This window comes from Acanthopagrus latus, chromosome 4 (genome assembly GCF_904848185.1).
Source record: "Acanthopagrus latus isolate v.2019 chromosome 4, fAcaLat1.1, whole genome shotgun sequence".
In the NCBI taxonomy this organism is placed as follows: Eukaryota; Metazoa; Chordata; class Actinopteri; order Spariformes; family Sparidae; genus Acanthopagrus; species Acanthopagrus latus.
Window position 1 is genome coordinate 23288230 of NC_051042.1, and position 71442 is coordinate 23359671.

General features: G+C 41.8%; 3 protein-coding genes and 1 long non-coding RNA gene across 4 annotated transcripts in view; 1 reads left to right on the forward strand and 3 right to left on the reverse strand.

The window, feature by feature from the left end:
- LOC119017561 overlaps positions 1-6901 on the reverse strand; it is a 10542-nt gene extending 3641 nt beyond the window's left edge. The window contains exons 1-2 of the long non-coding RNA XR_005074473.1: positions 6542-6901; positions 4762-4960 (exon numbers count right to left, since the gene is read on the reverse strand). This is a non-coding gene — a long non-coding RNA (uncharacterized LOC119017561). The remainder of the gene's footprint in view (positions 1-4761; positions 4961-6541) is intronic.
- A 2901-nt stretch (positions 6902-9802) lies between these two features.
- On the reverse strand, positions 9803-19244 carry kif7 (kinesin family member 7). The gene is made up of 20 exons (XM_037096154.1): positions 19089-19244; positions 17573-17955; positions 17277-17474; positions 16778-17177; positions 16328-16675; positions 15998-16190; positions 15743-15898; positions 15346-15504; positions 14805-14950; positions 14552-14673; positions 14048-14203; positions 13750-13955; positions 13366-13563; positions 12923-13048; positions 12596-12772; positions 12297-12512; positions 11838-12044; positions 11522-11720; positions 11113-11274; positions 9803-10531 (listed from the first exon to the last, which is right to left on the reverse strand). Exons 2-20 carry the CDS (start codon positions 17901-17903, stop codon positions 10146-10148), a joined length of 4086 nt encoding a protein of 1361 aa, XP_036952049.1. The 5' UTR covers positions 17904-17955; positions 19089-19244; the 3' UTR covers positions 9803-10145.
- Positions 19245-26340: 7096 nt separating this feature from the next.
- Positions 26341-32500, reverse strand: LOC119018058 (fibulin-7-like). Its single transcript, XM_037095391.1, has 8 exons — positions 32432-32500; positions 30319-30478; positions 30060-30230; positions 29369-29494; positions 27797-27982; positions 27579-27716; positions 26821-26956; positions 26341-26704 (listed from the first exon to the last, which is right to left on the reverse strand). Exons 1-8 carry the CDS (start codon positions 32498-32500, stop codon positions 26341-26343), a joined length of 1350 nt encoding a protein of 449 aa, XP_036951286.1.
- Positions 32501-35109: 2609 nt separating this feature from the next.
- Positions 35110-49352, forward strand: LOC119017587 (C-type lectin domain family 18 member A-like). Its single transcript, XM_037094327.1, has 12 exons — positions 35110-35320; positions 36290-36381; positions 41171-41404; positions 41511-41608; positions 42235-42356; positions 43116-43223; positions 43340-43432; positions 43937-44043; positions 44155-44284; positions 44437-44533; positions 44922-45013; positions 48289-49352. The coding sequence occupies exons 1-12, from the start codon at positions 35194-35196 to the stop codon at positions 48324-48326; spliced, it is 1338 nt and encodes a 445-aa protein (XP_036950222.1). The 5' UTR covers positions 35110-35193; the 3' UTR covers positions 48327-49352.
- Positions 49353-71442: the final 22090 nt, after the last annotated feature.

Here is a 71442-nt window from a genome sequence, read left to right on the forward strand (position 1 = left end):
CTTACAACGTGGACTATTAAAGATCTTATTTCTCCTCGAGGGATTCCACTATTAGACTTAAAGTATCCTACTTGAAAACACAATATTAAGCCTACTGTATATAAATGAATAAATATTTTCTGAAACAAAATGTTTACATCTCCTGCGGTTGTTTTCGATTATGCAAGAATGACACACACACACGCACACACACACACACACACACACACACACACACACACACACACACACACACACACACACACACACACACACAGAAGTGTTTGAATTCTGGTATAAATGCGTTTTTAAATGAGCTAATGATGCTGATTTACACATGTGCTCTGGTACAGTATGTCGCTGTATGAGCTCATATTATCAATCAGCTTCACACCTGCCCCTCCCCTCCCCCCACAGCTGCTGGTCTAATTACAGCCTGGTGTCTAATAAAGGAACAGTTCCCCCTTTTATTTCTCGAGACGCGGTTTCGACTGTTGAAAAATCAACACTTGTCGTCGTTGTGGGGCGAAAACAACAACATTTAAACAGAGATTGTTGCACAAAGGTCAGAGGGGTCGTGGATGACAACAGTCCGACAGCGTCATACGTCAGCTTATAAAATACTGTGGAGTTTCTTTTTATGAGGACACTGTTCTCACTTTGTTTAGCCTCATCAACACACATCTCTTTTTCTGCATCTTTTTATTGTTTTAAATTACATAAGAACAAACAGTCGACTAAGATCATGGCCATGGAGATTTGAGACAAACCCATTCAAACACACAAATTGAATAAATGATAAAGGATTTTGTATTTGCCTGCCATAATTCAAATCTTTGACAGTTTTTAAATACATTTTCCTTCAAATTTCAAAATGAAAATGAACAACAAACAAATTATGATACAAATTTTGGTGGGTTTGTTGCCAGAGGAGACACAAGATTTCAAGATTTTCTGAAACCTGCTTTTATTAATTCAAATATGGATATTTTACAGGCTAAACTGTTGATGTGTATTCACTTAAAGGCACTGCATATTTCCTCCTGCTTTAACTGAGGCCTCCACAGCCCCTGCATCCTAAAAGGACAAGTTCATGACTTTTTAGAAAACGTTCTAAAAATCTTCCATGCTGTTAGAATTCAACCATAAACGCTAACATGTGAATTTCCTCCCCGTGTAACATAAACATAGACCTCAGTGTTGTCGTGCAGACACACTGGTGCTGCTGCGCCTTTAAATACTCTCTCTGCTCCCTCGTTTCTATGCAATTATGTTAATATGCAGAGCTTGTCTGGCTCCTATTCATTATCGGCTGGAGTTGCGTGATTGTTTCCTTTATTTCCCATCTTTGTAAGGCCACTCTTGGATTCTTTTTTTTTTTTTTTTGCAGGCCTGCTTTTATCCCACAGCGATGGTCTGGGCAGAGAGACCAACAGAGAGCGCTCATGAAGGATAAAGACTTTCCTGCAAGAAAGCGCTTTCTGTTTGCAGCACGTTGTCATGTGAGCTTCAACGCTGCGGATGAAACAGCAGCAAGCAGCGTTCCATCCCCGAGGCCGGGTTTGTCAAATGATCCAGGTTCTTTACCTCTTTTTCTTTAGATTTAATTAATTATATTGAAGTGTGAGTCCACATGAGACAATTAGGGCTGTTTAATGGAGCTCAGTTAAACGCTGACTGTCCCTGTGTGACATCACTGCATCTCTGTTCAGCAACATCAGGGACAGAAACAGAAAGAGGGAGTTGTTTCTACTGTACACAGCAGAGTGCACAGGCAGTGAAGGCGAGGAGGAAACACGGACTGATTGAAAGGGAACATTATCATTCTTATTTTATTCCACTACTATAAATCTGTATTAATCAGCCCTTCAATTCTGTTAAATGCTTTTTGTCTCTCCAGCCTTTAATCTAAATCTTTTTTTATTAACTATCTAATGAAAAAAAACACGTATTGTTGTTTTTCCACCTCTCTGTGCTTTGTTACAGATTATAATTTTATTATATCTTATTTTATGTATTCATTTTTAAAAAAGATAACTATAAATCCATTCCACATAATAAATGACAACAGACTGAATAATACATTTACGGACTGGAGGCCTGTTTTTGCTGTTGTTTTTGTTGTTTTGGCCCTTAATTCTCTGCAAGAAAGATGAAGACTCTGTCACACAGAAACTTCATATCAGGGCCTTTACTTAAGGCCTAAGAAGGCACATTTATCCTCTAAATGTTTAATTCTCAGACTATTAATCCAATATTATTATTCAAATGTAAGCCAACAATATTCTGGACTATTTACTACGGTGTTTTTTTGTAAATGAAACAAACACACAAGCATCAGATAACATATATATATTTTTTAATCTAATTCTTTATCTATCTATTAATTTCATGTTTTTAATTTAAGTGCACTGCTCTGTCTCCATTAAAATCATGTTATCTATTTATTTTGTTCTTTTCATGTGAAGTCTGTCAGAAGGGGTGAATGGTGATGCTGGCTCTGAAATATGACAGTAGTTTTTTTTTTTTTAAATAACCTCACAATGTCCAGAGTAGAAACACATGTTTTTCTATTGGTCATCCTTTTATTTTTAATCCGACAGGCAACAGTAATTGTATCTTGTAGAATCTGAATCAGGGTTTTAATTCTAGAGTTGTTGTTGTTTTTTTTTTTTTTTTAAGAGCTATCTGATTTATTTTACATCAAAGGTTAAGCGCAGCTACGAGGTGTTGTTGTAAACTCGACTTCACTAATTGGACTAACGGGACTCTCTGCCTGATCATTTCCCCTCTCTTGACATTAGCGATGTGTCAGGTGTGCAGGAATGTTCAAGCAGCTTTAATGTGGCCAAATGTCACGAGATTATCTGCCTCCGAATCACTCATTTACTCGCTCACTGTTCAATTACAGTAGCAGTTAGATGTACACTGACTCATTGACTGGCCTTTAAAAAGGGCTCAGTAATGTGACCTCGCTCATTAACTTCATCTTGACCACACGACGAGTGGAGACGTGCGGTGTGAGATTGAAGACGGGGAAGGCTTAAAGAGGGGACCGATCAGGCTCTGATAGCTAACGATGGAGCGATTAACGCAGCCCTGCTACATGCCAACACAACCATTTTACAGAGGCAGCGGGGGAGACCCCGTCAAGATGGCTTCCTTATAGACAACATGATGTCCTGGCAGTGAAGGAGGCTGAGCTCTAACCTGCACAGTCCGACATGTGTCTTCACCACAGGGGGGAAAAGAAATAAGGCCTTTATCATAAAGGGAAGATGTCACAGTGGTGGACATGTACATTCAGGAAAATCCCTTTATCTTTATTTGCATGTGTTTTTTTTTTGTTTGTTTGTTTTCAGGATATAACTGTGTGACTGTGCACCAGACACTGACTGAAAAAACATTAAATGTATGTTATTCAAATGAAATGATGTTTTTGTTTGATTAAAAAAATCAAAGAATTGTCACAATAATAATTATCTCTTTTAACGCTAAATAACAGGGGTGTCGTGGTTATTTTGAGCATTGAGCTAAGAAGACACAAGCTTTCTTTTCTTGCTTTTCTTGTGCTGTAAGTGTTTCGGTCAGATATTTTAATTTATGTTAATATGCAGGACTGGGGACGCAATGTGAGGCTGTCTGTATTTGTTATTTAACAGCTGATAGTGGATGGGCACAACAATTGCTTTATCTTTTTTTTTTTTTTTTTGGTGGTGCAGCAAAAATCTAATTCAAAAAAAAAGGAAATTACTGCACACACTTTCTTCCTCTTCACTGATGGATTCATATAAAGACCCGTTTTAAAATCTTGGGCCGGGCTGACAATCGGTTAGTTATAAGTCTTGCCCATAAAGAGTAGTGGGACATTCAATGTGATATAATTATTCCAAGACATTTAAGATTAATTAAACATGTTAGGAATTTTGCAGATAAAAAGCATAATTAACATTTCAGTTTAGTTTATCTTGGCAGTAGGAGAAACAAGCAGCTCGCTTCTAAGTATTAAGTTGTTTTAGTTTTCTTCTACAGAGACTTTAGTGAGGGGATAAGTCCACATCAGGAACTGTGTGTGTGTGTGTGCGTGTGTGTGTGTGTGTGTGTGTGTGTGTGTGTGTGTGTGTGTGTGTGTGTGTGTGTGTGTGTGTGTGTGAAGGAAGTGTATGACAGCAACAGAAGGGACCACTTTTGATTTTTTTGTATAACTTTCAAAAACATTCTCTCTCTCTCTATTAAAACAAAATATTCTGTTTTGTCTGAATAATTATTCAGATTTACTCTGTGGTCAGGGATGACAAAAAAAAAACAAACCTCTGCAAAGTTATTTCTGTATGTTTGTTTTAAGAGAGATCTCACATGGAGAAGGAAACTGTAAATATTATCATGTAAAAAAAAAAAAAGGTTTTGGGCCTTAGTGTAGATTAGGGCTGATTAAACATGAGACTTGTGTTAATTATTGATATTTGAAAGACTCAACGAGAGATCAACTTTAAGCAACTTTTCAAAAGGAATGAGACATGTATTTTTGAATGTATTTTTCATCTACATTTGTCCGTTTCATTGTGACGAGGGCTGCAACTGAACATTATTTTCATTATTGTTCACTGTCATTCAAAATATGTGAGAAAATGGAGATAACGAAATGCTTATTTTGTCCAAAAACATGAAGATATTCAATTTAGCAGCAAATTCTCCAAATTGAGGGGCTACAATTTACCATTAACATCAGCTTTTATTTTCATGTTCAGATGAACAAAATGTCTCAGTGTTTCATAAACCTACCTGAAAAGACTTTGTGTCCTCCTGCGAGTGTGTTTTTCTTTCTGTTGAATCGCGCGAATGCAGGAAGTCGAAGGTTTGGAGGTCATTCCTACTTTCGGTTATCTAGCTTTATGATGGATGATTAACACTCATACAGCTAGATAACCAAAGACAGGAACAGGCTCCGCTGTTTGCAGCGAAAGTGTAAGACTGCAGCTTCCTGGAGACAAAGAAAGTTATCATGGAGTTAATGCAGGTTGAATGACAGGCTTTGTTTAACATAGCGCGGGCCTCAACTGGGGATTTCGACATTCACCTTAAAATTTCTTCCAGAGCCATTCCACGACAAAGCCAGTTGTTAAAGCTTTCAAATCAAACGGAAGTAGTTTTTCCATGAAATACACAGTTGTAACTTTTGAAATGCTGCAGATGATCACTGTCAAACACACAACAGATACAAAAATACACCGTAAAATCATAAACTAAAAAAGGGAATGGTAAGTGAGGAAGCCAATCACCAAGATAATTACAAGTAAAGTAAATAAAATTTTTAAATCCTAACATTTTTTGGATTAAATAATCAAATACTTAGATTTAGCTGCATTTCTTTTAGTAATGCTGTTATCGTTTTTTTTCTGGCTTTGTGGAAGTAAAATTCATTTGACATTTTTCAGTGTATGCTCACCAATTATAGTTAAATCTAAAATAAAGTGGACTGACTGAACAAACTAAGTATGATTTATGAAAACTGTGTGAAAAAACTGTGCAGTGTATGAAGCAGCTCTGTTGGCATTTTACATCCCTCATGAAAACTCCCCCTGCTCTGCTCTGAGAAAAGAATCACGCTTTAACATTTTCCACTAACTCACACGTGATATTTTCTCATAAACCTCGACTCTAAAGAATCTGCTGAACGGTTTCTGTGAAGCTTCTAAGAGGTGGAAGCACTCAGGCTGACCTACAGGCCTCGTTGCTCAGGCCTGGTAATATCTACATCTTAGCTGTGACATAAAGTTTATTATGATGTCATCCCTCAGTGAAATAAGGAACACTGGACATTCAAGTTAATTTACATGTTGCTGCTTTTCAAGAGATCAGCCAATAATTCTTTACGACTTGCAACTTAACTGTGTCACTGTGTTTTTATCACAATCTATGCTTTAATATAATAACCTCATGATGAACTCACGCCTTTCTTTGTCAGTGCGTCTGACGTCAGTTGTTATAATTGGGGAGTAGGTGCACTGACAAGGCATGCGTTACTTTCTTTGTATATCAGCTCTCACGCGTATTGTTACAAATTAGAACAGCGTTTTATCAATTAACGCTTTAAAAGCACAGGAGTCTCGAGACGTTGTGTTCCTGGTGTGTTTTCAGGCCAGCGGGACGCGTTCAGACACCTTCACTGCAGGTGTGAAGTTCCCTTTACTGACCAGAGAACAGGCCTCTACACTGACGGTGTGTGTGTCCACACAGGTCACACCAGAGGTTACGGACTTTACCACATGAGCCATTTCAATGCGAGAAATGTGGAACATGAACGCGAACCAAGGCGCAAACGCTCAACTGTGACTTTATCCGAGGCGTGTGGCTTTGACAATGAACCCCACATGAGACATTACACTCGAGTTTGACACGTTTTAACAAATACCAGCCTGTCTGTCATGTCCTATTCCTCAGACATGTCTAACACGACAGGCCGGAGAATGAGACGCTCGAAATGAAATGAAATTTGTGGACAAAAAAAAAAAAGAAAAACTAATCAAGAGCATAAAAAAAACACACCAAAACACACACTCACCTCCACGTCGTGTGAGACGCCTGATGATGAAAACATCCACATGTGATGCTGAGGACGGCGGGCAGCGTCACCCGGGCTCCAGATGTGCAGGAGTTTCTCCGTGGCAGCCTCGCGCTGACGAACAGGTGAGCGCGTGGATCGGATCGATAAATCCCACACGGTGCCTCGAGGCTGTGGATCAGAAATCCTCTGTGTGTTTGTATCCGTGATCTGGATCCAGCAGGTCCGCTGCTCTCCCTCCAGACGAGCTGAGGTGTGTGTGTGTGTGTGTGTGTGTGTGTGTGTGTGAGAGAGAGAGAGAGAGAAAGAATGATGTGTGATGGCCTCTCATCCGCAGTGTGTGTGTGTGTGTGTGTGTGTGTTTTCCTTTAGTCCGAGCTCGTGAGGATGTGTTGTGCCCCCTGACAGAGCCTCCAGTGATCTCCTCTCACCTCGTCTCTGCCTTTTTCTCCAAACGCTTCCTCCCACCCTACCCTACCCCTACCCCCTCGGCGGCGCTGACGTCACACCGACGACAAGTTTGCTGTCTACCAATCGGATGTGTCCTCCCCGTGTGTGTATGTGCCGGGTTTTTAGGGGGGTGCACACAAATCACAGATGCAACGGCTTAAATTCTGTTTCTACAACAAATAGGAGCTTTCCTTCATTAATGATTTAATTAGTTTGAATTGATTTAGTGTGTTGTCATGACAACATGTGATGGTTTTGTGTCATTAAATTGTTAAAGTTATTTCTTTTTAACTCAGTGGATAAAATAATGCATTTAAAAAGGAATCAGGCAAAATTCAATAAACCAACTTTGATAAAGAGAAGAATGAGTGATCGGCTGTCAATCATCTGTTCCCAAATACTTAAAGCCACTATGTGGATTTAAAAAAATGTCTGACTCTGGTGCCCTCCAGTGGTAGTAAACTGTGGCAGACTACAATGCACAGTAATAATAATAACTAATAGTCATTTTTAGCCTTTGGTTCAGACTGAAGTGTTGTTGAGATTAAACAGCCAGGTGGACTTTTATGTATGAAGTGTTTGTCATACATCTTGTCCACCTGTCTTTTTAATCCCCAACCACACAGTTAAAGACAAAGACAAAGAGCAAAGTACTGAATGATAAAATATCTAAAAATTAATCAACATAAAACACATCCACTGATGTTTTGCTTCCAAGTAGCCCGGTTTAGAGTAACAGCCAGTCTTACCTAGCTACACGTGGTCATCACCCTTTTTCACACACATTTTCATATTATACTCAAACCTATTATCTGCAAAACAAAGGAAAAAAAAAAATTTAAAAAACACAAGACCATTAAGGACCACACCCATCTTCAACCTTGGCCTTTATTTTGATCTAAACTACACGCTTCTTGTCTGATTGCACAGTTTTGACACTGTTGCATCGACCCCTGCTAAGACCATGTCTATCTTTTAACTCGGACTCCATTTCGAACTGAACTACACTCCTGTATAGTCTCATCACTACATCTCAAACAGTTGTGACGTTCTGTCCACAGACCAACATATAAACACCTGGCAAGGAGCTCAAAACTGTTTCTGTGTTAACTCCTGTCCTAGGTGTCTCCAGCACCACATTTTGCCACGATTACACTCACACTCAAGGAGGATGCGCTCACCTTGAAGCAGTTGTGACAATAATCTCCCAGGGTACACTGCACCCCACCTGCTCTGTTGCCTCTGAGTGTTCATAGTCCTGAAACTAGATTGTCACTCTCAGCTGGATCAGCTCTGTCCAAGACTTCCTTGCAAAATGATTTGGACCTCATTCACCCTCCAAGAACAGGTGTGTTTTGGAGCTATGATGCAAAGAACTGATGTTGGCACAAACCATTATTAGATTATCTGTTGCAAAACCTTTTTTATTCCATTAGAGCAATTATTATTATTATTATTATTTTTTATTTTTTTGAAACAAGAATCCAAGTTTCATCTGTTGCTTTGACCTTCATGGAGATGAGTCAGAAACATGACAGACTCATGGGAAACACTGGGGATATATCGCCCTCTACTGCTCAGATTGTGTCCAAACTCCAACCTCACACACTCAACTTCCTCTGAACTCCTCTGCAGGAAGATGACCACAGTTCCTGTCTCGTCTTTACTGATTTTTTGTTTCACCTGTATGTTACAGGACACACATCACATGTTGAATTCTTACTCATGAAATAAAGAACCAGGTTTATTTGGGGTAAAGACTCGTATGACAACAACTGATACTTTAATTTAATGTAGAGAAAAGAGCCAAAGATACAGAATGTAAAATCAGACGGTTAGCTCCATAGATGTTCAGGTTTGACTACCTGCAACATCAGGTCAATTATCAACTGTTGGACTTGCAGTGGACAAGACCAGTTTGTTCTTGGTCTATATTGCAAACTGAGATTTTAAACTTTTTTTTGAATCTGAGTTTCATGATTGTTATCACTCTATCTTCTTCTATTGGGAAATACTCATGCAGTATGTTTTGAAACTATGAACAGTATAATTAAATGTTATTTAATCTTCACTGGGCGTCAACAAGCTAGCTGTGGGCTACACGTCTTTTGTTGTGTCTATATTTGTTTGAATTTGGGGAAAATTGTCATAATTTAAAGTCTGCTGAATGAGCTTTTAGCAATTCCTCATCGCATTTTATCCATTTATTTGCAGACAACTAGCACTGGATGGCTTCAATACTGAAGACAACTTAAAAACATCAAGATTGTCAACTACGATCTCTCACAATAAAGGTCTTTTTTTATGATTTCTTAGCAAATGCAGGGTTGGTTATGGCATGACATTTGAGAAGGGGATCTACTCTGCAAGTATAAGTCATAATGTTTACCCTTTAAGTAATTAAGAATGAAAAGATGCATGTTTTTGATGTTCCAGGTATAACTAATCATCATCTCATTAGATTAAAAGGTATACTGCTTGAAATGAAGAGTGTCTGCCATCATTACCGTTTTCTTTTATCTCCTTTGTTTCCATCCTAGAAGAAGACCCCAATAATCAGCTGCAGCCTCCACACTTACACTACTGACAGCTGCACTTAAACCTTCACCACGCCACCACTAATGTGGCATTTCACAGCAGATTTTAAGTGTAATTTACATCAGCTGTGATAACATACAACCTGACCATCAATTTCAAAAGGATGACAGGACAAATGTAAATGGAAGTAATAGGAGCTTCATGTAAACATTTTCTGAAAAGCTTTAATTTAAAAAAAACAAAACAAAACAAAATAAAAAGTGAAGACCCAGATGGGAAGACAAAAATATTTTAATATAAAATACTGTAGTAGGTCAAGACACTACATGATTATTGAATAAAAGAATCTTATTCTGTATTGAAGCAAATTATTCACTGCTTATTGACTTTCCTAGTTGGTAAGACCATATTCCTACCAGCTAATGTATGATGGAAACGTAAACTTTAGTAAAAGTGCTTCATACAAAAATCAGTGGGTGTCTTTGTTCATTAAAAACTTTATATACAAGTACAAAAAATTGAAATGAGAGAGACAGATAATACAGAAAAATATTTTAGGAACCACAGTAAAAGAAATTCGATGTCAAAGGTCTGAAGTAACACAAAACACTGATTTTCAGACAGGATTCTTTCGTACATCAATGAATGCATTGTTTGAAGTCAGTGGTCCGACGTTGAGGCTGGAGCGACGCGACTCTCGGCGAGACTTAACCACAGGCAGGCCGCCCCAGGGACCCACAGCAGTTGGAACTACTCGGTTAACAGGAGCATCCCCAGCCGCTGGGAGCCACAGCTCCTCCATGACAGTGGGTTCCTCCGTGGGGAGAGAAGAGCGCCTCCATGTGGACGGGAGAGGGGTGTTCACCAGCTCGCGCATTTCCTCTCTGGATCTGGAAGGGTTTACAGACTGACCCATCAATCTGCCTCCAGGGCTGTCCTCGGGGCAGCGGGGCAGCTTCTCCATGCTGCCGATGCCTGCTAGTTTACCTTCAGAGGCCACAACTGAAAGACACACACCAGACCTGAGTGCTACTACTCTGAGCCTTTTGAATGTTGACACAGACATCGTGACAGCTCTGAGGGCAAAACAGATTATCAAAGAAATAAAATGTCTGACCCTCTATATGTCTCTGAAATAAGTTTTCTAATCTGTAACAAACTCAACTGAAAAGAAATGGTGTACTTGGTGGAAATTAACCTACAGACATAATTTTATTCAACTGAACTTTTGTGTAAAATTTTGTGACAGCATATGAATTATTGGATTATGGGTAAAAAACAACTTCAAACTTTTACTTCCCAATTCTCATCAATTCATCCTTGAGTCTAACTGGACTGGAAAAAAAGTGTTCCTGAGACATTGCCTTTAATAACAGCATACAGACAGATGTACAACCTGGAAACATCATGCAACCAGCCAGTGTCTACACTGTCCTGGAGGCATAACAGTGTTTACCAAACTCAAAGTATGGTTTAATAACACAGATATCTGAAGCCCTCTTGCTGCAGGCTGTAAACATAATGATTAGTATAATTATAGATATTATAAGCAACAAACACTTTGATCTAATAATACCATTTACCTTTAGTATGCTCCTTTGGTTGGTTGGCTGAACCACAGAGTTCCCTAAGTCTGTTGCTCAGTTCCACATTTGCCGCCTTGTAGTGGCTCAGCTCCTTGCTGAGGTTATGAATCCATCCCTCATACTGCCGCTGCCTTCCTGCCAGGCCCTCGTCTATTTGCTCTGTGGAGGACATTTAAAGGAGAATAGACAATGAGCGTTCAGAAATAACTAGTAACTTTACATGACTTTCTGCACTTCAATCCAACGTACATTCTCCTTGTAAATCTGAAGTATATCCATGACAATGATACACAAATGATCGAGCAATTCATTTTAAATGGTGCTAGAAAATAAACACGTGCAGGAAATATTCGTTTCAAGGAGATAACAAACTGGTTTCTTTCTGAAAAGTCCAAGTGAGCCGCACCTCGACACTGCTGCAATAAAAGCTGCACACTCCTCTCATGCTCTTTCTGCTGTTGTGTGAGCCGACGATCTGTGTCGAGTTGTGTGCGATCGAGGGCGTTCTCCAACCACTGCACCAGCCTCTGTTGATCATCCAACTGCATCTCCAGCTCAGCCAGGGCAAGTTGTAGCTTACGCTCCTCCTCACGCAGAGACACCACCTAAGGGAGACATTTACATATATTCTCTTCAGTGTAAATATTGCAGAGATTAGCCAAAAGGATTAGGTGAGAACATAGATTAAAAATGCAGAATCTCAGGTTTTGTGCTGCACAGACCTTGTCAAAGTATTTGCACAGCAGAGCTCTGGTCTCAGAGGCAGACAGGTAACTGAGTTTGGCCATTAGGTTCATCTCCCACTGCGACAGCATACTGGCAGATGCCCTAAGCTGTCTCTGCCTCTGAGTGATGGCCTCATTCTTGTACTCAATGGCTGCATCCAGAGCCTCGATCGCCTCGTCAAACTGGAACAGTGTTCGCTCCTCCTAGAAACATCAGAGAGAAAAGGTGGGCTTCATGAGAATATTAACATTTAACATAAAAGTTCATTTTGCTGCCATGTGAGAGCTTAATAAATGTTTGCAGCACAGCGACACTCTATTATAAACAAAATGTGCTCTTTCTCTGCCACACAATTAAAAATATGTCTGTCTGTCAGTGCAATGAAGACACAAAAACATATCCTATTCACTGTGGGCACAAAGTCTCAAGTACCGAACCCTGGAGTAATGTCTGACCTCAGGTGAGAGCAGGTTACCCTGCCGCAGCTTATCGTCCAGCTCCACTCTTTGTTTAAGCAGCGAGTCTTTCTCCTGACGCAGGTTAGATATCTCTTGGCGAATCTGTTGTGAGTCTTGAGCACTGCCACTGCGAAGAAGCCCGTTCCTCTCACTCAGCTCTTGCTCAAGTGTCTCAATACGGCCTGTAAGTGTCACCAGGTCTTTACTCAAGGCCTAAAGGAAATTAAAGAAAATACTTTTTAGTATTTGCCAGTTTCCCCATGTCACCTAATCTAATTGTTTGTGGTTGTTAGTACCTGACTGGAGCGGAGCCTCTTTGTCTCCAGGCCGCTGCGTTCCTGTAGCAGAGCTTCTTTCTTGGCCAGGATTTCCTCTCGTTTAGTGAGTTCTCCTTCCAGATCTTCCAGCCCTCTCCTCTGTTCCAGTACCCGCTCCATTTCCTCATCCAGCCATCGTTTTTGTTCCTCAATCTTCTGCTCACAGCCAGGCACAAAGTGGCATTATGCAAATAAACACAGACACATAAACTGAAGTGACAGGGGAGTGACATTATTTGATACATTTTCTTCCGGGGTTTACAGCCAGTTTGTTTTCTACGGATTCAAAGTTAGTTTTTGTCCCACCTGTTGCTCTTCTAGTGAGATGACAGAGCCATTACTGCCGCTGCGTCTCTGCCTCTGAAAGGCAGCGATCTCCTCTGTTTTTATTCTCAGGATCTTTTGCTGCTGCTCATTCTTTATCTCGAGCTCCTATGGAAGCAATGGAAGAAATGCAGATGGGTCAATTAGAGGACCAACATCCAACACAGCGATCCCTCCCTTAAAGAAATAACATTAATTTGGCATACAGTATAAATGTTTGGACTTTTGATGAGTAGCAGTAACAATTTCCAAAAACTGAAGTGGCCTTGGAGAGTAAATTGTTGATTAATCAAAATAAAGAATGTTTTAATCACTTTTCAGGTTAGACTGCTGGACTTGTACACTGGAGTAGTATTTGAATCCATTTAGACACAAATTATTATTTCTACACCTTGAGCCCCCTCTGCTGGATTGGCCTGCAGTACCTTGACTCTGTGAGTTCTTCGTTGCATCTCGGTCTCCAGACGTCGTTTCTGCTGACTTTCCTGGCGCAGACGCTTCTGCAGCTGCTCCTGTTGCTGCCTCATATTTTGAACACTTCGCTCCAGCTCTGACACTCGACGTTCGCTCTGGGCAGGAAGGTTAGCGAGACGAGCGGTATCCCTCTGACGCTGACTGAGAACCTAATATGAAAAACACATTTTGCTTTACAGAACTTTTCAAATGTACAGAACCAGGACAACATAGAAGAACACTTAAAATAAAATGTTTCATATCTTAGCTGGTTTTCTATCTTGGATGCAAATCAGCATCACCCAAACTGTAGTTGTCTGTTGCCTATATATTCTGTAGAGGTGTGAAAGCCAAACCTGAACTTTGCTTTGAGCTGCAGCTATCTTCCTGCGACACTCCTGTGCTCTGGTCTTGTCTGTTGTGCTGATTTCTCTCTCTTGCCTCTCTAGATCCTGCAGCTGCCGCTGGGCCTCCTGCAGCTCCTGTCGAGCCTGCACAGCTTCGCTCTCCAGGGCCGTGATCTTATGGCTGTACTCCTTGTTCAGGGCCTGAGCATCCTTACCTAAAAAAATATCCCCCACAAACAACTGTTTCCCAAAAACACATGGAAGAAAACCTCCATTTTGGGAAAGTCGCTGAGATTGAAATTTCTACCTGTTTTGACCAGCTCCTTGATAAGTTCTTCCTTCATGCGGATGGTGACAGACAGCTCCCGGATCTTCTGCGTTGCCTGGTGAAGTCCCCACTCCGAAACGCCTTCAAAACTTTTCAGACTGTCACGCACAGATGACTCCCCGGTACTGGTGTGGGCTACACAGAGATTTTAGAGCGGACACAAGAGGTCAGCAGGATGGTATGATGAGGAAGGTGATCGAGTTTCAGAGGAATGCCAAGGTTCAAGTGTGATCTTCCTTAATTAACACAGATCAGTGCCTGGGCATAGAGCATGTGTAAAATGAATCTTGGATCACAGAAGAGAGACTAAAACACAGGCAAAAACATTTTTACAAGCCTGACGTTACCCTGACTCTACGGCATCAATGTATTAACATCTGATTGCAAAAGGAGCCAGAAGGAGTCAATCAATCAATCAATCAATCAAATGTGAAAATGGACATACATGCACCCAAATATACTGTGCTATGGTGTTGGTCTTACATGCTTTTCTGGCTAAAGCTGGATGCTGGTATGGTTCATGCAGCTGAGATATGAGCCCTCTACCACCGACAGCTACTCCTCCTGACGGCATATCCCTCTTCGTCCACGTCAGGTTTACCTGCCTTTTTACACATAACACGAGCACACGTGAAATTATATTAACACTCCCTCATGTACGCATTATTTTATATCATCAACATTCACTTTACATAATGTTAAGCTAAAAGCTATGATTTTTATAAACACAACATACTTTCGTCGCTCTCGACTGAGGTTGAAATGACCACCCTCGTCTTCTGTGTCCTGCATTTCTTGTCCTCCCAGGAAGTCCTGCTCCTCACAGAGGCTACCATCCTGATCACCACAAGGCCCATTTCCAAAGTAGCCCACTGGACTGACCTGAAACAACACACACAAACCCACAGCCAGGCCCAGATTTAATGGAAAGACATAAGATTAACACATTTTGATATTTGGTTAACAAACACAATGCCGTAACTGCTGCATGATTATCATTATATCCATCAAATTAGTTAGGTATATATATGTTAGCAAAACTATTTGAATGTTGGTATTCATAGACAATTGGTTAGTCAGGTATTTGCTCTAAAAGTTAAGCAAACATTTTGTTTTAAAAAATGAATAAATAAATAAACATTTAAATCAAGTTTGAGACTGGTATTTCTTTTCAATTTTTACATTTGTAGTTTTATTCTTTTTAAAAACATTTTCTAACTTTTTAATACACGCAACACCACGGGCTGAAAAAACAAACAAACTGGCTGGCTGGTTACCTGTCTGTATGTGCCTCCATTCTGACTGTGCTGCATGGAGCCCATGGGGGCTGTGTGAGGCCGTGATCTCAGGTTAAGACCTAGTCCCATCAGCCCTTGTGTGGACAGATGACACTGCATCTCTGCTATCAAGTCCTGTTGTTCCTGCAGCTTATCGCTCTGAGACAATCAAATAAGAAACACATCAGATGAGGCCACATGAAATTCAGTGTAATTTGATGTTGTTAGCCTGGATTGGGGGTCATCATACTGCCCCTAAAATGGCTCATATAATGCAGCTAAGCTTGGTTAACCCTGCTGTGACCATGCAATTAAATATAATTAATGTGGCATGCTGTGACTCGGCTGTGACAAACTGCACTTCTGTCAAACTAATTAGGATTCCACTGCATTTTACCTGCTGCTTGTATTGCTCCATAGCGTCCTCCAGAGCAGCTAAAAAGTCTGTGTTTTCTCCCTCCAACCGCTGGATTTGCGCCTGAAGCTGGACGATATTTTCATCTTTCTCTCTTTCATGCTCATGGCTCCAACTCTCCTCTGCAGCCTCTGGATCCTGGGTAACACATTTATAAATATAACAGTGCTGGACATCTGCAATTCCTGATAAATGACTGAAGCATTTGGTTTACTTTGGATTGTGAATGAAACACACCTGGTTCCTTACAGAAGGCCTTCCTCTCCTTAACGCAACGTTGTCCTCAGTGGAGCTGTTCTCAATACCGCTGTCTGGTCCTGAGGCGGTGGTCAGTCCGCTACGTTCCTCCTCCACCGAGCACAGCCACTCTTTCACTCTCAGACTCTGTTCTGCTGTCAGAGCCCCTTCACTCTGCAGCTCCCGCAGCAACCTGTGAGTGATAGAAGATTTTGGAGGAAGGAATAACAATGTTTCTTTTAATCAAAAAACACATCTCACAATCAGAATGTGAGACACATTCATATATTACGCGTACTTAATTGAACTATAATAATCATCTGCTTTGACCTGTAAGCAGTGTCTGTGCACGTCCTGTAGTGGGCACTCTGCACTTGCAGTCTGCTTATCTCTCCCTCTCCAAGTCGAGGCCTCCTATTAGGATCGGCGTGAGAAATGATGCGGGTCTCTGAGCGCTGGCGGTTTTCGAGGGCTCTGCGAAGGGCCTTGATCTGTTGCTCAAGCCCTTCCACCCGATCTGGCTCTCGCTTGCAGTTGACCGTCGCCCGGTTCTGAATGTTTCTGGCCCTTGTGGCATAGTTTAGCGTATTCAGACTCTCATCAAAGTCTGAGGAGGATGGGCTGATGCAGGCAATCATCAGTGTTTTTGAATTTCCACCCAAAGAGTCTTTAAGGATCCTAGATGAAAAAAAGGATTATACAAATTTAACCAAAGTGATATTTTACACCAATTTCTGTTCTGGTATGTTAAAATATCTCATGAACTTATTAAAAATGTACCTTGTGATTTTAGAATCTCTGTATGGTATGTGAGAGCCTTTCCTCTTGGGGTCCCCCAGGGCCCCGATAACATTTCCCAGAGCCAGAAGGCCGCTGTTAATCTGGATACTCTCTTTCAGTCTCTCTCCAGTGTTCCCCGTCCTTAAGATGCGTTCAGACCCTGCCAGGTCAACAAAGTGGAACTTGGAAGACAACATTTGCGGTCCAGAACTTGTAGCAGTCCCATAGAGGCGGGAGCTTCCTCGGCGCTGGTCCATATAGACGGTAAAAATGGTGTGCGAGCGGCTGGAGTTTGGATTCATCTGGGTTGCTCCAGTGTGCCGGGCTGTGTTTCCTGACTCCAACAAACTCAAAACCTCGTCAAGACCCTCCACTTCACACTCCTTTACCCCGCACAGAACTATGAGGTTACACAACAAAAACATTAAATCAGGATGAGTGCACAAAGTAAAATGCTGCATAACATTTCATAGCATAACCACAGAAACATGCTTAATACCAATGTTGCCTTTATCCTCCCGGATGTGGATGTCCTTGCTTGCTGTCTCCACCTCCAGTAAATCCTTGAACTCCTCTTTGTAGACCTCCAGATACGAGATCCGCACAGAGAAGTCTGTGAGGTCATTTTCATCCAGCAGCTTGAAGACATCTGCAACAGCCCTGGGGATGATACCCTGCTCCTCATCTGTAAAGGAGCCTACAAACACAATTGCAACATTCAGAATTCAGAATAAACAGAGCTGACGATAATAACCGAAGAGTAAAATATAAGAAAATATATAACAAATAACTTACAAATATTAGCTTCTCCAATAGTATACGTCTTGCCAGAGCCTGTCTGCCCATAGGCGAAGACAGTAGCGTTGAAGCCTTGAAAGAAGGCATCTATGAGTGGCTGGACTGACACAGAATAAACCTCCTCTTGACAGCAAGTTTCTTCAAATAGGTAGTCGCAAAGAAAGTGCCGGTCGTGGCCCAGTGTAACCCGGCACAGCTCCGAGTCCACAGTGATGCAGCTCTCGTGGCAGTGTAGAAGCTCTTTAGGCAGCAGGGGACGCACTCGAACAGCTACCTGCACTGCAGAATAATCCCCTCTGCCTTGGCCACCGGGCACTTTGGGAGACATTTTTGCCGCACGGCTGGAGCCGTTGTGCTATGTATGGATCATCTTTGAGTCACTAGAGGGGATAGAAATCATCAGTCACCAAAGGTTGTTATACAACATCTCCTGCTGTCAGGCTGAAGGATGTAATACTGCTATGAGTAAGAATGTGTGTGAACCAGCCAAGCAGCTTGAACACAATTTTTGGGTCAGGTATGCAACAATTTTTGCTATGAGAGCACAAAAACGACATTTTCAGCTACAGCAGATGACAACATCAATATTTAATATATGACTATTCTGAAAAGTTTTATGAGAAACTATTCACAGATAAAATTGCCAGAAAAAGAATGTCTGAAGGTACTAAAGGTACTTCATCACACTGATGTAAAAAGAAACAAAACAACTTATTCCCATATAGCTCAGCCTGCTCACTGATGTGCAACCATGTCAACATGTCCTATTAGAAGAGATAACAATAAAGCTACCTCTATATAATGATATGGCAAAATCTCTGACAAATTAGCAATTCATATCATCTCACACTATACCGTGTTTAGTCATATTGTTCTACCTTGGACGACAATATGTAATGCTTTACCTTGCACTCGCCTGTTAAGACTTTATGTGATGAGTTAAGGGATGCAGTATTTTGATCTATGTGCTACAACACTATGAAACTTACTGAAAGTAACGTGAGACAGCGTGGATCAAAGGTGGAGCTACGACAGTCTTTAAACTTTGGGAAAGCAGTGCCACAACTTTGAATTCACGGGTTCACGTTAAAAGGCTTACATTGTTAGTAAAGCCAGATAACTTAGCATTTTTAAAAACCCCATGTTAGCGCTGAGTGTGGTTAACTGTTAAGTTCAACTGTTAGCGAGGTTAGCTAGCATCTGTTTTAACAAAGTTAACAGGACCGTTATACAATGTGAAAAACACGAGTCGTCTTTCTCTAAAACCTCTAAAGAAGCATCCCAACTTCACCCACCAGCGTCGTTTTTATTCGCCTGTTGTCCTGGATTAAGTTCAGCTAAGCTAAAGTTAGCCAGTTAGCCAGCAGTGCGAACAACAAAATCAAAAAATGAGGATGAGGCTGGTTGTTTAAGAAGAGCTGCTGCAACTTGTTCCCGTAGGAAAAGACTGTCGTCAAACTACATGCAGTGACTGGGTAAGTTCGTTTAATCACTAGTAGTTGACATAACTTACTTAAACGAAGCAGAAGTTACACCAGGGGTTGAGGATAACACTGGAGCGTTTTTTGGAGAATGGAAGTTGAGGGGGGGAGCCGAGGGGAGGAGCCCGGGGGAAGCCTGGTCTCCAGCGCGGGGCTCAGCGCAGGGCTCCGGGCTGGGTGTGGTCTGTGGAGGGCATCATGGCTGAGAGGTTAAAGGTGCTCTGTGAATGTTTGGGGAAGTTCCCTCATGTCACACCTTTAAAGTTACACATTTGAAATCATATTTGTCGTCCACTGAATATGTAAATATAAAATAAACCAAAACCCAGAAATCTCCTCTGTGTGAATGTCTCGGAGGCGCAAGGGGTGAAATTTCGCTCTAGTGCTGATACGCCTCTGGAGGTAGTATCAAAGGCGCAGCATTGGCGAACCGAACCGGTGTGAATGGATGAACCGGCAGGGCGCATCGAGGGCGTGTTGGTCTGCCAGTCTGATAACTACACAGGTCCTTCACTCAACTAAATAAAGACATGACCAAACAACAGTAACATAGTTACTGTAATTTGTCTTTGGCAGTTCATATGCAGAAAAAAAAAAATACAGCAGTTATATGTGGAGAAGTGTCTGTCACCTTATCTGTCCCACCGACTCTTTCTCACATTTCTGCCTTAAAAACAATGTCCACCATATTCAAAATGTTCATCTTTGAGTTGTAGGACAAGGAATTGTGTTTGTGGTTTATAATGCTTTCAGTTCATTTTGTATTTGATTAATGGGATTATTGGCTCGTGAACCATTTATTTTCTTGGAGGTATTTTACTTGTTCTTGTTGCCGTGTTTTCTTGCGTGATTAATACGATATGGTCATACCTCTCTTTGCTGCTTTGCCAGTTTCCAACACTGATGGTGACATTTCTGGAGAGTCGTTCATCTCCAGAAAGGTTTCCCTTTGAATCAGTGAGTTGAATTCAGGGCCTCCTAAAAAGTGATGCATTGAAAGGCCATTTTGCGGTATAGGCTCAAGTGTTTAGTAACAGAGAAATGCTTACTTCTGATCATGATGGAGATTGATGGGGGTCTTTTCTCACAGAGCCTGCTGGAAACAGAAGAAAATTTCTCACCTCAACTATTGATTTGTCACATTCAATCATCACATGTTTAGGCCTGTTCTGACACAAAGGCACGTATACTGCTCACACTTTATCAGAGATTGAGTGACATAGACCAGGCTTAAATCCACAGAAAGTAATGTTCAATCAAGCCGATTTAAGTCATGGGTGTAGAATTGATCTTGTGTTGCAATGTAGTTTCAGTATAAGGGCTCTCTCTCACGTGCTGTGATTCTTAAACATTACACCTGTGCAATATAAGAGAAAGATGATAAGATTTCAGCAATGAGGGCAGCCCAATAATTATAATCTATGTCTACGTCTGCACATGTGTACACTCACATCAGCACCTAGTAGAATCTGTTTTCCTCTCAAGTTTTTGCTAGAGCACCAAAACCTGCAAAGAAAAGGTTTCAAGCTACAAGCCAAAACAATATTGTCATATCAAAAATAGCCTCAAAGTTAAAAATGAAAGGGAATTATCCCTTAAATCACATATATCACAGGATTGAATATGTATGAAAATATTTATTAGGTTGTTCAGATTCATGTGATCACACTGTACCTTTTCATATTCTCAATACGTTCCTTTAAATAAATGTCCCCTCTGGGACCAGCAGGGGGCAGTGTGACACCGTGGTTTACATGCACACCAACAGACTCAGGTTTTCTCTTTGCCATGGCTCCAAGGCAGAAAAGAAAAAAAATGCATAGGCTACTTGGAGCAAGCACTGAGAAACAGCTGAGAGAAGAAAAAGAAAGCATCCATGTCTGATTTAGAGTTTGATGCATTGAAAATGATGCTAAGAGTTTGTGTGAATAATCAGGAAATTGAATTAAAAGTATGCATGTACATGTGACTGTAGCATTAGGTACTTGTTGATCATAAAAGAATCATTATCTAAATGTAATTGACCAAATTCAGCTGAACTGCCACTGCAACTGCACAGCAAGACTATGTCTACCTTTCACCCTGTGACTTTACGACATCCACTCTTATTCCCACTCTTCATTTCTCACTATCCAGGCACAAAAGCAGACGAGTGTGACAGTTATATTTTGTTTGATGAAGACATGCCCTTAACCATATCAAAATCTGTTGATGATATTGTCTTATTTCTGAAAAACGTCTCACCTCAACTATTGAGTGAAACCTTTCAATCTTCACCTTCAATGTATGCCATGTTTAGACCTGTTCTGACACACAGGAACGTACGGTTCTCACACTTTATCACAGATTGAGTGACTCACTGCACTAAGACTGTGTATGTGGAAGGTTAATCGAAGTCCCGGCAGGATTCAGCCACTGGGTGTGGAATTGATCTCATGTTGTGTCATCGTTTCATTATCAGGGCCCAGGATTTGTCCAGACAGGCTCAAGAGATGCACCTGCCTCTGACATCATAAGTTAATGTAAAGGTGCTGTGATTCTTAAACATTACAAGAAAAGATCTACAGTCATTGTCTATTTATTAGACTTGGTAGATATTCAAAGCAGCTCTACCGTGCAGACACTTTTCCCGAGCAAAATGATAGGCTGGTGTAACTCTGGGAATGTAATGCACATGCTCGTTCACACTCTGAGCCACAATAATTACATTCATTCACACAACAAAGACGGATGTGAACTGTTTTATTAAAGGAGGCCTAACAATAACAGAGAGAGGGAGAAGAGATGAACATTAAACAGGAAAAATGTCCAGATCTTCCAGGTAATAAATGTCGAGGCAGCCACAGAAGTGCTCATTCACTTTTATTGTCGAATGTTGGAATCTTTGTTCTGTAGTTTTCAGCAGCTTTCATGTAAAATGTTAATTTCCTGTTTGAATACCTTCTCCACAGTTGGCTTGTACAGTCAGAAAGTATTATGACAGCGATCCTCGCTTCCACTCTGTGTTAGTATCATATGAACAGTGTCGGATATGTGGCACTCTGCCTTCTGGTAGTCAGAGGATTGAGTATAAAGCCAATATAAAAACGCATCACTTTCTTAGTAGCTTTTAATTTGTGCTGTAGTAAGCAGTTTTTTGAAATGCCCTATTATTGCTCATCAACAGATTTTAATCGCTAAACCAAGAAAAGATTAAATATTTGTGTTTTTTTTTTTTTTTAAAGTGAAGCATTTCTACTGTTTCTTTTTCCTTCTTAATGAGTAGTCCCAAATATATCTGTGAATATAAATTCAAATTTCCATGACTCCCTTCAACACCACCGTCAGGCCTGTACATTTAATCATTATAGATGTGTTTCTGCAGGTAAAAAAATCCCAGCCTGAGAAAATGATCTCATAACAGTATCAGTCTTAGAAATCTGACCTCATGATCTCAACAAACCCAAATCAGGTGAGAAATAAAAACCTAGATATAAAGCCTTAATCTGAGCAAATTGCAGATATTTGGTCTTTTTCCAATTTGCATGGAGCAAAACGGACACCATACTATGAGATAAATGAGTATGCATGGAGCTGACACAGCAGAGAGAAACAGAAACAGCATCAACATTTTAATAGTGCAGACAGGGTGTCCACTCCAGCCTACTCCATGATAACCATCACATCCTGGCTGCCCAGCACTGAACTGACCTGCAGCACAGGCCAGAACTCAACTTCTGTGCGCACTGCTGGCACGCCTGTTACCCCCCCCCCACACACACACCTGCATGCCCACATCAAATGGCCCCTAGCCAAACTGACTGTGAAGTCCTGTCTGCACTCTCTGGAGCCTCGGCAAACCCACTCACACTCTCCTTTGTTCCGTTAAACTTCAGACGAGACCGAGGTATTCCCTTTCAAAAAGTAAGCACCCTTGATAACCAGGCCTGCTGTCAAAGAGAGAGTGCTGGTTTCTCATGACCATGCCTCACTACCAGACTGAGATCAGGATATTGATTTCAGTCTGGAACACACTGCAAGCACTCATTAGCAGGTTTTTTTTTTTTTTTTTGTTATCTGTACGGTGTGACTCAGCCGCATTGGAGAGAACTGTTGAGAATGGGTGGTGGTGGTGGTGGTGGTGGAGATGGAGGAGTGGGGTTGGAAGGATGAGAACCTGGATGTAATGTGATATGGTGGAGGTGCGGCGTAAAGTGAGGGGACAGTTAGGGGTGAAACAGCACAGACAAAACAACAGATTCAACCCAACTGACAGAATAAATGCGAGCTGAGTAATTTAATTTCTATAAGTTGCAACTATGTTTGTTTAGGGGAATTTTCCTTCTTGTCACAGCGCTGTGCTTGTGCTCTGGTTAGGTTCACGCACGTAAACCACTTGTTTAGGGTTAGGGAAACAAAATGGTCTGGCTCAAAATGCCTGTTTTGATCAACATGATCACAGAGAAGAATGCTTCCAGTGAAAAATAGCTGGTTTTGGTTACCACAAAAACTTCTGAAAATGTCCCCAGATCCCTTAATAATATCCTGTGGTGTAACTCGAAGCCAACGAGGCTGCCAACCACCATCCCCTCTACCCCTGATGTGAAAGGTGGCTAATAAGCAGTTTGTGTGCGCATGATATGCCACATTTGGTACAAATGTCAACCCTTGGCCGTATGTGTGGTTTGTCAACATTATATCCTGGCAACTGGGCTTCCAGATCCCAGATCACAATTTGTATGTAGTTCTGTCGGTGCCCGAGCACTGCTGCAGTGCTTGGATGGGAGCTATGGGAGGACAAGAGCAGAAAAGCAGTCTGGTTGAACTTTGGATACTGAGTCATCACCTCTCCCAGAGGGGCAAACATAAGGACAGCCCCCCATTCACCTCTCGCTTATTCTTCCATTGCAGAGTGAAGAACAGTGAGAGGTCTATTCTGTGGTGGTAATAAAGACAGCAGTTTTTAATTCAGCCCACACCCCTCGGCCAGTGACTGACTGACTGGCTGGCGTGAATCGTCCTTTATTCAGCCTTCTCTATTCAGCCATCACTCTCTGTCTGTCTCCCTATCTCCATGCATCTTTTTTCTTCACTCAGCGTGCAATCTCGTTTTAGTATCCCATGGCTAGAGCACACCCTCGCCTCCTCCTTCCCTGGTCTGCGGTGTCATCAGTGAGTCTCAGTCACAGTCTGGAGCCCCCTGTGCAACTAAAGGCATCCTGTTTGTGTCCAGCGAACCTGCACTCCTAACCCTCCACAGATGTACTCATGAGTGGTTCTTTTTTCAGAAAGTTGTGTAACACCGAGGAGACGATAGATGGCTGCTGCAGCGCACAGGTGACACATTTCATCACGTGCATCTAAAATGCTACCGTTTCATGAAGGGAAAAATGAACACACACACATTACCAGCAGGGTGCATGTGACACATATGATTTTTTGTGCCTGTTCTGCAAATTTAAAAGCAAAGGTTATGCATCCACTGTAAGAGCACAGTGGCCCTTTGAGCAGCCTGTCTTTGGCTTTCTGTCTGCTGAACAGCACTGCTCTGTACTGCGAGAACTGAAGTGTTTCCCAAACAACCTCTGCTCACATATATCACCACTTCTATATATATGTATATATATGCTCTTATAGCATCATCCACATGGCAGAGAGTTCAGAGAGAGCCAACATTTTATGCATTTGCAAATAAACCACCACACTTTTAAGGGTTTACATTGTGTTTTAATGACTGTATTGGAGGAAGATATAGCTGTAGTGAAACCAGCAATAAATTAAACAAAAATGGAATTACAAAATGGTCACACATCATGACCCAGCATACAGAACCTACTTGTCAACATAGCTGGACTCTCATTTACAAAAATAGCATTTTCTTTCAGGTTGGGCTTGTTGAATGCTGTGTTACTCATTGCTGTGTCATCCACCTTTCTTACACTGCGTGCAATCATTTGTTTAAGGTAATCTACATGGATCACTTGCTCTTATGGTTTAGTCAACAAAATATGCGTCACTCAGTTTTTACTTCTGTAGCTTAATATCAGCGGCCCTAAAGAACCCATTTTCAAAAACATTTATTGCATGTTGCAAGACATGTTAATCTATCCATCATTTGAGTCAGATGAGGTTTTACAGCAGAACGAAATGCATCTGGCTCATAAATTTATGTTCCTTGAAGTAAGTATTTGTTAATAGGTCATAAAGCCCATATAAGTCCTCCTTACATTGTTATTAAAACCATGTAACTGTTAATAAAAGCAGCATGAACACTTTTATTGGTAGACTATAAGACATTCCTTTCCATCAGTGTTATATTTGTTCTCGTACATATAAAAGATCCTGAAACTTAAAAAAGCCCAAGTCAACACCTACAAAAGCTCATCTCTCCTACGGAAAACGCTGCTCCTGAAGTGCCTCATCAGTTGTCCAACCGTGATATTGTGACATCATACTGTGTTGCCATGTCACACATTTGCATAATTTATGACTAGCAGCTAGTTTGGCACTTAAAACCAGATTAAGCACAGCTCCTCTGTTGCTGTTAGCAGTGCTTGCTCGGACATGTGTAAGCTGACCAATCAGGGCATATTGGGTATTCAGGAGGAGGGGCCTTAAAGAGACAGGAGCTTAAACTGAGCGTTTCATACAGATACAGCACTGGACAGTGCTGATGTGTTTTTTGAGCATTAAAGCATAGCCGGACTATCAGGGGAGGGTTAATGTTTTCACCGCTTGCGCAGGAGCTTTGGAGAAAGAGGTTTTCAGGCCCGGAGCTATCTGGTTAGCATGCGATACCCTTAATACATTATATACAGTACAAACACATGTATACATATTTCTTCATGTTCTGGTCATAATCTTAGATTAAAACTAAAAATTCTTACATATTGCACCTTTAACAAGTGTCTAATAAGTGCTTTGAAATAACCGTATAACAGTAAACATGTTTATGATGCTATTACTAACACTAATATAGTTTTAATAACTCATAATAATGTTGATAAGCATCTTTGAAGGACTTATAAGAGCCTTATAACCCACTAACTAGTGCGTAGTACAAGAACCTGAATACAAAGCCTTACTGAGGGTCAATATGTGGATTCATGCTGACTAAAGTAAACTTTTGAGACCTGGCTGCAGCACCTCCTAGAGCAACAGTACAACCAGCTTTAAAGATGGCCACCACAATACATCAGATTATCACACATCCACGACCAAATATAGAGTCTTTAGCTAAATCCAGACCAGACTTTTGTTTGGCCTTTGTGCTCTAATTGCATTTCCACTTTCACCCCTCTCTTACTAGAACTCATACTGGGAAACAAACATGGTCACTTTGGTGATGTACCTCCCCAGCTGGACTCGTCTCTCTAGCTCACTCATCTCCACCTCTGCCTCCAGCGTTGCAGGGCCCTGCACGGGGCTCACCAGCATCAGCTGCCCGGTCACGCGGTCTGAACGCTGGACTGTGAAGTGGCGTCGAGCTTGTTTTCCACCCAGAAGAGAGAAGCGAAGTGTGTCTCCTATTGGACGCAGTGCTGAGACCCTGAACATGACGCGAGGAGCCGACAGGTTGGACACGACAGCCAGGTAATGATAGGAGAAGGAGTTTGGGGTCTGAGAACATGCCTTGTTGTCCAAGGGACAGGGGTTACGTTCACAACGCCTGGAAGAAGAAGTGAAAAACTGAGGACAATGCTTCTAAACAATAAAAAAACACTCTTATTTGGATAATGGGGAGTGAAGTTGGAAATTATTGAAAATATTAAAGATGATGCTCACATTGGCGACGTCTTGACGTATGTAGCATTAGGGATTTTAGGGCAGTCCACACGGACACACTGGAAACCACCGTATGTGTTAATGCACATCTGGTCCTTTGTGCAGTTGTTTTGTCTGGTGGCACACTCATCGATGTCTGAGGAAACAAAAACAACACCAGACGCTTACTAAAACAGAAAAGTTAGTTGTGATATCATTGATACTGTCCACAAAGTAAATCTAACTTCTGGAGATTTTTGTTATTTACATTGTTGACGTAATTTGCATTAAATTTATAAAGCTTCTTTAATTTGTCAGCTCCAAGGAAAAAGTCATTCAGAACCTAGGGCTGGGGTTTGTTGTGTTTGCTCCTTAAATCTACTGAAGAGGATTTGACAGCTGCTGTGTGTAAGAGCTTGAAATGAGACACAACAATCAATTATCTTCCTCCAGAATTGTCGATGCCTAGAATTAAGCGGAATAAAATAACAGCAAAATAACAATAATAAGCAAATTATGAAATTCAGGCTAATGATACGGTATCTGCAGCTAAAACTAGCATTGCACACTTCTTTGGGGTCACAAGTGATGATTTGTTTGGGTTTTAACATAATAATAATCTCAAATCTCAGAACTCAACAAAATATATAACAAAGCTCGAGTTGTTTTAAGGCATTTTAATACAGAATTCCTATGTATTAAGTCTTCAAGTTATATTGAGGACAGCTTTTGAACATTGAAATGAAAAGTAAAACAAAGCTCAGAAGAAGAAAAAACACCTTTACAGCTGCGCCCATCACGGGTCACATTGTATCCGACGGGACAGGAACAACGATAGCCACCAGGGGTGTTAACACAAGCATGTAAACACAATCTCCCAGCCTGGCCATTATGGAACAGCTCACATTCATCTATATCTAAAGTGAACAAAACACACACACACAGTTAATATCTTGCATGTAAATGTGTGTATCTGATGGACTGACATCAGTCGTACCAGTGCAAGTGTTGCTGTCCCTGCCAGAGATGGTGTACCCCGGCTCACAGGTGCAGTGGGTGGTCCCCTGCGTTACAGTGCAACGTGATGGACGAACAAAGGGCCCGGTGGTGGCAGCAGGCAAGGTGGAAGCAGCAGCGGTGGCTGGGGAGGTGGCGGCAGAGGTGTTGGTGATGGTGACAAAGACTGAATGAGGAGGACAGAAAGGAGAAGTAGTAAGCAGCTATAAACTGTTTTCATTCCCCCGTTGTAATACTTTCAGTGCAGCATGCAGCCGTGTATAGGCTCAGTTCAATCAGTGATTCATTAGTAGAAAATCTGTGACAGGCATTGTTGATGTGACGCTGTGGAGTGAGACAGAGTCAGTCACAACTGCCGGTATCAAATGGAATTAAAGCGGCGAGTGACTGAATTTTATCAGCACAAAGCGCTCATTTATTGCTTTGAGCAAGAAATGTTGCCTTTTTTCAGTCCATCAAAGTATTAGGAGCTTTAATCTAATGTGCTGCTCCTCTACTTGTGTAAATTCAACAGGCTATGTGATGAAAAAAGACAATATGCTTATGATTGACGTATTTCAGTTGGGGGTTTTGTAGACTCTTTAGTTTTGCGGCTGACCTGACCCGCCATCCAAAAGCATCAGTATTTGATAAGATGGGAATAAGACACTTTCCGAGCGGCACATCAAAGTTCTAAATTAATTTAAGGAATCTTTTCAATAAGGTTTGGATTCATCATGTGTTTAAGAATAAGAAGGACTTTTAGTTGACGTTTTACTGCCCCAGGTAAGCGAGGAAGAGAAATGGAATATGAGACATGATGAAATGATATGGACAAAATGTAACCAAACAACAGGAAATCAGAGACTGTTGTGCCCACATCTATACAGAGACTTGTTTCCACTGTAACAAAACACTGCATGTTAAGCTGTTGCACTCCATGGTCCAGCGCAAGACTCCAACGAAGGCAGGTTGTTGAGAAGTGGACTATGTATATGCATCATTGATGGTTGTTGCACAAGGGCAGCTACAGCTGACAGACAGCAATACCTTGATGTCAAACTTTTAATGTGAAGATCCCGACCGTATTATCATCACCATCTTTTCGCTGCTTTATTATCAAAACTTTCAAATGATGATATCCAATGTGGGCTTGGCGATGGTCACTTAAATTGCCCTCACACGTGTTTGAGATGATCCACAGTACCAAACAGTATGTTCATTTGAAACTATTTAGAAACAAGGGAGATACGTGACAAACCCAGGCACCGGCTGCCTATGAACCGCCATCGTCTTGGACTTTAGGCTGGAATTCAATAAAACCCACTTTGTGGTAGCACTGACGTGTATTGGCACCGGCCAATGTAATCCCCTTTAGCAGACTGTGAGGATTTGGATACTAGCCTGTAAATAGTGTGCTCTGCAGTGAGGTACTTGTCAAATGTGCAGTAGGTCTTAATATTGAACATTTGGTGTGAAAACAGTGCTACATGTTATCTAGACGTGAACAGCTATTCGGCTGTGAGGTGAAAATATGTGTGTGTGGTCTGAGTACGAGGTGCACACAACCTACATGTTGGCACGGGGCTCTGACAGGTGGCTCCAGACCAGCCTTTGGCGCAGACACAAGAGAACTGGTTCACTTCATCCACACATGTCCCGCCATTCAAGCAAGGAGAGGACGCACACTCATTGATGTCTGAGGAAAAAGACAACAAAAAAAAGACGAGGGGTTATACGAGGAAACTCCACTGCAGCATCTGAACCTTTTAGAGGGGGGCATATGCAACCAAATATCTCTGATGCGGAAAGATAAAAGAAAGTGACATCATGGTATATGTACGTTAGAGAGGGAATAGGGATAAAATGGGAGCAGATGAGTTGATATGAGGCGCAGGCAAAGAGTAGCGGACGCCCTGCCTTGATCAAACAGCCTTTGAGCTGTTATCTTAAAGTCAGCGAGCTGTCACACGGCGGCTGGAGACGAGGTTGGAATATCGCATGTCGCAGCATTCAATAAGCTCTCTGAGCGACAACCAAAGTACATAAAGAGGAAATATGATCACGGGTCACATATGCAATGTATCTCTACATGGAAAGAATGTTGGTGACATGCATGCAGCACAAAAAGAGGAGAGAGCAGGGGAGGTTACAAAGAGGACAATGACAGGGTTGTAAAAAGTGATCAGTGGGTTTGATAACAGCGTCAGTTTGGAGACGAGGAGAGACACCGGCGAGAGTGACTGCCACGGTGCGTCTCTCACCTCTGCAGGAAGTCTGCTGGCCACTCCAGGCCAGGCTTTCCTGACAAAACCTGCTCTCTGATCCTACAAGTTCATAACCGGGGTCGCACAGAAAGTGAACCTCGTGGCCCACGCTGTGTGACTTGCCGAGTTTTCTCCCATTGGCGGGTGCATCCAGTTTTGAGCAGGTACCTGTTGGAAATGTAGAGGGTGATAAGAAAAAAAGAAAAAAGAAGCAAAATGGCAGATATTTTACCATCTTTCTGATGGTTTTGCTTACTGTTGGTGGCTCTTGTGGTCTGTTTTCCTGCGTTGCTCTGAAGCAGGTTTAGCTTCTTCTTCAGGTTGCGAAGACTCTGCAAGTACGAGGCTTCATGGGCCGAGAGGAGCTTCTGGACTTGCTTCAAAGAGCCTTGAATTTCCTGTCTGCTTGGACAGTCCTGGAACAAAACAAAGTACAATCAAGGTGTACATTCAAGTTTCAAAACAACTTGCTCAAAGCTGAAATTCACAGACATAAAGAAATGAATCCATATTAGAGTATATTAATCATCATTTTGATATGATATGATTTGATATTTCTCTATAGGTAGTCTTACTGTTTGGATGCTGAAAGCTGCAGATTTTGTGTTGTAACTATATGAATATTTATTACAAAGCGGTGCTGTTCAGCTAAATTCACGAGGACAGAAAAGCTATTCCTCTGGCTCGAGCAGGTTAAAAATAAATATTTGTCAACATGAAAAAGAGACCGCAGCCACAAGGACCACAGGCCAGAGATGTCATTGATGTATTAGCTGGAGGGTCGACTTTCCATTCGTTCCAACATTTCCATTCCTTTTCAAGAATTTAAAAAACGATGCTGAAGATTTTTTTAGCTTTATTTTTGGTAACTAACCACCCCATTCACCTCTTCAATGCACTAAATCGCTCAGTCATCCTCATCAGTTTCCAGCCACCACATTCCTTTTCATAAATTACACCTGTTTGTTTTTCCGTGGGCATACTCTTGGCTTTTGCTGAAAGGATAAAAAACATTTTGACCGCGTCAAACGGCTATCGATATCTGAGGTTAAAGTGCAGAACTAAATCTATTGCTTCATTACTCAATTGTTCAAGTAGATGTTTTAATTAAAGGCAAAACAGACGTCCGCTCCCCTGTACGTAAACAAATAAAGGTCCGTGAAGGAGTGCACTTGAGGCGCTGTGCAGCAGCACAGAGGCCCGGCTGTTATGTGAGTGAGTAAATGCAGCAGGATCAGAGTATGTTTCCTGTGTAAGCAGGAACCTCCTCCTCCCAAAGCTTGATACTGTAACTCAGTCATAACACTCTGAAGGTAATCAGTTACTATTCTTGTGATGTGGTGGTGACACTGTCTGGAGTTGGAGTTATGCAACCAAAATCAGCAGAAAGCTGTTTGACTCGCATTACGTGGAATCACTCGCTCTTTATGATGTGGTGGATTTGGAGCCCGGGGTCAGTCAGTCAGGTATATAGACCCACAGCATAAACACCACCTGTGTCACAACCTCCCTTTTTCTATTGGCCGGAGGGGCGAGGGAGTGGCACTGTTTTCTACCCTCGTCCGCTCCTTCATTCAACAGCATCACCCTGTCCTCTCATGCATGTTTTTCAGACAGCCAATTAGTGTTTTTCGTCCAGCCGGGGTTATGTAAGAAGAGTCAATATTTGTTGAAAACACCTTTCTGATTTGGACAGGGTTTGGAGGGACATCAGTCGGTCAGGGTGGGTTGGCTGGTGTTTATAGTGTAGTTGTCAAAGGCTTCTTTCTGCCCGCACTGAGCCACATTTCACATGGCTCCATGTTAACTGGGTGACAGGGTGTAGGAGGCATGCAGCACTGGAGCTCAAGATTACAGTACAGTAGGAAGAAAGTTAATACTTGTTCGTGTGGAGCAACTTTGAAACACTAAAATGCAACTTAAAACAGACCTGAACCATCACATCCATATTCTCATGGAAGTTTATAAACACATAAACATGCTGGAAATCTCTCAGGAACACAAAAGGACATGCATGCAAAGACCCCAAAGAGAGTCTTTCAAAGACAGATGTAGTTTTTTAAAGAAACATCTGGCAGGATTGCAGCAGATGAGATATTGAGTGCATTCATTCACTGGATCCTCTTGTTCCTGTAGCTTGCATGCAAAGTGAAGGTGCCTTAAGGTTTGCTCCATCTAAAAACCTTCTATGTGATGCAAAGCAAGGACATTCACAGTGTGACCTGTTACATACTTACAGTAAGAGGAGAGAGGAACCAGATCTGTGCACTTTTCTGAGCCATGAATGGTAGTTAATGAATCAGCTCAGTGGATAGAAAAGGCTCTGACTTTGTAAGCATGTTTCGAGGCTTTCAACTTGAGACACTCACCTGCCCAAAAGTAGGATGGAGCGAGCAGAAACACAACAGGGTGGTGACAATCGCAGTTGACGCAAGCATGTTTCCACTGATCCCTGCGCAGTCGACGATCAGTCCTGAGATGTGTGGAAAGGTGCAGCCGGCGTGTGATCTCTGAGCGTGTGCAGGGACTCCAGGTGAGAGAGTGACCACGGTCGGCAGTGGAAAATCTGCCGCAGCAAACCACCGCTGAGGAATGTTGGGTTTACTCTTCAGCAGCCAATCAGGGAAAAGAGACCTCAGGAGAAATGTGGCCACATTATGATCCCTTTACTTAACTTGGTTGCACTTTCTCTCTGTAACTTGTTTACAGAAAAGTGGAAGAAAACTGAACTGCAGCGTGTATGACCCAACTAGAAATATGAGGCATATTAGATTAAAAAAGAATACCACTCAACATTCACTCAGCTACAATCTGTCATTTTAACTTGTGCTCAGATTGCTGCATTTGTCACCAGTGATCGACATCATGATCCTTGTCAGTGATGGAGAGAAGCTGCAGAGAGGCTGTGCCCTCTACAGGAATGTATTCACACATGCATTCCTGTACTCTGTATTAGTTGCGCTGACATTTTTCTCAGGTTACGTGCTTTCATCATGACCATAGACAGTAGGGTCTAGTAGGGTATTCATCTTCCTCTTTTTTTATTACTTTTTCTGACCATATGCCACAACTTAATCAGAACATTCCCACCCAGCTCCCTCTTTCTGTTTTCAAAAACTCAGCGCCCTTCACGGTTTGACAGAACTTTATCTGTGCCAGGGATGGAATTTTTGTGCAGCAGTTGCAGTACAATGTAAGACTGTATATGTTGTTGGGATGAAACAGCCAGCAGTTAGTACATAAAGACAGCATTATAAAACATGTAAAAACAAAACAAAACAAAACAAAAAAACAAGTAAATATAACATGGCTCCAAATTTTCTTTGCGAGTTTAACTTTGCAAGATGTCTGTATCATCCAGAATTTTTAAAGTTTTGCCCTTTGAAAAAGTTTAGTTCCAGTTTGTTTCAGGTGTGTTTGCTCATTTTAGTTCTGTTTTTATTGGTTCGGGTTGAGGTTCATTTTTACTAGATTCTGTATTTGATATGTTTTATTTCTTTGTGACACTTTGTGGAGGCTACTGAATCACATGTAGACATCCCAGTCTCAATAAACAGTTGCTCAGATGGCTTTTTGTGTTAACAAATGTGACCAAATCGACAAAGACTGAACCCAAAGAAATTCCTGTAAAATCATTTTATTCTATTTTAGCTGGTTTTGTAACTATAGAACATTGTTTTAAATTTGCAGTATGTCAGGAACATGTGAACAAAGTCACTCCAAACAGAGGAGCAGCATTTGACCCGAGTGACCGGTAACTGCATTCACTCCACAGACAAATCTGTCATTGTGGAGCATCAGATCATTTAAATGAAGCTGTAATGATGTAATTGTGAGTTTGCAGCTAAACTGTGCTGCAGAAAAACAAACATTCACTGTGTGGATGTCCTCTGAGTGTCTGCAGCCGACAGTGCTGCAGTTCAAAGAGTAATGAGGAGGCTTGGGCTCTCGAGTGCTGCTTTGAGCTCGGTCTAAAAGGAGCTTACAGCGTTCCTTTGGTTGCTGGATTCACCTGAAATCATCGCGTGGGTGGCTGTGTCTGACTGAACCCAGATCAGACTGTGTTCGGCTCAGCAGGGTCAGACAGTCCCCCCGCTGATGCAGCAAAATCAGAGAGATAAAAAATAACTGGGCAGCCCGCGGACAGAACCCTCAGTACAAAATACATTCAGCCCACAGGGGAGACAAACGAGTGGGAGTCCATTGTGTTGTTCTGCAGTCATCTCCAGACTCTGAATCATCCCAACAATGTGAGAATCATGATTCATGCTTCCCACTCTGGGTCCAGAAAAAAATGATAAGAAAAAAAAAAATACTGTCACTGCGTTTAAAGGCAGACAGCTTCATCCCGAGCCTCTCCACACTCACACCTGTCTGGTCATTTTGCACCACATCAAGTCCTGTCACCTCACATTCTGCTGCACTTGAATATCTGAAAAATATCACACCTGAAAACGACATAAAATAATTCAACTCATGCACCTCAGCTGGCCCCTGAAGCTTCGTCGACTGACTCATCTGCACGACAGACAGCAGTCCCTCAAAACAAACTTCCACCCATTCAACAGTGATGAACACTCACGCTTCACAAAGACTGAAAGCTCCCTGTTAGTCATCAGGAAATAATGAGAGAGACGATTCAACTATATGTCTTTTTCCACAATGGCTGGCTGGCACTGATAACACCCTTGCATACAGGTGTGTATATGTGTGTGTGTTTGTATCTGTGCTTTGTGTGCGTCTGTTATAATCCATGTGTGAATGGTGAAATAGAAAAGGTTATTAAAAACTACACTTAATGACTGTTTGTTGTACGGGTGGCTGAAAATTAAGCATTTATCTGTTTTATTTGTTCAGTGTTCTGCTGATCCAATAAAACGTTCAAGAATAATCAAAAAAAAAAAGGAAAATGTGCCTTTCAGCACTGACTTTCCAACAGAGCAGGATTCCAGACTGATTAAGTGAAATTGCACAGAGTGAACGACCCTCCACAGTGCAGGGAGAGGCAGCCCCCTCTGTGAATGGAGACGTGTGCGCTGCGCTGAAGTGGAAAGAGGGAGGAGAGGATCAGAGAGGCAGCGCAGAGGAGAGCAGGCAGCCACTGTTGTTAGAGACTCTTCAGGAGCTCACAATGGAGTCTGTCACTGCTGCACGGTGTGTGGATCTGCTGCTCGTTCTGTCGCTGCTGCCTCTGTTTATCTGTGCCAACCGGATTATCAGCTCCTCACCGGACCTGCACCAGTCCTCCAGCACCGCCGGTAAAGAAACACATTACATTAAGTCAGGTGTCCATGAGGGACAGTAGTCCAGACATTAACTTGCTCAAAAAACAAAATGTGTTTTTCAAGATAGCATGTGAGGAGAACAGTGAAAGTGATATTTTTAACCTGTGCTGGATCAGGAAGCTGTCCTGTGGACTCAGGTGGACTTATCTGCCCACATCCATCTGGCAGAGCATCAGCAGCTGAACTTCTCTGTCACTGTCTGCAGCGCTGCTCAAGTCTGTCAGCATCTTAACAAAATTCAGTTTTAATGGTTAATTTGACAAACTTTTTCACCAATCTCTGGGGGAGCTGACACCCTACTCTAGAAATGTGCTCAGATGTAATAAGTAACTTTGAGGCTGAGAATGAGTTTGTTGGCTCACAGATCAAAGTCTAATCTAAAATGTTGTTAATCCAAAGTATGCCTTTATCTTAATAATTAAGGGCTTTTGGGGTTTATTCAGCATGACTTCCAAGACTTCAAAAGACGCTGGCTTTAACCTCTTTTAAATAAGCATTGTATAAACCTACAATATATGTGTCTGTAAACAGAGACCCTTTTTAATTGTTTATTATTTGTAGCATCTCATGCAAATGCAAGTTTTATATAATTACAACTGTGTTTTATTGTTTTTCTTTATGTATTTGTACTGGCATGTTTGAATTGGGTCTTTTCCCAGAGTCTTTTTATTTAATGGGGAATCATCAACAAAGAATATAATGATGTAGGTTTAAAACGCCCCGTCTTTGTAAATGTGTGTTTGTACATTACCTGCTGATGAAGGCATTTTAAATCTGATTTAAGATCTAAAGTTCAACTGGTTCTTGAGGTGAGTTGTGAGTGAAACTGTAACACACACACACTCAAAAACATCCCGCCAGCACATTTGAATTTGGTTGCCATAGCGACAGCAGTAAGAGGTATACTAAACGAGCGTTGCTGTTTTCTGTTTTTTCTTCCAGGGCTCAGGCTGAAGGAGCACTCACAGATTGTTGCCCAGCACAATAGGCTGCGCAGCCGAGTCCAACCCACGGCAGCGAACATGCAAAAAATGGTTTGTGGCATCTATTGTCCTTCTCTACTGTGTGTGTTTGAATGGTATGAACGCTGCAGTGTCAGTGTGAGTGTAAGGCCTTTTATCCACTTATTGAAAGTCTAAAATGATATCTGGTTCATGATCAACAATGCTGGTTTTCACACCAAAGTTTTTCATTTACTTTCATAAATTATATAAAAAAAATCTACAAATTCATACATTTATGAAGCTGGAAACAGCAAATGGCTGAAATAATTTGTTGATTATCAAAATAGTTGCAACTAATTTCTTTAGACTCGATTAATCGACTAATCGTTGCGGCTCTAGTGTTCTGTACTGTAGGCTCTCTCCTTCTCCACAAGGGGAAGATATTGGCCACATGTTACAAATTTAGGCTTTTGAATTCAAACAAGCTCTCAGCTACCATGGAAAAAAACATGAATGATGATGGTGATGGTGGCAGTAATGATCGATGAAGTGTAAATCTGGATGCGAGCCAGCAGCACCTAGAGGCCAACAGTGACAACAACAGTCCAGAAAATTGTTCAGTTTCCTTTTTTCGCGTTGTTTTCTCTAACTATTGCAGACACCATGGCAGCATGATCACATGCAAAGCTCGGTGTTGCACAAAAAGCACTTGATGAACAAAATGTCTACAGTTCTCCCACAACAACATCGATCACCACGACAGGCACTTGAGAGTTTGATCGTTTACTTTTGTCACAATTACAGCAAAAGCAGAAATAGTTAGTCCATCAAATCTGCTTGTTAATTCACCCGGAGACATTTCTTTTTTCACCTAACAAAGGCTGGATAAAAAGGCTTTTAGTAAAGCTGTCTTCCTTTGTAGTGCTGAAAGTCTCAACAGTGTGAAACACTAGTGTTAGTGCACCATTTGTTCTGCTCCTCTGCAGCCTGAGTGATAGTGTGGACAGTTAGAACAAGGCTGAAATCAATTATGGCTGCAAACACCCCCTACGCAGGAGGGCTCGCTGCAGCCACAGCGCATGTCGCCAAGCATCAACCGCTCAACACACTCCTGAATTATCATCCGCAATGTCTGTTCAAAAGAGTTCAATGTGACTTCCTGCGGTCATTATGCGGAGCTAGAGGAGGACGAATTAGTTAAGAGTATCGAGGGGAGACCACACCACGAAAACGCAATATAAATGAAATGATGATTGTCAGAAAAGTTTTAACTCCTGTTGCTAATCTGTATGACTCCCAGTAGGCATGTAGGTGTCCTCAGGACTCCTGTGAAATGTTTAAAGTTTAGAGCAGATTCAGCCATGTACAGTCGAGTGACAGCGACTTCCTGTTACATGGTGAGTTGAGCTTTACGGGAGTTAAGATTGTCAAGACAAAATTTAAAGTTGATCAAGATAAGCTGTAGGCTGAGTTCTCTAAAGTAGAAACCCTGGAAATCGCAAAAAAGGCGTTGAATTAAAAATGTCCAGGCTCCTTTTGAGCTTTTCTTTTGATGTTTGTGTTTTGTGTGATATACAGATGTACAGGATTTCTTGAAACTTGTCTCTGGGGCTCTTTAAGGGGCAGAGACAGGGTGATAAACACAGTGAAAAGGTCGTGGTGAGGTGTTGCTGAGTGTGCAGCAAGTTTTTTTTTTTCTAATCCCACTTTCTTCAAAACACTCCAGCTAAATCCTCTCCCTATCGTCTTCCATCTTTTGCCCCGCCGTACAGTTCTTATCTCTGCGACTGTCTCGCCGGCGTGTGATTATGACCGTGAGGTAACGACGGATTATGAAATTCACAATGCTCCAGATATCCTCCGGGGCCTAATATGAGATGTGTGCCAGGGCAAACTGTCACTTTGTCATAGATTACATCCTCGGAGCCACGAGCGCAGACCGAGCCCTCTTTTCTTCAACTGCTCTTCAGCCTCACAGAACTGTTCTCAACTGATAAGGGCGGTAATGAGAAAAGGAGGATGTGGATAATCATCCTGCATTCACAACTCTGGTATTACAGGTAATTTCCCTGAGAAAACCCTCAGAGGAAGCTTTGCCGAGCTGAAGAGGCATATTAAAGAGCTTTACTGATAAACGTTAAAAGGCTCAAGGCTTCAGCTCTGTTTGTGAATATCTGAATAAGGGGCTTTTTTTCCATGAAGGAACCAACCAGTGAGCATTGTGGTGAGTTTGTGTTGAAGTGATTATAATATAGTCCTTTAGGCTTTGCTTTCAGGCTGAGATAAAATAATAATATTTTAGGAATGAATGATGCTCCTCTCTTTGCCCCAGCGGTGGGTTTTCTTTGAGGGCTAAGAAGTTGAGGTCATGCTGTCGCTTTCAGTGTTCACATACTGACTTTTGATATGTAAATCATATATCTTGTATTTCATTAATCTCTCTCAGAACTTCACAGGCTCCGACACTTTATTTTGACACAATAAAATAGCACAAAAGCCAAATCTGGAGCTTTAATAATTTATCTAATTCCATATGTGACAATATAGCAGTTGTCGATGATGGCACAAAGAAGACAAAGCAGGGTTTTAAAAAAAAACACACACATCTGTCTCAGCGAGACATTGAAGTCCCACAGCTGATGCGACATGACATGCTTTAAAATGAAACGTCTCGGATGAAATATTGCCCGGTGACCCCAAACTCCTCTGGTGGCATCAAAGTGTGACATCAGAGAGCAGAGTGAACAATGAACTCTCCGCCTCTCTACACAACACATCAGTGTCATACCTCCCGAACTCTGTCTAACCACACAGAAACAGCTGGTGAAAAGACGTTTGACTAGACTCTGTGGATGTTCCATCTTTAATAGACAGCAGCACACAGTGGAACATGATTTAGGAATGTGAATTTTCTTAGAAAGAAGACCTAAAGAGGGAGTTTAATTTATCAAGAGAACTTACCACTTTCTAATAATGCACCACTTATAATGGGTTCATAAGCAGTAAATACATTTTTTTATGCTAAATCCATGACATTTACAGATCATTACAAACAGGTTTCACGTTAGCCCCAGATTTCCACAGTGTGGGGTAACCGGTACCTAAGACAGCTAAGAATATACAACATGTGAACATATTCTTCTGTGGTCTCTAAAACGTCAAGTAAAAGAGCTTTATTTGTGTACACCACCTGATTTTGAAGCAAGATTAAGTAACTTTTTTTTTTTTTTACCTTAAAATAACAGCTCTTAAATCATGTTGATGATACAGTGTCTCTGGTGTCTTTATCACGTTTTTGCACTCTGTAACTTCATTGAGAGGGTAGGATCATAGCGTTAGGATCACACATGTTTACCTCAAGTTATCAACAAATCATTGCCATGATGCAATGACCTTTGTTTGTATTTCGCACCTACATTATGCCTGACAAGTTGTTACAGACCTGAGATATATCTTGATGACAGCGGTGTTGCACTCATTAACTGTGGGTGGCGCCATATTGCACAAAACACCAATTTCGGAAAGAGAGTGTCACTGGGATTGGGAACAGTAATAACAGTTATCCAAATATAATCCCATGGGTTTGAAGCTGACCACTCACCTTCGATCATTTGTTTCGTTTAATTGACTTATGATATTATTACAGAGCTTGAATCTGTCATTTGAATTCGACTCCGGTTTACATTACACTCAGTGAACTACACTGAATTACACAAACAGCTTGAAACAAGGACAGCAAGACCTGAACAAATACTCTAAAGGGAAAGAATAACAAATTCCAATTGATGCAGTGCAGTAATGTACATGTACAGCATGTGCAAAGAAAGCAGGTGTATATAAAGTATATTGAAAACACCAACAGCCAGCATCATGATAAGTTTAAACCCAAGAGTCTGTATTCAAGTCAGTTGTTCTGTGTGTTGTATCAGCAGCGCATAGAAGCAGTAGAAATAGTGCAATAATAAATATTAGATAGATATGACGTGGATCCATTATTTATTCTTGAACCTGTAACTTCTCTCATGTTGTTGCCTCTTTATACAGCAAGAGAACCTGAAGCCATGTTTGTACGACAGCTAACACAGCAGAGCGATTGTGGAAAGTTTGTGTTGTTTATTTGAATGAGCCACCGCAAATCTTGGAAAATGTGCCACCAAGTGAAGTGTTTATACAATTGTAGCACACAGTGAGTGTCAGTCTGTGTTTGTTGGCCCTGACAACAAGCAGCGTCTCTGTGCCCGCTCCTTGAAAAGGACTAAGCAGGTAACACAAATCATATACACACTATTAGCGATGACCTTCATGCCGAATAGTTTTTCTTTCATCCACTTTTAATCAGACCGTAAGGTACAAGATGACCTCTGCTTCAAGTTGAAGGTGCTTTAAGTTCCAAGCACAACGGCTCCCAAATATTGTGATCATTTAATGAGGTGGTGATGAAAATGTTCTGTTGGTAGTTATTGATTTAATTGCTAATTCATTTTTCATTATTCACGCAGTATTAAACTGCTTCACTCGTGTCAGTACAAGCAAAATGTTGGACGTGGAGGAAAAGTTTTGTGGGCTGTTGTTGGACCAGTGACGAGGTCGTCTGCCGACTTAAAACATTAGTGGTCAAATCTGGCAGAACTGTACACAGTGCATATAATCTAAGATAAACTGATAAGGAGGAAATCATTTGGATCAAAATTCTGAGTATTAACCTAACGTAAGCTTCTTATGACTAGTTATTGTGCTATTAAGCAGCCCCTGTGTGTGTGTTAGAAACTGCCAGAGCAGACCTTAATATGTGGCACAATATTACATTTAGTTTGTTAGTTGTTAAATACTAAAGCTGTGGAACAACTTTAGTATTACTGTATTATTATTCTCTCTGCAGGAGTGGAATGAGAAGTTGGCCTTACTTGCAAAGGAGCGGGCGGCCTCGTGTCACACAGACGTCCCCCCTCAGCACTCCTCATCGTTCAGTCACATCGGCTGGAACGCACATCTGTCTGCTCACGGTGACGCCTCATTCTCCGACGTCATCAACTCTTGGTTTGAGGAGGGGGAAGATTTTATCTACTCAACTGGGGAATGCAGAGAGAACGCCTCCTGTCAGCACTATACACAGGTATATCGACAAGCGGATACACACTGTGCCTGTGTTTCTGTGGAGTTTACAGAGATATTTATATGTGTGTGTGCTGATGTGTGTGTCTAAATGTGTTGTTGTGTAGTTGGTGTGGGCCACATCGAGTCACGTGGGCTGTGCCAGTCAGCAGTGTCTGAGAGGAGGAGACCTCTGGGAGATGTTTGTCTGTGCATATTTCCCTGGGTAACAATTACAAACTTTTTTTTAATCCAAAATCCAAAAGTCTCCTCTAGTCAGAAATGTGTTTTTCTTCTTGTTGCTATATTTCAATGTTGACCTTCTCTGTGTAGAATGATGTGTGTGTGAGTCTAGAAGGTTGCCATGTTGCATTTGCTAATCCTTGTGAATTCTGCTTAATTATGAGTTTTTTGTCCAATCACTGCAACATTTCTGCAATTTTTGACCAATCATCATGTTACACAGTGGACAATGCTGTTGCACTGAATTCATGGCTATTGGCGATCACAACACGGGAACTACCTGGTGACACAATGAATAATTCGGGGGCCAGTCCTGGTCCAGCATTCAGCATACGCACGTGTGATGTGAAACTTAAAGCCTCTGGGTCACATGCACTGAAAACTGGCTTTAGAGTAAAGTGACATCTTGTGTCCAGCAGTTCAAGTTACAAAATTAAATATACTTGTAATGTGATCGGAATGTGATTATTGTAAAGTCAAGTTCTACGTGGAGATTTTATTTGAAATTTAATAAAACATTACTATGGTTTTAGCCGCCCTGCCACCACACTCCAGATCTTGTTCGATCGTTTGGCCTTTGTTCTGCAGTATGTATTTGTGTCACTGCAGGGGTAACTGGGAGGTGAACGGTCGGCTGGTAATACCCTATAAGACGGGGCTGTACTGCTCGCTCTGCACCTCCTCCATGTCGGGCTGCTTCAGACTGTGGGACCATGTGGGTGGATTATGCGGTGAGACTGATAGATGCATATCAGAACGGAAACAAATCTTGCAGTAATTGGACGCTCACGTGACATCTTCCTGAGGGAGCATAGACATGACATGTTTCATTAGTGCATTCCACATAAAATATTGAAACAGACACACCTGTCATTGTCTTTGTAATAGATCCACTATTACTGCGTTCTGCTCATGAAATCTTTTCTCTGTTTAAATCATTTTTGAAGACTTACAAAATCAGAGTTAAATGTTTGGGTTATTATTCCGTTTTTGAGTTACATTTATCCTTGGTGTTTACATGTTTTTATTAATCAATTGTTACATACATGTTCTTCCTCTTTTATCCCTTGTCCTAGCCTGTGTATCCATAACATTTGTATTGGTGTATGTCTGTGCTTCCTGTAAAGCACTTCATGGCACTGTTTCAACTGTAGATAAAGAACATGAGAAAAAACTCCAGGATCCGTCCTTTCATCCTCCTTCCAAATTTTACATAAATCCGTTCAGAAGTTTTTGTGTAATCCTGCTGAGAAACCAAAAACATAACCTGCTTGCTGGAGGTAATAATAATGATTCATGAAGTATCTTGAGTGTTCTACAATAACATCCTGCATATATCACTCATCTAGAACAGTTCTGCTGCAGTGTTCACAGCTTATTGGGTAAAAATGATCAGATGTACAATTTCCAGGTGTTCATTTGGAAATGTTTATGTCCATGTGTGTTCATGTGTGTGTGTTTTTGGGTGTGCATGCACATTTTTTTATCAGAGATCCCAAAGAATCCGTGTCGTATGAGCTGCGGTCAGCATGGCCATCTTAACGTCTCGTCCTGCAAGTGCAAGTGTGACCCTGGCTTCACCGGACGCCTCTGCCAGGGTAACGCTCATCACCGCAAACACTTACAGCACATATTAGTATCAAGCCTCATGTTTAATTTATTTATGTTCAAAGTTGCAGGCAGATTTTACTGTCACCATGCTTCTGTTTTTCAGTCCGGTGCAGCGTGCAGTGTGTACATGGTCGATTCAAAGAAGAAGAATGCTCTTGCGTGTGTGATGTTGGCTATGGCGGTGCTGAGTGTGCGGGTGAGTGCAGTGGGCTTTTTTGCTTTTTGCTTCATGCTTATTTGTGTTTTTCATACACCTCAGCAATTTGTACTCTGAGAGAAAAGACTATATTGAAATTCTAAATCAAGCACACAAACTGAGGAAGATCCATCTGATCACAGCTAAATTCTTGTATTTATCATAAGGAACAGTGGTGACATGATAAAAATGCGGTGAAATCATGGTGATGAGACTTACAGGGTATATCAAGATGAAGTGGCAGTGCTGAACCTAATTACGCAGTGTCAACTGTCTCAAGGTATCTCAGTTCACTCATATTGTCAATTGTTTCCTGCAAGTGGATTTCAGTTTCTTTGTTAATCCCCCTGAAGATACAGTTATTCTGCAGATTTTATCCACATTTCCAATTGCATTGGCTTAAAAGATTACAGTTCATCTGTTCACTGAAGCTGAGCTATGATGCATGGTCAGTGACATCACTGTTCATTTTTAAGCATGTTTTTGTGTCTTGTGTCCTGACAGAGAAAGTGCAGTTTCCCTTCCACAGCTGTGATGTGATGGTAGATGGCGACTGCTTCATGGCGTCTTCAGAAGCTGACACCTACTATGGAGCCAAGAGTCGCTGTCAGGTGAGAGGCAGGTGTGTGTTGCCCACTGGGAGAGTGAAACAAGCTCAGAAGCCACAGCACAGCATATAAATCCACATATAAAGACTTTTTTTCTCTTGTTTCAACCACCAGGAACGAGGGGGTATTCTAGCTCACATCCACAATCAGAAGCTTCAGGACATCCTGGCCTTTTATCTCAGTCAGCTGGAGACAAACAACGAGGTCACCAACACTGACTTTGAGACTCGAAACTTCTGGATAGGTGGTTTTTCATCCTGGTCATAATAATTAATGTTAAAAAATCATAATGTTTTCCAACAGCGGCAGACTCTGTTGTAGTTTGTCCAGATGCGCTGCCAGGTGGAGGCTGTGGTGATGCTGCATGGATAAAACAGCAATGTTTTTGCTCCACAGGTTTGACATATAAGCCTCTGAAAGACTCGTTCCGCTGGGACACAGGAGAGATCCCTCGATTCAGCAGCTTTGCCTTCGGGCAACCTGATAACCAAGGGTAAGAGACACATTCACTAACAGACATCGGCTGCTGCAATGGAGCTAAAAAAAAAAACTAAACAGAAAAAATAAAAGGAGGTCACCTGAAAGGTGAAAAATTGCTTATTTAGTGGCAGCTGCAGGCTAAGATCATTTCAAGAGAGTGTTATAATTTGGTCTTTATGTATGAACTAACAAAGACAGGGCAACCATGACTCTGACCACTAGATGTCTCTGTCTTTCTGTGTCACATCACTAAGGTTCTCTTTTCTATCTATCTATCTATCTATCTATCTATCTATCTATCTATCTATCTATCTATCTATCTATCTAGCCGTTACATGCATTACAAAAACAACTACTCTGAAAAAGTTCTTTTGACTTCCTCCTTCTTTCTCTCTGTCCAGCTTTGGAAACTGTGTGGAGCTGCAGGCATCGAGTGCCTTTAACTGGAACGACCAGCGCTGTAAAACACACAACCGATACATCTGCCAGCATGGTGAGTCTCCCTCTGTGAGCGGGTGGATGAAAGTGTTGCGGGGGTGGATGTTTTGCAAAAATGACCATCCAATGTTCCAGTGTGATCTTCCTGCTGAGAGGCGGGCAGTGCTAACCACTGTGCAACTGTGTCACCCCTACGACTGTGGTGTGAGGAATATAGGCAATTATAGGAATGCTGACATACTTTGGGCATAAAACCAAATAGGTTTTACTCTTGCCTTTGAAAACTACACACAATTTAAGATATGGTGGCTGCATTTCTTCTAATCCAGCAACATGTCCACAAATGACTTGAAAGGGAGGCTGAAATGTGGCATGCTACTGTCCGTTAGTGCAAAACAAAAACAACAACAACAACAACAACAAACACACTATAGATCCTCATTTTCTTTGCTTTTGGGGGTATTTTGAGATGGTGGTGACATCACCAGTGGAAAAAAACCTTAAAAGATCACGTTTTAGATGTTAAATAAATGTCTAAATAATTACTAATTGTTGGGAACACATCTCCCCAATGGTATGTGGAAAGGGATCCGGCCACCAGTACAGAAAATTCCTCGACTGCTGTGCATTAAGAAGTTAGGGCTAGGGAAGTTTGCTCAAGAAGTTTGGTTCTGAGTGACCCCCCCCAACCTGGTTACTGTAACATTTGGCCATTCAGACCAAGAGGTACACAGACTCGATATACCATCAACTTCTCAAATAATCAATTGTCTAATTTTTGCTTGAGCACAATGATTTGACTAATGATCGCAAGTCTAATACTGTAGCTCACCTGATCAGAAGAGAGAGTCTTATATGAACACCCAGATTGTACTCTACTTGTATACTGATGGGAGGAGAGCTCAGAGATTACTTTTAACTTTTGGCATTGAAAATGGATTCATCTTCACTCCTGTGTATCAACCTGACTCAAGCAAGGAACAGTGGAGTTGAAAACTAGGAAAACAGGCGGAAGGAAATAAAAAAAAACAAGAATCAAGGAGATACAAAACATAAACCAAACGAAGTACAAACCAAGTAAAGTGTGGGGAACTAACACAGAGGACACCAAGAACAAAACAGGAGAAACAGACACCGCAGGAGACGGAGGACTGACGTTGGGTAAGGAAAGAACAGAGGCTTAAATACACAGGGACTAATTAACAAACAAAACACAGGTGTACACAGAAAACACAGAAGGAAACAAACAAAGACATGAAGTGGAAAGACACAATAAGCCTGAAAACGAAAACCAGGACAATTTGAATGCAGATTTGTTACATATTATATCTCTAAATAATACTTTCGAGCACATTCATGTGTGTATCAGAAATGACAGTTTAGAGAATACTGGGCACATTGTAGCTCATGAGCCAAGTGAGCTCCCCGGTCCACCATCCTCCCGCAAGACATAAGTGGCTGTTTGTTTACTGGAAATGGTTTTTCAAGGTCTTATTTTCTTATGAGGGTGATATGTGTCAGACTCAGTGAAAATGTGAGGACCAGAAAACTAAAACAGTGGCTGAAAATGGCTTAGCTCACCTGCAAGCTAACAGGTGGTTAGTTCTGCTCTACAACAGAGCCTTAACACTACAAAGAGTAATATGTTTGAGCCTTTATTATCAAAAATATCACTTCATGGAGCTTTACACATTTCGTCGTGTTTGGGCGTTTGAAAGGTTCCAATTTAAAAATGGCTGCACTTTAGGATTATTACCATCACTCTCAGTACCTGCTGTGTTCTACTGTGTCCAGATAATTAGCATTACCCATTTCACAGCCTCTGTCGCTGATAATCACAGCAGGGTGGAGTGTAAAATGTTAATCCAGTGGGCCCCTGAATGAAGTGAACACAACACCGAAGCCTCTGTGTGTGTGTGTGTGTGTGTGTGTGATCCTGCCTACACATGTAAACATGGCACTCAGTTTAAATCAATGGCACTCAGAGCACCCACCATCAAGAGCCCTTGAACGATCAATATACGTCAGCTACACAAAGGCTGGCGGTGTTTAGACACACACATACCACTTAGATTGATCGTTAGGAACGAGGTGGCGGCAGATGTTTAGTTTTGCCCGCTTGATTGTGTCTTTGCAAGCGTAATCTGGTATTGATCACGCAGAGCGATCGGCTCTGAATGTGGTCAGAGTTGCTCGGACAACGTTTTCAAACAGCCTGCTTTTTTAAACCCACTATAATATCTCTTTGTAGTTCATGTTGGTGTAAAATAGGACTAGTAGATCATGATCGAGACAGGGCTGGAGGGTGGGTTTATATAGCAGTAGTTAAACCACAGTAAAAAAGAGCTCATTACCAAATCTAAATATGAATATTCCTCAGTCATTTTCTCACCCTTCCTTTTAAATAAAAGCACATTTCTACTGAAGCAAAAGAGTGAAATGCATAAATTCAGCTGATTAAAAGCGTGCAGATCCCTCCCTCCCGTCAGAGTAATTTCCAGCCTTCATTGCTGCTTTTGTGTTAATTGGTAATAAAGTGATAAGTGGATATCACACAGCCTGAGGCAGACATTAAGCTTTGTTTCTCCAGAGTAGTGTCTGTGCATTATGTGTTCCCATCTGCGTGAAAAGTGAGTCTTCAGTTGTTTGTCTCACATGTCTTGTTGAACATTGTTAACAGTTCATCAACAGGCTGGTTTGCGTAGAATTCAAGAATTACTGCAGATTTTACGAAAACATTGTTTGTTCACAGTGATTTTTGCTCAACAGGCTTCATTTTGTACATATGTGTTTTTGTAGTTTAAAGGTACAGTATGTAGGTTTTGGGCAGATATAGGAGGACCTATTGGCAGAAATGGAGTATCAAAAATTATGTTTTCATTCATGCCTAATTGCCTGAAACGAAGAATAGTTGTGTTTTTGTTAGCTTAGAGTGATTTATATCTGCCAAGGTAGCGGATCTGCCATGTTGCACCTCCATGTTTCAACAGCGGCCCAAAATGGATAAACCAAACACTGACTCACAAGGGACCTTAGCATTCTTGTTTTTTTGTGTGTGTGAGACGAGGGGTATTTAGCTGGTTGTGATCTGCACCCTCACTGCTAGATGCAACAAAATTCTGCACTTCTTCCATCTTATTCTATTCTTATTTTTAAAGCTGCATACCGCTACCTGCTGCATCAGAGTGTATAAATGCTGCGCTTGATCAGTTAATGAAAGCAATTTAGCTTTGTGCCATCAACTTGTATTATCAGCCCATAACATGATTTCCCAATTATCTGTGCATGTGCACTGTTTATGTAATGTGTGTGTTTGTGTGAACTTCACAGCTGCAGAGCACATCGCCCAGTGGGAGGACGGCAGGTGAAACTGTTCATGAAGTTTGCGTCACATGTTGGTTGTGACAGTGGCCGTGGTTGTTGCTGTCAATGTGTCATGAGTGTGTTGTCAATCATCACGCCAATGGACCCATGTAGTTTAGATGTACTGTATATACTGTACATGTTGTAATGTTAAATGTTTTATGTGTTTCATCATTAAATCAAACTGTTTCATTCTCTGCAAATATCTTGTGAGTGATCAGCTTCAGTTTGAATGAAAAGGCTGCCATTCTCTGTCGCACTTCTCTGCTCGTTTCCCTTGTATCTCTCCATCCTCCGGCCTCGTGTGACCTCCAAATCGATTTAGTCTGCCATCATTAAAGGGTGTCTGAGTTCTCCTGATGCTGCTCGAAGGAGTGAGCAGAAAGAAAAGAGAAGTACTCTTGAGGTGATGACTGCGGGCTGCCTTCAAACTGCATCATTGGTCCAATAACAGTGGTGACAGGACAAATAACATGAAGAAACCTATACAACACTAAAGCAAAGAACCTGTATGTTCTTGGTACACAACAGCAGCATAGCAGACTTAAACACACAGGGGGCTAATCAACAAATTGAACACAGGTGCGGACAGAAAAAGTGCAGGAAAGAGACAAAGACAGGAAGTGGAATTTAAAAAATGAAACCCAAGAAGAGGTTTTGAACATAAAACAGGAAATTACAAAAATAACACACTTTATAGTGTTCCCATCAACCTCAGCTGTAACCTGCAACCTCAACCTATTTCACATCAGCATGTTAGCACTGTCATTATGGCCATGCTGATGTTAGCATTTAGCTCAAAGCACTGCCGAAAGGTATTACACAGCAGACTCACAGAGCTGGTAGCGGGGCTGCCGACTCTTAATCTAATTACTTGACATTTTAAAACCCTCAGCACCTCAAATGATGGTCTGACCCCAAGAAATTCCCTTGACCTTGACCTAATCGCACAAAAGACAAAAAAGAAGGAATGTATTTATAAAGATAAGAAAAGAAGAGAATGGATCAGAGTAGTTACAACAGGATATGGAATTTAGTTTGAAGAGCAGATAGAGTGTATATATATATATATATATATATATATATATATATATATATATATATATATATATATATATATATATATATATATATATATATATATATACCATAGAGGCACCAGAGAGAAGAAAATAGACATTCGGTGAGTAACACAGTATAGCGTTTTATAAAGTGACTGATCACCTGCAGACGAAGTTGACAGCAAAGTGGGATTTAAAAGTTTGATTCAAAGAAATGGCACAAAAGGTTTCCGCAAATCATTTTCTGACTGCCATTGTGCAAATATTTCCATATGAAGCTGTGTGTTCAGATGGAGTTTTTTGTTGATGCAGAATGCCGAGGCCGGAGGCAGTACAACAGTTCAAAGGTAATTATTTACAACAAAAGCTGGGATGTTCGAGAGAGAGAATAGGGCAGGCAGTTGAGTGGTCCAGATGAGAGGAGGTGAAACACACAGGTGAGCAGGTGGAGCTACAGGCTGAGCGGAGAGACACAAGCATGAGACAAACAAACTGGAGCAAAAGCACATAAGAACTCAGCAACACTAGAAATACACGGACAGCAAAAAAAAAAACCAAAAAACTCAGGAGTAGAGCACTGGTATAGTCACCAAACGTGATGGAACAATCTGGCACAGGAGCAGTGAAGACACTGGGTTGATTTCAGGAGGAAACGTGTTGATGTCATGCAGGTGCATCTCTCCGCTGCAGCAGTCACACCCATGGACACAGACACATAGGGAGGAGCAGGAGAGGGAGACAGGAGGAGGACACAGATGGGGGAGGAAAACAATGAAATCCTCGACTGCCACCGCTGAACCGTGACACTGTGGCTCCTGTCACTTAAACAATGATTTGGAAATGAAAAAGAAACTGTGTGAGTGATTTTTACAAAAAAAATAAAAAATTTTATTCAAACAACTTTAGTGTGTCTCAATCCTTATCCAAATAATAATTAAAAACTGTGGAAGGAAAATTCTACATGTTGACAGATTGATTCAGCACCTTGGACAGCGAATGTTCCTGTCACAGTGACGCCTTTGTCAAAATGTTTTACTATCTTTTGCAGTGGAAATGCAAAATGTGTATCAGAACACGTACATACTAATAAGATCGCAGGGTCTTTTGCATCAGGTATGTTGAGGATGCTTTCAGTCTGAGGTAAAATCTGAAGCTGAAGGGGAGGTGAGAGATTCACATGACATCTGTCAGAATAACGTACGTCGGTTCAACAAACAGATTCCTCAAGGTGTTTCTGGATCGCCCACAGCGCTCGCTAACACAGTGACTCAGCAGCCAGTGAGGAAACTGCCTCTGTCTGCATTTAGAGGTCACGAGTTACTGACTCCAGAGGAGACAACACGTAACAACAGAACAATAACGTCGAGTATTAAAGTAAAAGTAAAAATAAGACTGGGGCTCAAGTATAAATTGGTTACTATTTTTTTCACCTCATACAGCTGTTTACCTTCACATCCAGTCAAAAGCTCAGTAGAAATATAATTGTAAACTGTGTTACATTTCATTTGACCGTAGCATTCACCCACAAGGAGCGTCTCCATACAGCTGGAAAAATATGCACATAAAGAATAAGGTAAGGGTAAAAGATACTAACTGTCAGTGTCAGAGCGCACACTGATACAAACTGGAATGTTGGGGAATTAAAGGTCCCATATTATAAAAAACATGTTTTCTCTGGTCTCTACATCTACTAAACTGGTCCTTCCTGAGCCTGCCAACTCCCAGAATGAGGAAAACCAACGATTCCCGCATGGTCTCTGCAGCCCACCTGCTGGTAAAACGGCGCTCCTACAGGCTGTTCAGATTCAGCTCCTTTCGTTATGTATCAAAAGGAGTCATTTTCATAGGCCGGCCTCCTCTGTGTGGTGATAGGAGATATCTGAGAAGGGGGCGTCCATCATTGAGGTGAAATTCGGTGTGTCCAGCAGTGAGACAGCAGTGTTTCGCAAAGTCGTCACTCAGAGTTAGACACACAAATTGCTCTGTTGTTGGCTGTAAAAATCAACATCAGTGCCTATATACTGTCCCAGCTACAGAACAACGGAAGAGACAGTGATTGAGTTTCATTTTTAATGACAACATGCCGGCTGCAGTTAGTGTTAGCTTGAATGTGTGTGCTAACCACTTCACATCGGACTGCTTCAGTAACAAGGGTCAGTACAAAGCTGGCTTCGCCTCAACACTGACCCTCGTAAAAGGATCAGTCCCACCCATACCGGACCCAGCAACTGCACCCGAGTCACAGGTAAGTGTCGCAACGTTACGATAGTAGTTGCAGTTGCCTACGAGTATGGTGAAGTCAGCTGGAAATTGGCTAACTAGTTAGCTCCACTTCAGTCCACTATGCAATGGCGTTTGAAGCAAGTTTAATGTTTAAAATATTACGAGGGAGCTTGGTTGTCACAGTAAAAAGTCTGGAAACATGTGCAGACTGGAGACAGAGACTGCATGAACGGTGTCCAAGAGTTTGGAGACCGTGTTGGCCATTAGCTACGTGGTAGTAACTGTAACAACACATACGAACAAACTATCATCATTCAGACACACTAAGCATTCTGAAACGTCTTGCTACAGCAGCAGAGTCTGTACCTCTTCAGGAGCCTCTCCTTCTGGGTCCGATTCTGGGTCAAACTGGTTCCGTTGAATGAAAGCAGCTCGGCGAGCCATAGCGATACATCCACTGTAAAACATTAGCACATGCTACAGCTAGCGTAAGCGGCATCGTCTCCCTGAGAGGGAGTGTAGCAGACAATACAGGCGTCGACAGACAGAGCTCATTAGCATTTAATGGTGCAGGCACAGAAACAACCTGCTCTCAGTAGAGCGACTTTTAGACAGCTGAAATTCAGGACCACAGATGGGTTTGGGGCAATGCATTTTGAATACAGTGTTGTTGGACCTCTGACAGCTGAGTGAAATAGATGAAAAACAGTATAATATGCGACCTTTATCAGAAATAATTCAACACACCAGACAAGAATTCCCATTTTTATGTATGTAATGTAAGTCTAATCTTGACCTAGCCTGCATTTGAAAATTTGATTTTTCATGGGCATATTGTTCAGTATTATGTCTCATCAACTAGTTGTCAGGGTCTTGCCCCAGTGGCAATTAATTTTGTATCACATCGTTTGGAAAAGTTTATCTTTCATCCATTTGACCCGTTTGTTAATTCATACAGAAAGTGCACACTCGTTTTGGTGAAGAGTGTCATTATAAAAATTGTAAAAACTATAAGTTGTGGTCTTATAGGAATTATGTACATTTCTACCAGCTAATAGCCAAGTGTTTCACCTTGTTTCTGGTCTTTATGCTAAGCTAAGCTAAGCTAAGCTAAGCTAACCGTCTCCAGGCTCAAGCTTTCTACACAGACAGGTCAGTCTTCTCGTCTGACGCTCACCATGAAAGCAAACATGCATCTAAATGTTGAAAGATTCTTTAATAGTAGTCAAATGCATTTCCTGCTTCTCTGTCTGACTTTATCATCTTTGTTTACTGAATGTATGATGTTTACATTGAGTAAAACATTTCAAACCCAAGACTCTTCACTGTGTACAAAATCTGCGGCTGATATATTTGGTGTCCTTTGGAAAGTTCAGGGCCTCTTCCAGAATATGAAACACATTTCTGTTAGTCTGAACAATTTGTTGCTGCACTACATGCATTTGTTATGACTGGTCACTGGGATTGTAGATATATGTTTTTTACATTCATTTCATTTTGATGTGGGACGACCATTATTATTTGGCCAAGCAGTGTGTCACTAAGTGAGACGTGCTGTATTCTAAACTTTTTTGCTGATGTGTTGGTTCATGGCAGCCTCTCTAAACAAAGTGTGTCCTGAATGTGTTTGTGTGTGTGCGTGTGTGTGAGAGAGAGTGTGTACTTGCTGTGTGTGAATCTTCGTCTCTCAGACGCGGTGCTCGCGCTGCTTCCTGCTGGTCTCATGGTGCCCCCTGATAAGCTGGTGCTGCAGAGGGTTTCAGAATGGCGCTAGTGGCAGTGGAATTAGCTTCCATTGTCATGATAATGACAGTGATACTCTTGCCCCATCCCCGACTCAGACCAGCCATTGTATGGAAACAGGAATGCAATTTCTCCTGCAGCGGCAACCGACAATCCTCTGTGAGAGTGAAAGGTCCCTAAATGACTCTCCATTCAGGCGAGGCTGAGGGGCCAGCAGCCAATTAAAGTGGGAGCAGCAGAACAGCGCCATCTTAAAGACCCAAGGCTGTTCTCTAAACACACACATTAAGCAATACCAAGGCACATATACACACACACATACACACTCCCATTAGTCACTGTATTTTGCTTTTACAAAGCACATTTAATCCTCCTAAACTATCTTTTGCCTTTCAGACCTGATTCTTTCGGGGGCATAGAGGCAGTTTGTATTAAACAACTCAAGAGGTTTTTTCAGAACAATATGTACACAGACTCAGAAACACGAGTTATTGATTTGAAAATGCCTAAACATTTGAGTTAGGGGGGACAGAGTTCCTGCACAGAGTGGAGAAAGTCTCCACCACCATCCATCATGGTTAAACTCTTTGCTGGTGTTTATGGTATCAGACAGTCTCCTCCGGGTGTTTATCTGGCCGCTGAGGCACGAGTCACGATGGAGGGTAAAGAGTTTCCAAAGTGCTCTCGCTACTGAGCTGTGAGTAAAGTTGATGTATGCCGCAGGGCGCCGAGAGCCTCGAGCTGAGAAGAAGCTCATTGAGTCAGATAGGTTTGTTTTAAGCAACGCGGCTGATAATCACTCAGCGAGCTGATGATCACTCAGAGATTCTCCTCAGACGCCTTTTGAACACCTCATTTATTCTGCAGCCACCTTTCCTCCGAAACATTGTCAATCTTTATTTCCACTGCTTATTCGGACCCTGTCTCCATCCTCTTTAGGCAAGTTTTTTTTTTTTTTTTAACATTCTGTTACACTTATTTGAAATGCATGTATACATCTAAGTGAATGTTTTCAACATTTGTAGGATTTCCAGCCTTATTAGGCAATGCATGATGCTCAGTGAACAAATGTGTGGTTTGGGAATTGAATATCTCCTTCGTTAACCATTCTGACTTCAGCTTTATGATTGAAAAACACTGCATGCTGAAAATGAGTCATTTCATTTTACCCCTATTATCTGTTTTTTTGGGGAAATGCTGTCACTTGTTAGCACACGTACAAGTCAAATTGGGTCAGTTTGATTTATTCATGCTCTTGGACCCTCGATAAAAGGATACATAACACACTATGACATCACACAAGGAGCATAAAAGCCAGCAGAACTTAGACAGGAAATAGTTTGTGTAACAAACAGTTACGTCAAGAATAAAAGAAAAAACTAGAGGGAGAAGTTGGCCAGCTGATGGACTTCTATTGGAGTACACTTGCACCTCTTTGTGATTCTTTCACATGCTGTCTTTTGTGTGAAATGCTTAAAGTGTAAAACCTTTGCCATTCTCATTTTTCTCATGTATTCTATCTGCTTTTGTTTGCCAGTCCTTGAATAAAAACTCTCAGTGCTGTATCGTAGGCAACTGGGCTTGTTTCTGAACTGTCTGAACTGAAACAAGTCCAGTTGCCTACGATACAGCACTTAGAATTTCCATGACCTGGATGACTCAGAACCTTCATTAACTTGAATAGTAACTCTGTTTTTTCCACTGACAGCAAGGAGATTGTTTGTTTTCTAATTAGCAGTCCACTGCCAAAGACCAAATCCAGGGCTGAATTCAGCCGGAATTGCAGCCGGCAGCACTGTCGCAAAGACAGTGTTAGCAAAGCGGCTACCACGAGCAGCCCGGCTACTGTCGAAAGCAAAACACAATTTTTGGAATCCAAATTGGAAACCTGGACCTCAGTAGTATTAAAACGCAGAGTAAATCACTCAATTGTAATAATAAGTAGGCAAGTTTTGAACCGTCTTGAGTCCTGGTAGCGAGGGGGAACGCATCAGCAAGGGAATAGACTTTGACACAACACCAGCAGTCTCCACTGAGTTAATGCGTCTCTTCACTCTAGGTTTCAGTCACTCTCCCTTTTCACCAGGTTATCCTACTTTTGCAGTTCAGAGTTTCCTCTATTATTCCAGCTGCTCCATGCTTACCTGGGGATAGCAACCAGGGAAGACAATGCCTCTTCCTGTTTCGGTTGCACAATGTGGCACTGACCCGCTTCTTTCATGCTGTGATTTGCCGCAGTTGGTTCATAAGGGATCAATCTATACACGAATGGTGCCATTTTCCTAAAGCTATTACAGTGCAATCCATATTTACTCTAGAATGAAAAGTCAAATCAAATATGTTCTCTATTAACAGTTCAAGTAATGGTTCCAAATAACCACAATGCCCAACCGTTGAAGGAAATTGTATTTGTGAACCATTTGTAAAAATGAACATTTACATTTTTAGGGCATTTAACAGATGCTTTTGTCCAAAGAGGCTTATAGTAATTCATACATACATTCATACACTGATGGCAGTGGCTGCCATGCAAGGCGCTGACCAGCATATCAGAAGCAGATTGAGGTTCAATATCTTGCCCAAGGACACTTCCAGGCGACCTTCTGATAACAAGACACTGGCCTCTAACCATGAGCTACAGCCACCTCATCTTCAGTATAGGAACAAATGATCATGACCATGCATAGAAGAGAAAGAAAGTTGGTCTGATTCACAAACAACACATTTTGGTTCCTTATGGACAACGAACAAGACTTGTTCACGAGTCGTTTCCTAGTGTCAGGTGAATGAGGTGAAACACACTAGTTTAGGGAACCAATCTTGTCATCACGTCTTTCAGAAAGGTGTTCTCTCCTGATTTATGTTTAATGATGTCAGAGGGAATTATGACAGCTACGCCAAAACAACTCAGTCATTAACAGGGACTTCATGAAAAATAGAGCAATTGGGCACAAGTTCAGTTGGCTTTCACTTGTATGTTGGCTAATATGCATCTGAGGCTCGCAACAGACCCCAAGCTTAAAAGATCCATCCGTCAGATGATATTACAAGAGGAGGATTTAGATGAAAGCTCTCATCAGACAGCAGCATTTTTTTTCATTATTCTAAATAGGGCTCTTATGTGCTTAAGCATCCTTTGATAGTCATTGAAGGCTGCAATCAGTCTCCAATTATCACTCTTTACATCTCAATGAGGAAATCCAGCTGCACGGCAGGACGCGATGATACAGCGGGAGGAGTAAAGTGTTTATGAGGAGAGGTGGATGATACTTAGAGACAGAATTACATGGTGATTTCTAATCATCTGAACAAATCAAGTAAGGATTGCACTAAGCACATCGCTTTATGTCTCCACCTGCTCTTGTCCTCTGTTTACTGAATCTGGGACAGTGTTTGTTCCCTGTTGTGGTTTCTGAGTGTTGGCATCGGCATTTCTCTTTTGACGCTCGACTGAAAGCAAATAAGACGAAGGCATTCAGAGAGCATCTATTGTGTGAGCGAGATTGAATTACGATTACAGACGCAGTTTAATTATTTCTCTGAGCCAATAATGTTTCTCTAACTTCTTTTTTCCCCAAAACTCGGAATGCGTGGACAAATACACGTGCTGTTTTTTTTTTGTTTTTTTTTGGAAAAGAAACATAAGACACACTTATCAGAGTTTCAGATACAATTTTACATCAAACCAATATTCAGTCTCGTCAGAGCACTGCAGTGATTGTTCTGCCCGTCCTCAATCACCATTAAACCATTACTTCTCTGTCCTTTATCTACACGATGCCCCCCCCCTCTCTCTTTCTCTCTCTCCCAGTGTGTCTCTCTCTCTTTCTCTCCGTCTCCGCCGCCTGCTTTGTCTTTTTCATTTTCTCTTTTCAGTGCAGTCAGTATTGAGCGGCCCACAGCATTTGGATGCAAGATGAACTTTGATAAGAGTTAATGAGAACGCACCATTGTACGGTGAGAGAATGGCTGGGGCTGCACTCGAGAGCCTCCTCACCAGGAAATGGACCGTAAAGCACCGCAGACACCCACTCCTCCGGGTTTGGAGGAGGAGAAGATGAGTGGAGAGGAGAGTCAGAGAAAGACAATAGAGCAGACCAGGGAAAAGATGGGCGTGAAGGAATGGAAGAAAAGTAAATAGGCACACATGAGGAGCTCAAGGTACAAATATAATCCAATCAAATAATCGGATTGGTGTTGTTGGTTAAAAAAAAAAAAAGCAAAGCAAATTATTCTACTATATGTAAAACATGATCAAATGCCCTTTACAAATTGCCCTTTAGTCTAATGTGCAAGAAAACATGATAATACATCCTCCAAAGTGCCCTAACCCCCTAACCCTAACAAAACAATTCATAAAACTGGTGGCCCTCAGAAAGCCTGAATCTTCCTCCAAACATACTGATAGTTTATTGTTGTATTTCATATATGGTATACCTCAACTTTGATTGTATTGTGCTCAGCAACAGTTTTTTCTACCTGGGGTAAGATTGTAGATTTGCACTCCAAACAAAACCAAGCAACAGCAAACTCTGACTTCATCTTTATATATCAGTATCCATTTCAGTATGTTTCCACTCTTCCAGCCAAAGTCCACAATGCTGCTGCCTTACAAATGTGAACTGTTGCACCCAACATAGTACACAGACCGACAAAGTGGGAGTTACAAAGTCCGGATGGGCCTTGTGCATTTTTATGAGACACAAATGGAGAAAGTAGTGTCAGTATTCGAGGATCAGGGATGAGAACATGTCGCGACAGAGGGGACACAGAATAAAAACATCCAACTAGATAGGGCAGTAAGATGCTGATTTTCAATTAGATGTAAAGTTATTTTTAAGTTTAAATGTGCAACTTGTCAAGTATTACGTTGCAGATATATGCACTGAAGTTAGCATGCTTAACAGCTAGCCCCTGGACCATTCTGGCCCAAAGCTCCTGTGCTAGCAGCGTAAACATTGACAACCCTGGTGCTCAGAGTTCCCCGTCCAGATGGCTGCACGGCTAACCAAGCTAAATAGCTAACAGACACTAAAAGCCCCCAGGGTGAGCGCCGGGATTTGAAGCCAACTGTTGTAGTAGCCAAACTGTGTAATTACAACGTCATGTGATGCGCTGAGGCCCCAAAACACTTTCTCCCATAAGCTTAGGAAGCTGCCGTGACACGGAGGGCAAATTTTTTGAGCGTCATAACCCCAACAAAATAGTTCGCTGTAGCTCAGTGGGTAGAGCAGGCCTGTTTGCTAGGTTGCTAGTTCAAATCCCAGCTCCGGGATGAGCTAAGCTGCATGTCAAAGTGTCCTTGAGCGAGATATTGAACTCCTGAGTGCGGTTGGCACCTGGGTAGCCTCTACCATCATCACCATTCTGTATTGTTTAGAAATTCACACTCTCTCTTCCTATGGAGAATTGAAATATGTGACATGTATGTGAACAAAAGAGTTGAAATGAAAAGCTCCTTTACAAGATGTTAACCGGTTTGTCTTGATTTATTAATATTACTCAGTGCAGCACACATCTAACCACCAATCCTCAAACAATTTCCACCATTTAGCTATGTTGCTGTTTCCACTGATAACCAGGAGTTGCACAACTGATGTTGGTACAATTGGTTTTTATTTGCTCACCATTGTTCCCCTTTGGGACGTGATGTGTTTTTAAAGCTCCACGGTGGTTTTCTAGTAATTGCCGAGAAGAGGGTCTTTTCTCTGTGCATCCTGAACAGCTACAGCATACATAATTTATGGTGCATGTGTGCTTATTTTCCTGTAAAGCACACAGTCTTGTACATTTGGGGTTTTTCTAATGTTTTAATGCTCCTAATTTGTTATTATAAGGTCATGTCTTATAGCTGGCTGAGCAGCGTGGAAGATTCACATTTCACAGTTCAGTGCTTAAAACGCTATAAAAGATTTTTTCTGAGAAGGAAATGAGAAAATAAAATGAAATGACTAGGAGGCTTATTTTCAGGATCCTCACAGACATGTCACATTTTGAGCCTAATAAAACAAAATGACAGTGTGCCTTGGAAGACGGCCATCCAGGATCTTTTTTTGGCTTATTTGTCAAGAGAGATCCACACCTCTAATTCCCTGCCTTGACCACCTCCTGCCGCCTCTTGAGGAACAGAAAACAAACAGGAAAGCAATGTTCCCAAAGATAGCTAACCGATGATTATGTTTTTTGGTTGCATCTCAAACACATTTTGAGACTGATTTTATTTTACACTGGCTGTTGCAGTGGTGTAAAGCTTTCCCACCAAAGTTTGGCTCGGTAGTGCAGACTGCTCTCTAAAGAAAAGAATCAGTTGGAGTAAACTGTTAAGACTGGATCTGAAATCACAATTCCCAATCGTCCCTCTCCTCAATCTCTGAAACTCGCCTCTGCTCAAAGAGATCCAGCGCTGTAAGAGAAACTTCTCATCCTTTTTGAGGAAATAGCTTCTAGATAACTTTAACTCTGAAAGTATTGATTTTAGAGAAGTCAGCTCCTCAGAGCTACTTGACTTTCTGAGCTGTAAACCACTTTAAAAGGTTTCATTTCATTTCTTAAATGTCCAGTATTTAGGGTTATGGGATGTATAGACAGAAACAGAATACAATATTCATAAATATGTTCTTATTATACAGTATAATCACCTGAATTAAAACATTACATCGGCATTGAGTGATGACACGATGACAGCTGCAAGTACAGTATGGGAACGCTTGAAGGTGGACTGAGGACACATTTGATATCCGATCAGTCAGACGGTTTTCTCCAGGACCAGACTGACTTTCTTAACCTACACATCTTAGCAGCAGTGTCCGGTTCAATGAAAGCATTGAACTAGTAACTGCAATATTCCCAGACTCCCCTACAAATCTGTTGCTTTTAAGAGTTGTTGTTGCTGAATTCTTCATTCAACATTAAATGCAACATTAGGATGTTTCGTTCCTTCTAGAAAGTGTTACTTTTATGTCTAATATGTGTCTTAACTCCCAACATTTAGCTTTTTTTTTTTAGCAATTAATGAGAGAAAACAACATTTTACAGCATAAACGTCAAATTTTACAAATTCAGTAATCAGTATCCAATATGAGGTAACCGCTTTGACGTCCGTGGTGAAAGTCCCCCTTAAAAAACTCTGAACGACACATTCTTAACTATTTGGACCTTCTTGCAAGTGCATCAAATGTTATTCTTGAAGATAAAAAAGAAAAGAAAAATAATTTGCATCCCTTTAACAGAGAGAGCAGGTCCTGGTCCATGGACTCCTCCATGTTTCACCACCATGTTTCCACAGTAGCCTGTCAGGGAGGCTGACACGAGCAGTATGATGTTTCTGGCAATATGCAGCTTTAATTCTTTAATGATTTTCAATGTTTTTTTTTTATTTTACATGTGAGTTTTAATTGTGGTGTTTTTCATAGATTCACCTCGATGGTTTCTTTAGCATTCACAAGCTGTGATGTATTTTAGGTTCTGTTGTATAATGTCCTGTATATTTTGTTGTGCTGCCAACAAAATTGACTCAGTGTATCGTGCAATGACAGTTAAATACACATCTCTTCTCTCCTTTCATGGACCACATATTGAAGAGAAGACAAAAAAGGGATGCTGGGAGAAGGATTAGTCAGAGGAACCAACAAAAGGAACATGAGAAAAATATTAATATAACAGGGGATAAAATGAAATCTGATTTGGGAGGCCCAGAGGGGATTATAAGATGTGGGTGAAAATAAGATATTAAAGACTAAATAATGTAAAGCAGTGGCAGCACTTGACAACAGAGGAGCCTCTGCCGATGAGCAGGGTCCCTAACCTAAGCAAGAGAAGAGGAGAGGAGGAGATCGGGACGCAAGAGTGGAACATCTTGAGGAGGCTGCTGATAAATGAATAAATAAAGAGTTAAGAGGGGAGAGGGCTTCTCAAGGATGTCATATCTTAATTGAAAATGACAACTTCAATTAAAAATGTAATCATTCTGTCCGTTTTCTAATTAAAAGCGAAACGACTGATAGTTTTGACTCATTAACTTCAAAGAGTGATGCAGCCTGACGGAGTGGGGGAAGTGTGTCATGTGCTGAATGGAGAGAGGAGCGAGCCGACGAGGAAGTGGTGTACAGGATGAAGAGGGATAATCGGCTACAACGACACTCTGTTAGAGAGAGACCCTCGGTCAGTGGACGAGTGGTTAAATGGCGATAACTAGGAAGAGGAGAAGAAGTGACTACTCAGTACTGTCATAAAGGTTTTTAGGGCTGACAAAATATACGCAGAGAGAGCTTGTAGCAGTAAGTGAGATTTTTTTTTTTTTTTTTAAAGGGCAGCCTTCTCATCGCTGCTGCTCTTCTCTGAACTTCTCTGAACTAACCAATGCTGATTCAATCTCCTAACAAGCTGAGGGGACCCACACATTGATCTGAGGCTCATTACCTGAGTCACTTATTTGATGCTGACATCAGGAGGAGGACATCTCAGGTCCAACCCAACTGTTGGGGATTATGTCACTGTCTGTGGGGATGACTTAACTGTCAAATGAGCTAGAAGACAACACACACACACACGCATATTCAGATGACAAAAGCTCTTCACACATTTGACCCCCTCAAAGAGGGGCTATTATTTAGCATTAGCTTTATGTTTAACCCTTCCTAGTGGGTAGCCAGCAGGATGAAATAAGCTTGTAATTTGGTCATCTGTTGGCAGCACAAATGAAACTGGACGGTAACCTGAGGGATGTACCAATGCGTTAAAAGGCAAAGCTGCTAACAACCAACACAGACCATCACAATAACGTCATGTATAAAAAGCAGTCTGGTTTTAAGTGTGTATAAATCTGTTTTGTTCTATCGTGTGGTAGAAATAAACTTACCACTGCTTACTAGAGGTCCAACACAGACCATCACAATAACGTCATGTATAAAAAGCAGTCTGGTTTTAAGTGTGTATAAATCTGTTTTGTTCTATCGTGTGGTAGAAATAAACTTACCACTGCTTACTAGAGGTCCGCAACCCACCACAACTAACGTAGAGAGACTGCTCCACAGACGCTCTTAGGGAGCAATTAACACCGAACTGACGCCAAAAAAACTACCTGCGGTGAAGGCTGACTGTTGTGTCACATCACATCTCCAGTGTCTTGGCCAAAAGCTGCACTTGAACTTCATAAAATCTACAGCCGGTGGCCAACAAGCATGTGCTGTACATTCTGCGCCTGCATGAAAGGAAATACCTCTATATGGATACGCAAACCACTGTTAGGACCAAGCAACATTTTTTGACACCACTGCTTATAATCAACAAAACGTCTGATGGCGGTGGTGAAGAGGCGGAGGAGAGAAATAAGAAATCATGAATACAACAGCAACAGGCTCAAGGGGCTTTCCCTCTTTTTCCATTTTTCTTTTCTTTCACTGATCCGCTTACCTGAAGCTGAAGTGGTTTCTCCAGCTCACGAGCCGTGGCAGATTTTTCATGCTCGATCAGCCAGAAAGCTGTAGACAAGGTCCGTCCAGTGCCAACATTGTGTGGGACACACCACAGCGACTAAAGGCCTGTACACTCGATGATGGCCCCGACAGTGCCTGACAGATGACCGTCAGCCTGGTTAAGGGCCTTAATTTATGTTGAGGTGCAGGTTGGTGTAGTGGACCAAACCTGATGAGACATATGAAGGGGGAAACTCACTGTTTTCATCTATAATCAGCACAAGTGTTTTGAATACGTATTGTTGCATGATTTAAAATGATATTTTTTCCTAATTATAGGCAGTTGAGGGGGACTTCTGTGTGTATAGAGACACAGCAACTTTAACCTTCATTTGCTGATATAAGTCCAGGATTAGCCACGTATTAGATTTACCAACCTTTAATCTCTACTATGTTCCCCAGCTAGTTGCTAACTTTGAGCCATTTAGGGACACACAACAGCTGCCTGCTGCTGATGGAAATGACACTAATGAGAGCGGTGGGAACGAACAGGTACAGAAAAAGTTGTGGGCGGAAAAATTAGTAAAGAGCATTACTGATGTCAGTCAGGCTTATACAGGATGTAATATTTTCCTATTTAAGAATATTAATCTGAATATGGAAGACACCGTAATATTGAGGCACACACACACACACACACACACACACACACACACACACACTACAGAAAAAAATAATTTGCGTCTGAGCGGTTTCACATCAGTCTTGTCTGTCTCACACAGTCGGACGTGTGCTGAGACACTTCGATCGCCATGAAAAGGTGTGTTGTCAGACAAAGATGCACCGTGTGTCTCTCTGTTTCATTCCCTTTGATTTCTCAGGCCTAATACCTCGAACAGCCACCTCTTTATCACATATAAAAGCAACATATTGATTTTTTTTACTTTGCCCTGTAAAAAACCATCAGAGAGCAAACAGAGAGGAAAAACAATACAATAGGCAAAATGCGTTTTCACACGGAACGTCGTCATATTCATAAACAGACCTCGGCGGAGGTACGATTTCAGGTCAGTGCCACTAAAAGTTTCACTCCGCTTCATTTGTAAAACTTTACTCATTCGATGAAGCTCTCTGAACTCGTTTGCTCTTTTTTTATGTTCATTTCTTGCTTCACGTACATTCAGTTAGGAACCACAAACACATTTGTCTGGTGCTTGATGCTGAGCAGCTCCGGAGCAACAGAGGAGAGAGGTGGGCGGTATAAATAGTCTTGTTCACTTCGCCAGTGTGACATGTTTGGCTGTCTAATAGCATTTCCATCACTTGGACTGACATAACCTTCTTTGCACTGTAAGCAAAACTATTTTTTTTGGACTGATCTCCACACACAGAGAACTGGAGGCTTGTTCGCTTTTAGTGCTCAGAAACATTTGAGCAACTCTTGCAGCTCATTGGCTGACATGGATCTATTCTGTACAAATGTATGTATGTATGTGTGTTTTAAAAATGCAAATAATATGTTAAATCAGTAAATACTATTGCGAATTCAGCGATTTACTGTCAAACTGACAAAACATTTGCATATAAAGAAAGCAGTACCTAAATGTATTACCTAATTTACGTGATGGTTTAATTGATTGAGAATTTATCGTGGACTGTTTCGCAAAGTTTGTAGAGTTTTCCCTGAAAAACTCAGAAAGCTATGTGATTGTTTAAGGGAGTCTGGCGCTGATGCAGCCACCTCAAGTTACCTCATGTGCAGGTTTCTGCTCTGGAGGACAGATGATCTGATCTCAGCGAGGAAAATCATCACTTAATTAACATACCTAGATACAGATATAGACAATTTTCTGCCAGTTGGAGCGTTTCAACACACTAAAATCACAATCTTTTGTGGCCACAGTTAAAACTGTGTTGGGTTTTTTTTGTGGAATAATGCAAAGCTTGAAAAATTATAACACTGCGGTTATTGTTAAGCTCTGTTGCACATGTAAGTTTAAGTGGAAAAACTTCTTCCCACGTCAGCAGCTGTTCTCATCTCCCTCCGACAACAACCTCGTTTACCCTCCGTGCTGGCTGTTAGGCGAGGGTCGGCTCTGGTCTTCACTTTACCGCACACATTTTCCCGTCTAGACTTCGTACGGCGTTAACCTCACAAGCTTGTTTCTCTAACTATCAGAGTCCATCCGCTCTAAACGTACCCTCTGGTCAGCTTGTCCGTACTTAGTATTTTACTTCCAACACTGCTCTGAGTGTCTTGCTTGCATGAATTTGACGCATATGATGTTCACCCCACTCAAAGACCACAATTCCACGTATACACCGCCCACACACATCCACACAGGCTGCGGCGCCATTGAACAAAATATGGGCCTATATAGCAGGAACACGCCTGACATGATGCCAAGTTCTTGTCCCCTTGCCTGAAATTGAAACTGATGGGTGATCATTCACAACAAATGCAGGGAACGTGTCAATAAACGATTAGCGTGCATAATGTTGCTACATAAGATAAGTTGAAAACAAGGTTGGACGGACCTTCATCTGCCCTGACACGCAGACAACTTCAGAGAACAAAAGAGAGCGGAAACAGAATAACTATAATGGCCAGCAATTATCTGGTTAAGTGCTGGTTGCAGGCCAGAGAAAATCACCAGAAACTAGATGCTAAACAGTCATTAAGTCCATCGTCTATTTATTCTTCTCTCTACAGCACAAAAAGAGTGGAGCCTTATCTGCCCTGCAGCCAACATCAGCTTCACATTGTGCTTTGCAGAGTATCTCAGAGGATGAAAATCAAAGTTTGGTGACGATAGTTGGTAACAGACTTGATAATGGTATTTGTATTATTAAGACAACTTCTTTTTGTAGTTGAAGCAGGCAGCTGTTTTCTGTCCCAGGTCCTTTCTGCATGGAGGTCGCATATTCTTCTCGATGGCGCCCCAGTTTCGACGTTATGCTTCATATTTCCATCTCAGAAATTGTTCTTCTTCTCTATTATAGGAACCACAGGGGGGCTGTTGGATTCAAATGCTCATCGAGACACGCCTCGACCCTGAGTTTCCATCCCTGGCTTCCTAGATGCTCCTAGAGTTCAAAGACTCCCATCCTCCATCAAACACCACCCTCATTTTATATATCTCTAATCTTCGAGCCATTTCAAATAAAAATGATTTTATGCCGTACAATTATGTGGTCTTTGTGTATGAAGTCTCAGAGATCAGGCTGGGTGGAACCCGGGAGTGGGAAACAGATGACCGGGAACACAGGTTACAAAATAAAACAGGAAATGAACAAACCGTAGAATCCAAACCATGGCAGGGAGAGCAAATAGAAATGGTGACAGGCTACCAGTCAGTCTTCATTTTCCCGGGAGACTTCATGCCTGGTGGCAAAATAGAATAGTGAAAGCTAGATCCGACATAAATGCAGATGGTGTCATTATTCTACAGTCATTAAATTGGGCATTCAGCATTACTATGGCCAGTTTAAGTACCCGTCATTGCTCTCAACTAAAATTGGGGGAATTGTCTGGAGCAGCTTATATTTTCAGGTCCTACCCCACTGCAGTTAACTCCAGAATCTTTTCTTTTTCATTGTACTTTTGCACAAGAGTGTGCACATTTTATGTATGTCAGCTCTATCTAAACAGTATGTAATAAAGTTACATTTCAGCAGAAATTTGTTCTGTTGCACAGCTATATGTAATTCTGTAGCATATGGAAAGACATCAGTGACAAATGCCTCACAAACGTGCCTCCTAATTTTCTAATCTGACTCATTTGTCATGTTTCGTCTGCAGTGTTTCGTTCTTGACTGGGTTTTTTCGTGTATTTTTCCAGCGCTCTGATTTCTGTCAGCCTCTCCGGCTGACGCAGGAACGTCTGGTTAGTTAAGAGGTTTTTTGTTTTTTTGTTCGTCACAGCTGGGCAGTCTCAGTGAACATGGCTATCCCTGACACAGAAAGATAGGGCCGCGGGGGATGATGAATGGGGCTGCTTGAGAATGCAACTCAGTCCGACCACATCCTCCATTGTGTCTGTCTCAATAAATGAGGAGGGAAAGTGGCGCTAATGCAATGTTAGCCGAGTTTTACACTCTCACTATCTCTGAACATAATTGAATCCTCTGCCTAATTGTTCATCAGTGACTGGCCAATGGAAGTTGGATTTACCTCTGAGGAAACCTGCACTGCTCCTCGCTTTCTTTGTTCAGTACATCACAATTTTGGATATGGCGTACAGTCGGTGTGTATTTTCTGTATCCGAGAGATGCTCTGGGGAGAGACGGCCTCATCCAAAACTGAGATCAAACTGGATGGATGAGACACTGTTGTCTCGCATTCAAGTCCCCAGGATCAGAAACCAAATCCTAACAACAAGAACGTGTTCTAATTCTGTGTTTTGCCGGACTGTAGACAAAGCAGAAGTAAGTTCTGACTCCAAGGTTCCTCTATTAAAACCAGATTTTGAGACTGCGACACATTTTAAACTGAAACTGAATCATACGTCCCGATAATAATGTATATATATCTTTCCACATTCTGGATGATAAAAGACACAGTAGTGCTAAAGGATGTTTTTTATTGACCAAGAGAGTCTGTTAAGTGTAATAGCTGAGTGCCGGCAGCACAGCAGAGTGAATGAGATGCCAGTTAAAGCTTTGCGAAATGTGAAGCTGGCCGCAGGCTCTTATCATCAGCCCGGCCAAATCACACTGCTGCCACAGTTACCTAATGCTCGGGAAAGGGGAAAATCTCACCACCTGGGCACTGTCACACTGATGGAGCCCTTCCTGATTTATTCACCACCGATCACACATACAGGTATCTGCGCACACACACACACAAACAGAGCACATATGCTCGTGCGTCCACCCTCGCACAAAAACACAATGCAGGCGCGCCGGCTCAGACCTGGACTGTAGCTCTCTGTCCAATTGAGTTTGCAGGTCCAGTAGCAGAACATAATGAGGTTTTCACACTGAGACACTCCAGCTCGAGAGAGTGGCGGGGGAGGACGGTGTGAGGGGGGAGTCAGTGGGTGTGACACAGAGAAGGGGAAGGAAAAGAGAAAAGGCACTCAATGATAATGTATGAGCTGTCTGTAGTGCTCTATAGTGTGGGGGGGGGAGTGCAGTGACGCATTCAAAAAGAAGATTATCATGTCAGGATACAATGATACCTCAGTGAACACCGATTCTCATTGGGTGGTGGTGAATCCTCAAAAGTTGCTAATCAGAAGAGGAGGGTGTGTGTCGGCCATGTTCTCTTATGTAGTAATCCAGTTTGGTTAAAACCTGTCTAAGAGTTTCTGTTAATTTCCCACGTCTATACACAGCAAAATGTGTCCCTGACGTTAATCAACTCTGAGCTTACAAGCATACAGCAGCTACACGCAGTAGGCGATTTGAGGGGGGACGCCATCCGCCACCCAGACTCTCCAGCACTCGTGGAACAGGAAGCTCACAGAAGTGTTGTTTATCAGTCACGTGACACTACCTAGCCAATCAAATGTCTGTGTCACGTGAAGAATTGTGTTTTGAGACACAGGCAAGAGACGAGTTGATCGGAGAACAGTCAGAGAAAATGGACAGCGAAAGCAGTATTTAATCAAAGGTGGACACCGGAGGGCAGTTCAACATCTGTGTGCCTCATGCCTCATGAGACAGTAAAGAATATGAAAAGTGGAAGGCGAGTTGCAGTTGCCACTGCAAACATACCCACTCAAATTTGAACTGAGGGCAAAGGAAAGAAAATGTTTTCTATGGCACTGAATCGTAGCGCATGTTAGAAATGACCTTGGACCTTGCTGAGGAAATAATTTCTAACTGGACCTCCTTGGGTTAAATCTTCCTTCTCCTAATCCCACCAAAGTGTCGGTTTCACCCTGTTTCAAATGACCAAACAGCCAACTGGATACATGGTAGCTTGAGCCAGCCCTGTGCAGTTGTCTCATATCATGATCACAACAGTTTAGGTTTGTGTAAGATTGGGTAAGATTGGTTGGGCCAGGGAAAGAGACTCAACCACATCTCTCTCTCCAGAAAATCCCTCCGCACCTGTTTTACCAAAGGGAAAAGTGGGCTGTTAAGAGCAATTTGTGTGTGAGTGTTAGTGCTGGCAAGTCCGCAGCGTCATTGGGTGGGGACCCCTTCAGTAGACTGTGTTACACTGTAATGGCCGTGTACTTGCCTGATATTGTTGAGTCAGACTCAGACACAGTTTACTTGCTCAGATTGTGTTTAATTTGTCATTTTTCTTTTCGACCATGGGTTAGTACGGCCATGATCAGCTCAATCAGTTGTGATGCGACCATAATGCTGCATTTAACTTATATGGATATAAATATGGATCCCACTGGTTTTTTGCAAGGCCCACCCTACCGCGCCTCTAATTGGTTGCCTTCGTTGGTTAGTTCCTTACTCTTGAGTCAACACAAGTCATTTCCTCTGTCACTATTATCACTAATCTCTTCACCTCTGTCGTGATGGCTCTGGACCTCCATCTACCGGCAGTCCAAAATTCCCTTGATAGTGGGGTAGGCACCAACGCTCCCTGGCACTGCTCTGGTCTGAGTCCGCGAGGCTAACAGAGCTAGCATGCCGCTACAGTACGTACATGCAGTAAGTACAGGTTGTTTTCAGGAAACCCAGTAAATAAAAGAAATTGAGGTGGTGCAGCCCCTCATGGTTGTTGGTTCTGTGTACCATGCCAGAAAAAAGCAGGGGGCTGTTGACATTAAAATGATTAGGAAGCTGTTGTTTCAAGGTGAAAGAGCAACTTATAGTTGCTTTGAAAAGCAAGTGTGGTTAGCTGTAAATACAGCACATCAGGAAGCAACGCACACCTTCTGTTTCAATCTCTAGTTTTATGAGTGAGCTGTATTTTTATTTTTTTTAACGTTAGCATTTTGTCATTTTGTCAATTTTTCTCACCACAATGGATGTTAACTAGAAAATCTGTAATAAATTGGATGTGTTTTGGAGTCTGTGATAAACAAATATCCCTGCGCTATCAGAAGCTCATACTGAGCTCAACACTTTTGATATCTTATTTTCAGACTCTCTCTTTTGCCAATTTGCATTTCAATCTTTATGAGAATTCAGCTGTGACTTGGCTTTAAATTACTCTGCCTCTGAATGCAGCAGCAGCAGTTAGTGGTTCCACAATGAATGAGGACAAGGATCTTGGTTATCAGTCTAGTAGTGGCTCCTCGAGATCCATCACACATCCAGCACAACTGCAACCTGTTTTTCTACACTTGAGTTTCCATGCAGGAAAATGTGTTCACGTTTTCTGGAGGGCCTCTATAACCAGCCAGTTTTTCTAACTTATTTTCAGTCATTACTGGCTGACTGCTGAACCTCAGCATGGCTGCCTGCCTCCTCATGAGAGTTCATCAACAATATATAGCCCACAGCCGGGTATATGCTTTGCTATGTGGTCAATTTGTCAGTTGGCTAAGCACAGCTTGAGTCTGTCAGCTAAAACAAACCTCCTCCTGCCGTCCTATCGCCTACAGTTTCAACTTAAATGCATTAGGAAATAATAGAACAGTAGTTAGTAGTTAAGTAGCTATGTTTGTCGATACCTTTGTTAGGAAATAATAGAGCTACTATAATATTCTGTTAATTTCCATATGCTTGTGCTTCCTAATAATAATCTATTCATCAGCTAAGCTCCTGTACATCAGCTTTGGTTTGTCTTTTTCTCCTGCGCTCAGAGCTCTTCCATTTTCCCCTCATTATTTCCCTCTCTTGTATTGTGTCCATATTTGCTCTGTTCCCTCTACTTTTAAAGTCATTCCAACTGCTTCCTCAGCCCGCAGGCTACTTTTCTCTCTCGTTGCTTCTGCCCTCCCCCTCAGCCCTTTCAGTGTAGGTGAGTCAGTCAGCTGGGCTGCATCAAGGCGGGTTCTGCTCCACTACCTCTTCCTCTCCCCCCACTGTCCCTCCCCCCCTCACCCTCCTCGCCTCTCTGCCGTTTCCCTTTTTAATACCTCTGATAGCTGACAGTGAACCCGAATGCACCGCAGCGCAGTCGAGGAAGTTATAAATAGTGGGTGCATCTATGTCTTGCACAGATTTAACACAGAACTGTCTGTACATGTTCTTAATAACCAGGCTCAGCTGGAAATATGAAGCGAAAGAGAAGTCATAATCTCACCTAGTTCAAACACTAAATGATTTTTTCTCTTCCTGCTTCAACATTATCAGGGTGTTTGTACTGTGTATTTTCACTGAGATGATGCCACGCACAAACAGCAGCTTTTCTGTCTCTCTGTAAGTGGTTAACAGTGGGTGATTTAATTTAATTGCCCATGCTGCTCAGCAGAGTATCTCTGGCAATGTGAGGATCCTACTGATCCAGTCATCAGGGCCGCCCCGATAATGTCAAACATGTTTGATATTTATGATTTGACGAGGGTACTTTTTATCAACAATCAATGAGCGAGGCATCTTGGAGCAGCTAACCGTATTGCTAAGCCGCAGTTAACATTCTAGCCCTTTTGGCTAACATTAGCTACAAACTGTTGACAGAAACTTGAAATCTGACTTGCAGTTCTTGGTGAAGAATAGATACCCTGTGTTGACCATATCACTGCACTCATTCAGAGCAAGTTAACCTTCTGCTTTTGTTTCTTGTTTTTTTTTTTTTCACTACAACACTTTACTAGAGT

What these genes read in the sequence shown, in the direction of transcription:
- kif7 (XM_037096154.1), bottom strand. Translation starts at nt 17,903, where the DNA reads ATGTCTCCCAAAGTGCCCGGTGGCCAAGGCAGAGGGGATTATTCTGCA. An exon ending in ATGGAGGCACATACAGACAG is followed by an intron (nt 14,951 to 15,345) that starts GTAACCAGCCAG and finishes GTGTTGTTTCAG; the next exon opens with GTCAGTCCAGTGGGCTACTT. An exon ending in TCTCACTAGAAGAGCAACAG is followed by an intron (nt 12,773 to 12,922) that starts GTGGGACAAAAA and finishes GGCTGTGAGCAG; the next exon opens with AAGATTGAGGAACAAAAACG.
- LOC119018058 (XM_037095391.1), bottom strand. Translation starts at nt 32,500, where the DNA reads ATGCTTGCGTCAACTGCGATTGTCACCACCCTGTTGTGTTTCTGCTCG. An exon ending in TCAGAGCCCCGTGCCAACAT is followed by an intron (nt 27,983 to 29,368) that starts GTAGGTTGTGTG and finishes CTCCTCATTCAG; the next exon opens with TCTTTGTCACCATCACCAAC. An exon ending in TGATGGGCGCAGCTGTAAAG is followed by an intron (nt 26,957 to 27,578) that starts GTGTTTTTTCTT and finishes TTGTTTCCTCAG; the next exon opens with ACATCGATGAGTGTGCCACC.
- LOC119017587 (XM_037094327.1), top strand. Translation starts at nt 35,194, where the DNA reads ATGGAGTCTGTCACTGCTGCACGGTGTGTGGATCTGCTGCTCGTTCTG. An exon ending in CAGCGAACATGCAAAAAATG is followed by an intron (nt 36,382 to 41,170) that starts GTTTGTGGCATC and finishes TTCTCTCTGCAG; the next exon opens with GAGTGGAATGAGAAGTTGGC. An exon ending in TGGCGGTGCTGAGTGTGCGG is followed by an intron (nt 43,433 to 43,936) that starts GTGAGTGCAGTG and finishes GTGTCCTGACAG; the next exon opens with AGAAAGTGCAGTTTCCCTTC.